Source organism: Grampus griseus (genome assembly GCF_964374135.1).
Source record: "Grampus griseus genome assembly, chromosome: 2".
NCBI lineage: Eukaryota > Metazoa > Chordata > Mammalia > Artiodactyla > Delphinidae > Grampus > Grampus griseus.
In genome coordinates, this window is record NC_139018.1 from 116,047,427 (window position 1) to 116,119,515 (window position 72,089).

The window sequence follows — 72,089 nt, forward strand, 5'->3', positions numbered from 1 at the left end:
TTCATGTGCTTCTTGGCCATCTGTATGTCTTCTTTGGAGAAATGTCTATTTAGGTCTTCTGCCCATTTTTGGATTGGGTTGTTTGTTTTTGTGATATTGAGCTGCATGAGCTGCTTGTATATTTTGGAGATAACATGTACGACAATGTTCATTGCAGCACTATTTACAATAGCCAGGACATGGAAGCAACCTAAGTGTCCATCAACAGATGAATGGATAAAGAAGATGTGGCACATATATACAATGGAATATTACTCAGCCATAAAAAGGAATGAAATTGAGTTATTTGTAGTGAGGTGGATGGACCTAGAATCTGTCACACAGCGTGAAATAAGTCAGAGTGAGAAAAACAAATACCATATGCTAATGCATATATATGGAATTAAAAGAAAGCGGTATTGATGAACTTAGTGGCAGGGCAGGAATAAAGATGCAGACGTAGAGAAGCTGGGATGAAGTGAGAGAGTAGCATTGCCATATATACACTACCAAATGTAAAATGGATGGCTGGTGGGAAGCTGCAGCATAGCACAAGGAGATCAACTCAATGCTTAGTGACCACCTAGAGGGATGGGATAGGGAGGGTAGGAGGGAGGTGCAAGAGGGAGGGGATATGGGGATATATGTATACATATAGCTGATTCACTTTGTTGTACAGCAGAAACTAACAACATTGTGAAGCATTTATGCTCCAATAAAGATGTGAGAAATAAAATAAAACAAGATGTTGACCCAAATGCACAATTATTGCCTTTCCCACTAACGGGCATAGACCTTCAAAGCTGGGGGCATCTGCCTTTGCATTTTATGGATAGAGAAGCCAAGGTTTCAGATGACGAAGAGCTAAGTGGTGTGGCCAGCATGGACCTCAGGCCTCCGGACCTTGAGTCCAGAACATCTGTCTGCAGGGAGGCAGCACCACATAACAGCGATGACCTTGGACTCTGATGTCAGGAAGGCATGGCTTCAAGGCCCACCTCCTCTCCCAGACAGTGTGAGTCTCAATGTCCTGTATAAAATGGGGACGCTGGGAAGAGTACTGAGCTCATAGGCTGTTTTGAGGAATAAAAGAGGTGCTCTCTGTAAAGTGCCTGGTGCACAGTAGGTGGCCGATATGTGTTAACTTTTAAAAAATAGCTACTGTGCTAAAGTTAGAGAATTGAACCAAATCCTCTCTGCAAGGAAACCCCGGCTTTGTGGGGGTGACATATAGACTCACCATTCAGAGGAATCTGTGCAATGCAAGATGTAGGTGCTGTGGGAGTGATGGGGGCAAGGGAATCAGACGGCTTCCCAGAGGTGGCAGGTACACCAATCCCTGAAGGCAGAGCAGTTGTTTACATCAGGTGGGCAAGGGCAAGGGAGAACATTCCAGGCAGAGGGCACAGCACAGGCAAAGGCAGAGAAGAGTGAGGCCCTCCTGGGAGTGAGGCTGCTTGCAGAGGGTTCTCCCTGCCAATTAAGTTTCCCCAGTTGGTCTCCCACTGCCCCGGGCTCCTCACCACCCTCCTTCCAGTGTGAGCTCTGGGAAAGCAAACTGGCTCAGTATTTGCTGAAGCCAAACACCATTTTGCTTCAGCAAATTTTCTGATGGAAAAAATAATTCTGTAATGAGGCCCTAAGTTAAATAGCCTTGGCATTTGGAATTATCTGGCCCCACTCTTTGCCAGGAGGGATAGAAATGGGTTATGATGAAAAAGGGGATTAGCCCAGATATGTGTTACAGGAGCCTCCTTCACTGTCTCCCCCTCCAGGAAGCCTCCCCAGCTTTCACCCTCATAGGCACACACATAGACACCCTCCCCCACATACTGTCACCAGCTATTCCACATTCACCTCTGAGCACTCATCTCCAAGCTCAGTCACACACACACCTTAAGGCACATGAGACTCACAGACTGTTGCCACAAGCCATTGCTTCTACACACACACACCCCCCACACACGTGTGCGTGGGGCTATTCAGGGTGTTTCTCCAAGCCATTGCTGCGTCTCATAACCACCTAGATGCTGGAGAACAGAAAGATTGGATGGCCTTGGACCCAAGAGTGACCCCAGCCTGCTAGTTGCCACTGTCTGCAACCTAACAGGGTGGGAATGCATGCAGATACCCCTCCCCACCCTGGGCCATTTGCTGAGCCCAGAAGGACTGGTAGGCACCCACTCTGATCCTGGTTCACTCCAGGGGAGGCCCTATGGGAGTCAGTGGAGTCCAGTGTACCTGGTTCAGAAGGGCCCAATGACTAAATAATGTCGCCATCAGGCTCTTGGAGATGTAATTGGGTCTGACGGTCCTTGACTAATCTGTGTTTGTCTTCCTTAAAACTCTGTCACACTGCCCTCTGCCTGCCCAGCCGCCAACAGCCCTAGGTACTCCCGCAGCCGAGACAGACTCGGGAGGGGCAGGGGCAAGGGCAGGAGTAGAGACCCAGTTCCAGAGCCAGGGCAAGACCTCGCATTCATATACAGGGATCCGGACAGGCTCCAGTTTCCAGAATTAAACTGGAAAATCTGGACTCTGCCTCTGTCTGTCTTCCTGTCTCTCTTGTCTCTCCCAGTCTCAAGAGACCTCCGCCAAGGTGTATGTCTCCCCTGCTCTGGGGCCAGAAAGGAAGGGTGTCATCCATTCGGCAGGTGCTGACTCGCACTCATAACCTGTCACCTCCCAGAGCAGGCTGTGCCCAGGCTGCTAAGGTGTGCAGGCTATTTTTATGGGTGAAGGTGTGATGTCACAGGTACAGGGACTTCTTGGCTCCCAGCGGGATGGCGGCCACGCTTGCTTAGCTCTATTGGCCTCCATCCATGCTGGTCTCCAGGGTTGCTAACAGCTTCTTCTTCCCACTGCTGGCCTGTCCTGCAGGGGAGAGGAGTCCAAGCATTTCCCGACACCCTAGTGTGCCTAGATCTGCTACTGAGTTGGGGTACACCACAAGAGGGAAACCTGGACCAGTTGGGAAGATGAGTCTTTCCCACAGATGCTCAACCCTGAGTGCCACAGGGATTCTGAGATGAGGAATGTCTGTAATAGTTCAGTGGTCAGGGGAGCCTTAGGATGGGGAGGATTTGGACAAGAGGAGGGGCATCCCAGGTGGGGGATGGCATGAAACTAGGTGCCAGGATAACAGCTAACACTTCCTGACAGCTTACTGTGTGCCAGGCTTTGCTCCAAGTGGTTTTGCATGGCTGAATCTATTTAACCCTCACAATAAATAAGGCACAGAGAAGTTAAGTAACTTGCCCAAAGTCACACAGCTAGTGAGGAGCAAGGGTGGGATTTGAATCCAGACAGTCTAGTTCCAGAGCCCATGCTTGTATAACCGCTCTCCTCTGCTGTGTGTGAAGTTACCTGAGTGGAAGGAGGGTTTGGGCAGGAGGAATTGGAGAGGTAGGGGCGTGGGGGAGGAGATGTTAAGGGACTTAAATGCCAAAAGGAGGTTTGAGAGCCACTCTGATAGATGACAGGGAAGTAAGAGAAGTGACAACCTCTGGATGTTACCTGTACCCCTTTCCCACCTGTGCCACCCCCTACTTCTGACTCCTGCCAGCTCAGAGGAGCAGGGAACATCGTAGGTGATCTAAGATACTCATTGCTATGTCTGCCCAGCCCCTCTCCCTGCTTCTCAGGGAGCTGCCAATCACAGAACTCCTCACAGAACTCCCACCTTCCACCCCACTTCCCACCCAAAGGGCTGGGTACATGACCAAAGCCTGGCCAATCAGCATCCTTCCCTGGGATTTGAAAATTTCAAACCCAAGAAAGAGAGGTCCTTCTTTTCTGCAGATAGCTGTCTGCAGAGGAAACCCTGGAGCAGCCCACGGGCAAGGTTCCAGCTGTAGAGAAGGGTAGCATGAGAAAAGGAGGCCAGGACCCTCGACCAGCAGAGAGGAGAGGCCAAGTGGGGGTTCTGTGGTGTAAAATCCTCATGTACAGTCTCTCCCCAGGCCTCCAGCTCCCCAGCTTTCCCCAACGTTCGGTTTTGTGATCCAGTAATATCCCCTTTGTGCCTAACTGGCTCAAATTGGGTTTCCATGATTTGTTACCAGGAGGGCCCTAAAAGGTATTGCCTCCCAGACTCTGTAGGAGAGGGGACCTTTGAGGTCTCCATGCAGAACTCGGGCGCCCCTGATGGGCATCCCCTCACCTCTCCCAAGATGGGGGCTCACTGGGCATGCTCTGCTCCAAGTCTGGCCTGGGTAATGCTGGGATCAAGGAAGAACTGTCTCAGGCTGGCATGGGGGACAGACCTGTGGACAGTGAGTGCCTAACCTAGCAGAATGGAGACTGGATTGTCTCCAGCCATGGGAGCTGGGGCAAGGCCCCGTGCCCTGACCCAGGCTCTCTCCATACAAGCTTTTTTTTTTTTTTTTTTTTGCAGTACGCGGGCCTCTCACTGTTGTGGCCTCTCCCATTGTGGAGCACAGGCTCCAGACGCGCAGGCTCAGAGGTCATGGCTCACGGGCCCAGCTGCTCTGCGGCATGTGGGATCTTCCCAGACAGGGGCATGAACCCATGTGCCCTGCATCGGCAGGCGGACTCTCAACCACTGCGCCACCAGGGAAGCCCCATACAAGCTTTTAAGGAAGGAGGGCAAAACTAGACCTGAGGCCCAGAGTCCACCTGGCCTGGCCTGCTTGCCAGCAGCCCATACCTGTCCCAGCCCCGCGAAAGAGCCTGGTCCATCTCTGAATGGATGTGCCAGTCTGGGTGGGGCACAGTAAACACCGCTTCCGGGTCTTCCCCTGGTGTTGGGCTTGCCTCCAGGCTATTTAGGAGGTCCTTGAAAAATAGCGACAGCACAACAAAACCTCAACACCGAATCATGGTAACCGTTATTCCTTTCTCTGGTTCCACTCCTTCTGCCCGGGGTTCCAGCACATCGCCCCCTGGTCCCTGTAGCCCAGGTGGCTGTCCTGCGTTGGTAGCTGCCTGCTCCAAGCCAGGGGGCCAGTTACCCGGTTGTGCCCTCACCTTCTGCTGTGTGCCTTGTACTCTCTGTTCTGGCCCATGTTGCTGGGCTGGTTTTCGTGGGTATATTTCTCCTGCTCTCCAAGGTAATGGTCTTTCTGAGGTAGATGCTGGAGACATATGACCAGAGACTCCGGCCTGTGAGGCTCTCTTTCCCAGGTCAGCTGCTCTACTGAGCCCTCTCTTGCCCTCTAAGCTGAAAACTGGTCTCTCCCCTTAAAAACAGTTAGAAAAAAGTGTTTCCTAAATCCTGGAGCATCTGAGTCTGGTGATCACGGGGATTTGGATCCGCCATTTCCTGTGCTGGGGAGCCAGCAGGGTGACGTAAAGGAGGGGAGAGGGAGTCAGGCCCAGGGATGGAGGTTCCTTCGTAGGCTCAGCAGCAGACCACTAAGAGAAGAAGCTGTGTCATTCCCAGCCACGTTGCATCTCACGCTGGGGAGCTAGGCTAGAGCTGGGATGCCAGGAGAACGAATCGTGGCAACACGCTCCACTTGGCTTTTGGACTTAAAAGTGTAACCCAAAGGCCAACTGACAAATTATGGCTAGCTCTTTCTGGCTGCCCAGGCTGGGCTCCAGCCGTCGTGTGTGTGTGTGTGTGCGCGCGTGTGTGTGTATACGTGCCTGGGTCCCCTGTGTGCTTCTGAGCACACGTGTGCATGCAGTGTGTATACGTGCTAGGGCTTGGCTACATTGCCCACATCTGCTCACTGCAAGTGCTAGTCTTCGGCAAAGCTGAGAAGTTTGAGGATTCTGAGGCTGGCACTCCACCCCCTCATTGGCCCTGGCCCTGACTCTCATTCCCTTCTTAGCCTGCCGCCCCTCTGTCCTCTCCTTCTGCACTGTTTCCCCACCAGATGCCTCTCTTGACTGACAGGTGCCCCATTTTGATGTCTGTCACGGGGTTTACAAATGAAGCCTTTTCCTTAAGGCTTTATAAATCAGATTGGATACTTCTCACAATCTCTGGAAGCTACTTTTTAGTAAGAAAAATCTTGGAACATCTGCACCTTTTATCGATCAGATAAGTTTCCAACTCCAGGATGTGCCGTTCCAGGTTTTTCCCAGCCTGGCCCCAATCTCACTTTTCTGATTCACCAGACCTTTCTAGCCCCTTCTCCTACCCCACACAAGGGAATAAAGCATGGGATGAGGTGGCCTAGGGCGATGGGAGGACTCAGAGTTGAGTTTCTTGGGTTCTAGTCCTGTCTCTGCCAATGACTACTTTTGTGACCTTGGACAAGTCCTTGCCTTTCTCTAGACCTCAGTCTTCTCTGTAAATTGGGTGCATTAAATAACAAAAGAAATTCATTGTCACACAGGAGGCCAGAAGTCTGAAATCAGCAACACTGAGCTGAAAGCAAGGATTCGGCAGAGCTGCACTCCCTCCAGGGGCTCTAGATACTCTCCGCATCTCGAGATCCTTAACTTCATCACAACTACAAAAACCCCTTTTCCAAATAAGGTAATATTTCCAGGTCCCAAAGATTAGGACCTGACATCTTGGGGGCTTTTACTCAGCCTGCTTCAACCACAGCATTGACTCCATTTGGAAATGTCACCTATCACTAAAGGCAAGTGTGAGGTTTTTAGATTTATCAGAGGGAGCCTGGAGTTAAAGAGGGTTGAGAAAAGTGGACAACGTGACCTGCAAGGGTCCTCCCAGTCCGATCGCTGTGCTTTTCTAACTACCATGTGCTGAAGGAAACACAAATGAGTTTAATTTCAACCAAATCAAGCACAATCAAGGAGTGAAATCCATCGCCACTCAACCAAACCGATCTCAGGCACCCAGGGTTGAGGTGCCCTGTGGATAAAATATTGTTTAGATCCATGAGGGTCTTTCATTCAGCTGGGGGACACCCAGTTCAGGGCCTTAGATGCCACTGGCTCCTGGTAGCACAGTGGATCCCAGGCTCAGGACAGATGGAGCCCAGGCCAGGCTGGCAGACTGGCTGCAGAGGCCATGGTCTCAGCCCTCCTGAACACCGCCGGATTCCAAGCCCCTGTCCCAGTGTTCCCAGGTGGTCCAGGTTCATCTCACTGCCCACCCTCACCATGGGAAGATCGTCACCTCTCAGACCTTCCAGACCAGCCTATAGAAGCTCTGGGCCTGTCGGCTCCCATTAGAGCCTATGACAATGGATCCCCTATGCCCACACATCCCTGCCTGCAGCCTCATAGCATCAGGAGCAACAATGGGGGTGGGGGTAGGTGTTTGTGTCACACTCAAATGGGCCCAAATCCTGGCTCTGCCACTTGCCAGCTGAGTTTGCTTGGGCAAGTGGTTTCACCTCTCTGATTTTGGTTTCGTCATCTATGAAGTGGACAGCACGCTCTCAGGGTCACTGTGGGGAGCAGTGAGGCAGGGCCCAGGAAACGGTGGCCATGCTGCTGCTGGGGAGGGAATTCTTACAGCATGTACTTGTTAGCAGCAAAAGCTGATATAGAAAAGCCAGGAGGAGAACTTCTGCTGCCAGTGTCTTTGTCCCCATGGTGAGCCACAGCCACCCCCCCCCCCGCCTCTGCAGGAGATCCTCCAACACTAGCAGATCTACCAGAGGACAGACAGCAGAAGCAAGAAGAACTACAATCCTGCAGCCTGTGGAACAAAAACCACATTCACAGAAAGATAGACAATATGAAAAGGCAGAGGGCTATGCACCAGATGAGGGAACAAGATAAAACCCCAGAAAAACAACTAAATGAAGTGGAGATAGGCAACCTTCCAGAAAAAGAACTCAGAATAATGGTAGTGAAGATGATACAGGACCTCGGAAAAACAATGGAGCCAAAGATCGAGAAGATGCAAGAAATGTTTAACAAAGACCTAGAAGAATTAAAGAACAAACAAACAGAGATGAACAATACAATAACTGAAACGAAAACTACTCTAGAAGGAATCAATAGCAGAATAACTGAGGCAGAAGAACGGATAAGTGACCTGGAAGACAGAATGGTGGAATTCACTGCTGCGGAACAGAATAAACAAAAAAGAATGAAAAGAACTGAAGACAGCCTAAGAGAACTCTGGGACAACATTAAACGCAACAACATTCGCATTATAGGGGTTCCAGAAGGAGAAGAGAGAGAGAAAGGACCTGAGAAAATATTTGAAGAGATTATAGACTAAAACTTCCCTAACATGGGAAAGGAAATAGCCACCCAAGTCCAGGAAGTGCAGCAAGTCCCATACAGGATAAACCCAAGGAGAAACACGCCGAGACACATAGTAATCAAATTGGCAAAAATTAAAGACAAAGAAAAATTATCGAAAGCATCAAGGGAAAAACGACAAATAACATACAAGGGAACTCCCATAAGGTTAACAGCTGATTTCTCAACAGAAACTCTACAAACCAGAAGGGAGTAGCATGATATTCTTAAAGTGAAGAAAGAGAAGAACCTACAACTAAGATTACTCTACCTGCCAAGGATCTCATTCAGATTTGATGGAGAATTCAAAAGCTTTACAGACAAGCAAAAGCTAAGAGAATTCAGCACCACCAAACCATCTCTACAACAAATGCTAAAGGAACTTCTCTAAGTGGGAAACACAAGAGAAGAAAAGGACCTACAAAAACAAACCAAAAACAATTAAGAAAATGGTCATAGGAACATACATATCGATAATTACCTTAAACGTGAATGGATTAAATGCTCCAACCAAAAGACACAGCCTTGCTGAATGGATACAAAAACAAAACCCAGATATATGCTGTCTACAAGAGACCCACTTCAGACCTAGGGACACATACAGACTGCAAGTGAGGGGATGGAAAAAGATATTCCATGCAAATGGAAATCAAAAGAAAGCTGGAGTAGCAATACTCATATCAGATAAAATAGACTTTAAAAAAGAATGTTACAAGAGATAAGGAAGGACACTACATAATGATCAAGGGATCAATCTGAGAAGATATAACAATTATAAATATATATGCACTCAACATAGGAGTACCTCAATACATAAGGCAACTGCTAACAGCTCTAAAAGAGGAAATCGACAGTAACACAATAATAGTGGGGGACTTTAACACCTCACTTACACCAATGGACAGATCATCCAAAATGAAAATAAATAAGGAAACAGAAGCTTTAAATGATACAATAGATGAGATAGATTTAATTGATATTTATAGGACATTCTATCCCAAAACAGCACATTACACTTTCTTCTCAAGTGCACATGGAACATTCTCCAGGATAGATCACATCTTCGGTCACAAATCAAGCCTCAGTAAATTTAAGAAAATTGAAATCATATCAAGCATCTTTTCTGACCACTATGCTATGAGATTAGAAATGAATTACAGGGGAAAAAACGCAAAAAACACAAACACATGGAGGCTAAACACTACATTACTAAATAGCCAAGAAATCACTGAAGAAATCAAAGAGGAAATCAAAAAATACCTAGAGACAAATGACAATGAAAACACGACAATCCAAAACCTATGGGATGCAGCAAAACCAGTTTTAAGAGGGAAGTTTATAGCTATACAAGCCTACCTCAAGAAACAAGAAAAATCTCAAATAAATAATCTAACCTTACACCTAAAGGAATTAGAGAAAAAAGAACAAACAAAACCCAAAGTTAGCAGAAGGAAAGAAATCATAAAGATCAGAGCAGAAATAAATGACATAGAAACAAAGAAAACAATTGCAAAGATCAATAAAACTAAAAGCTGGTTCTTTCAGAAGAGAAACAAAATTGATAAACCATTAGCCAGACTCATCAAGAAAAAGAGAGAGAGGACTCAAATCAATAAAATTGGAAATGAAAAAGGAGAAGTTACAACAGACATCGCAGAAATACAAATCATCCTAAGACACTACTACAAGCAACTCTATGCCAATAAAATGGACAACCTGGAAGAAATGGTCAAATTCTTAGAAAGGTATAACATTCCAAGATTGAACCAGGAAGAAATAGAAAATATGAACAGACCAATCACAAGTAATGAAATTGAAACTGTGATTAAAAATCTTCCAACAAACAAAAGTCCAGGACCAGATGGCTTCACAGGTGAATTCTATCAAACATTTACAGAAGAGCTAACACCCATCCTTCTCAAACTCTTCCAAACAATTGCAGAGGAAGGAACACTCCCAAACTCATTCTATGAGGCCACCATCACCCTGATACCAAAACCAGACAAAGATACTACAAAAAAAGAAAATTACAGACCAATATCACTGATGAATAGAGAGGCAACAATCCTCAACAAAATACTAGCAAACAGAATCCAACAACACATTAAAAGGATCATATACCATGATCGAGTGGGATTTATCCCAGGGATGCAAGGATTCTTCAATATATGCCAATCAATCAATGTGATACACCATATTAACAAATTGAAGAATAAAAACCATATGATGATCTCAATAGATGCAGAAAAAACTTTTGACAAAATTCAACACCCATTTATGATGAAAACTCACCAGAAAGTGGGCATAGAGGGAACCTACCTCAACCTAGTAAAGGCCATATATGACAAATCCACAGGAAACATCATTCTCAGTGGTGAAAAACTGAAAGCATTTCCTCTAAGATCAGGAACAAGACAGGGATGTCCACTCTCACCACTATTATTCAACATAGTTTTGGAAGTCCTAGCCATGGCAATCAGAGAAGAAAAAGAAAAAGGAATACAAATTGGAAAAGAAGGAAAACTGTCACTGTTTGCAGATGACATGATACTATACATAGAGAATCCTAAAGATGCCACCAGAAAACTACTAGAGCTAATCAATGAATTTGGTAAAGTTGCAGGATACAAAATTAATGCACAGAAATCTCTTGCATTCCTATACACTAATGATGAAATATCTGAAAGAGAAATTAAGGAAACACTCCCATTTACCACTGCAACAAAAAGAATAAAATACCTAGGAATAAACCTACCTAAGGAGACAAAAGACCTGTATGCAGAAAACTATAAGACACTGATGGAAGAAATTGAAGATGATACCAACAGATGGAGAGATATACCATATTCTTGGATTGGAAGAATCAATATTGTGAAAATGACTATGCTACCCAAAGCAATCTACAGATTCAATGCAATCCCTATCAAATTACCAATGGCATTTTTTACGGAACTAGAACAAAAATCTTAAAATTTGTATGGAGACACAAAAGACCCCAAACAGCCAAAGCAGTCTTGAGGGAAAAAAACGGAGCTGGAGGAATCAGACTCCCTGACTTCAGACTATACTACAAAGCTACAGTAATCAAGACAATATGGTACTGGCACAAAAACAGGAACAAGATAGAAAGCCCAGAGGTGAACCCACGCACCTATGATCAACTAATCTATGACAAAGGAGGCAAGGATATACAATGGAGAAAAGACAGTCTCTTCAATAGGTGGTGCTGGGAAAACTGGACAGCTGCATGTAAGAGAATGAAATTAGAACACTCCCTAACACCGTACACAAAAATAAACTCAAAATGGATTAGAGACCTAAATGTAAGACTGGACACTATAAAACTCTTAGAGGAAAACATAGGAAGAACACTCTTTGACATAAATAAATCACAGCAAGATCTTTTTTGATCCACCTCCTAGAGTAATGGAAATAAAAACAAAAATAAAAAAATGGGACCTAATGAAACTTAAAGGCTTTTGCAAAGCAAAGGAAACTACAAGCAAGATGAAAAGACAACCCTCAGAATGGGAGAAAATATTTGCAAATGAATCAACGGACAAAGGATTAATCTCCAAAATATATAAACAGCTCATGAAGCTCAATAGTAAAAAAACAAACAACCCAATCCAAAAATGAGCAGAAGACCTAAACAGACATTTCTCCAAAGAAGACATACAGATGGCCAAGAAGCACATGATAAGATGCTCAACATCACTAATTATTAGAGAAATGCAAATCAAAACTACAATGAGGTATCACCTCACACCAGTTAGAATGGGCATCATCAGAAAATCTACAAACAACAAATTCGGGAGAGGGTGTGGAAAAAAGGGAACCCTCTTGCACTGTTGGTGGGAATGTAAATTGATACAGCCACTATGGAGAACAGTATGGAGGTTCCTTAAAAAACTAAAAATAGAATTACCATATTACCCAGCAATCCCACTACTGGGCATATACCCAGAGAAAACCATAATTCAAAAAGACACATGCACCCCAATGTTCATTGCAGCACTATTTACAGTAGCCAGGTCATGGAAGCAACATAAATGCCCATCAACAGACGAATGGATAAAGAAGATGTGGTACATATATACAGTGGAGTATTAGCCATGAAAAGGAACAAAATTGGGTCATTTGTTGAGACATGGATGGATCTAGAGACTGTCATACAGAATGAAGTAAGTCAGAAAGAGAAAAACAAATATCGTATATTAACGCATATATGTGGAACCTAGAATGGTACAGATGAACCCGTTTTCAGGGCAGAAATTGAGACACAGATGAAGAGAACAAACGTATGGACACCAAGGGGGGAAAGCTGTGGTGGGGGTGTGGGGGTGGTGGTGTGATGAATTGGGCAATTGGGATTGACATATATACACTGATGTGTATAAAATTGATGACTAATAAGAAACTGCTGTATATTAAAAAAAAAAAAAGCCGGGAGACAGAGGCATCCAGAGAGGCTGTGTTGGTTCTGTGCAGCTGAAATTACAGAGAAGCAGAAGCCATAAGGGAACAGAGACGACTAGTTGGAGGCAGTACAGAAGGAAGCAAGCAGGGTTCAGTCCAAATGGCTCATGGGCTCTACAAGACCCTACATGCCTGCCCTTGCTCCCTTCTCTGACCCTTTCTCCCCTCTCCTCCAAATCTGCGGTGTTCAGCGTCAGTGACTCTTTTTTTCATTCCAGGGTCCCAAGCTCCTTCCCATCCCCGGGCCTTTGCATATGCTGTGCTCCCTCTCTACCTGGCCAATCCTACTTACCACCTGGATCTTCGCTTAAATGCTACTTTTTCAAGGAAGCTCTCTCACAAGGACAGTTTCCCCAGTTATGTGCTCATTGACACAGGTTACTGGCTCATTAACGCTGGACCACATGCCTACCTCTGTTCCATCAGTAGCGGCCAGGTGAGGGGGTGGAGCAAAACATGGTGGCCTCTGCCTCAGGGGCTGTAGCAGGGAGACCTTCCTTAGAAGCTCTGAGCGGGCAGCCACCATGAGGCACGTTCAAATGCACACAGAGGAGACAAGGAGAGAAAACAGGGTCCAGTTCATAGTGGCCAGTATATCCACATCCCCCCCTGCCAGGAGAGGTGCCTGAGGTCAGGAGGGGAGTGATTTGCCTACAGCCACTCAGCAGGTCATGGCAGGGCTGCTCTCCTGGCCTCAGCTGAGGGCTTCTTCCAGTGCCCCGGACTGTGGAGAAAGGAGCTGGGCTAAGGAGAACAGGGGCCAAAATGGGAGCCCAGGGCTGTGGGCCTGAGGTCAGGGAAGGGGAAGTTGGGCTTGAGTGAGGGCTGGGGGCCGGTCCCTCGGGCAAGCTTGCACCCTGGCTGAGCCAGCCACCCGGGAGCCCTGTGTGTGCCCAGACTTTTAACATCTGGCATTGAAGGATGGCTGCAGTTCTTAGCTGAGGTCACCTTAAACACTCTCTTTTCCCACATCCTTTTTCTTTTGTTTTGTTTTGTTTCCTTGTTAAATGGAAAGGAAACATCTTCGAGCCGGATCTGTGTCTGAGTCACTGCAGGTCCTGGAGGTGGAAGCCAGGCTGCTGGGGGGGTCTAGAAGAGGGGAGGGTATGAGGGCGGCCCTGGGGAAAGGTGCAGGGCACAGTGTTTGCTTGGGGAAGCTGCTGGTGTGATATGAGGGGTCTTCAGGGTGCCCTCCCCACTTTGCCTCTGAGCTTCTCACAGATGCCCCCATTCTGCACCACCCCCCACCTGCTTTACCACACACGCCTCTGAGATGGGTCACACCCTCAGTCCTTTTCTGTCTTTGAAGGAAGGACATTTTCTTGACGGTGGGAAGATACGGCTCCCGCTGCTGCGGTCGGGGACTCCACAGGTTAGCAGGAGGCGCTGTGGGAGACTCGGAACCTTCCCTACTTGGGGTGACAAGGAGGTGTGTGTGACATGGGCTCTGAGCCAAGACGCCAATGTCCAGCTCACACCCTGCAGCCCACCCTGGAGGCTGTGGGATGACCCCTCCTGTATCTTGGATCTTGGGTTGAGCTGGCATAGGAGAAATTGGCCGAAATAGGGAGTTTTAATATGTATTCTATTTTCTGGCCATTCTGATTGTCCACTCCGCCCCCCGGACTGCTTCAAGGCCCTGCACTAGCCCCACCTCCTCCCTTCCACTGCTGAGAAGGCCCTTCCAGCACTCACCTCACTCTGTCAGGACAAGTGGCCTGGGTAGGAGGCAGGCCTGGCCAGGTTATGCCCTTTATACATAGAGGGGGTCGATATAGAACAGGGAAACTGAGGCCAGGGATGGGAAGGGAACTTGCCAACACCCCTGAAGTGTGGCAGTGGAAGGCTGGAGCTGGGGACTGACCCCCCTCGACCCAAGCCCAAATTCTTTCTCGGGGTCAGGGATGGGTGGCAATCGCCATTGGCTGTGCAGATCTCCCAAAGCCAGCACAGAAGTAGCTCTTTGAGGAATGGATGGTCCAGAGGGGCCTCGGGCCCAACAGAATAGCCGTAAGGCCGTGCAGGCCAAAGTGCTGCCCCCACCCCACCCCACCAATGCCTTGCCCCCTCGGAGCTGCCGCAGGACTGCTCTGCACACCTCAGCCAGCAGCCCCAGGCCCAAGCCTGCCTCACTGCTCCCACCACCAGCCACAGAGGCAGCGGGCCAGGTTATGGCGCATCAGGGGCTGTCTCTCTCCTCTTAAGGACAACGCATGCAGTCTTGCTCCTGACCACGTGCCGAGCAAACTGAAAGATGTCATGTTGTCCCATCCCAGTGCAGTCCTTGTCTCAGCTCCCCTCCCCTTGTCGGGGAGGGCCTGCTCTGAGGGTGAAGTCCGGGAGGCCTGCAGGGGTCTGGGCAGCTGCCTGGAGAAGGCAGGTTGGAGCAGCTGTGAGAGAGGGAAGGAGGGTTGGCAGGAGGAGGTAGTCAGAGGGGGCATCCCAGGCAGGGAGAAGTGCCTGAGGATAGATGAGGAGGTGGGGACACCCCAGCGTGTATGGAGCCCCGGCTGGGCCTTCACTCTAGGGGAGTGAGCAGGAGAGACCCCCCGGCCCAAGGCAGCGCAGTGGGAAGGCAGCTTACCTGTGCAGGGCCTTGAGTGATGGGCCAAGAACTCAGGCTTTATAACTTCAGGGAGGGAGATGATCACGCTGGGGCCTTCCGGAGCTGGTGGGGACGAGGGCTGTATGGTCCCAGTTCCCCACACACTCGCTCCCTGCTTCTCTCTCTGAGGCTGACAGCCTAGCTCCCTTCCTGGGCCTGGCTCCAGCTCCTTTATACGGGGTACATGAATTCAAGTGGGGACTGCCTGGAAAGCAGGTTCAGAGGTAGACCGGGGCAGGGCGAGGTGAAGAGGCAGGTGCCAGGGCAGGGGTCTGGACTCAAAGTTAATCTCTGTACTTGCTGATCTTCTGTAAGTAAATCAGGTCCCCTCCTGCAGGCCCCAGGCCTCTACACTGACACCCAGCAGGATGCACACTCCCCCTAGGCTGCACCAGCCTGGCTCTGGAGTGGAGGAACGGGTGCCCACAGCTGGTCCACGCTGCAGCTGCTCCGGAGCATAGGCTCCCCTCCAGCGGCAGGTCCATGTGGTGCCCATCATGATTTCTCCGTGGTTCTCTGCCTCCAGCTCTCTCTCCATTTTTCTCTCTCTCTCTTTTTATTTTATTTATTTATTTTTGGCTGCTTTGGGTCTTCGTTGCTGAGCACAGGGTTTCTCTAGTTGTGGCGAGCGGGGCTACTCTTTGTTGTGGTGCATGGGCTTCTCATTGCGGTGGCTTCTCTTTTGCAGAGCATGGGCTCTAGGCACGTGGGCTTCAGTAGTTGTGGCGCAGAGGCTCAGTAGTTGTGTCTTGCGGGCTTAGTTGCTCCATGGCCTGTGGGATCTTCCAGGACCAGGGCTCGAACCTGTGTCCCCTGCACTGGCAGGCGGATTCTTAACCACTGCGCCACCAGGAAAGTCTCTCTCTCTCTCTCTCTCTCTCTCTCTCTCTCTCTCTCTCGATACCTGCTTTCTGCTTTCTTCTTATCTCCCTTCTGGACCCTTGAAATTGCTATTAACTTGCTGTCAATCTCTCCCCCTTTTTTCATTTCTTTTTTTACTCTCTCCCTCAACTCCAACTGTTCACACCTAGTTAGCTCCACAGCCTCTGCACTTTTCTCAGAAACAGCTCTCCTAGCCTGACCCCTTTGGACCATTCTCAAGGTTGCCACCCTAGTTCAGATGCCCATGGCCCTAGTCTTAAACTACTACAGAAGTCTCCAAGTGGCTCCTCTTTCACCCTTGATACCACTGCCACAATATTTTCTCTGAATTCCATTTCCATCTTTTCTTCTTACCAGCGCAGTTCCCTGGCGCTGCAAGTGTAAACCATTCCATTTGTTACCCAGCCCTTCTGTCCTCTGTCTGAGTCCCCCCAGCAAGACTAAGAGCAAAGATGAGCAGCCTGTCAGAGGTAGGGAGCTGTGTACCCATGAAAGGTCTTGGGGCCTGGACTGAGCTAAGGGAGAGGTGTTTTACCCCAGTCTGTGGGAGGACGCATAGCTGGGACCAGAGGCAGAACTGAAGCTGGGAAGAGCCTGGAAATAATCCAGAAGATGTGCTAAGGCAGAGTGGCTTAGTGGAGGTGCAAAGGTACTGTGGTCACAACCAGGAGAATCTAGCAGAACAAAAAAATTTCTGCATCTACATCCGTCCTCCAGGGTGGGCAATGAGAACTCAGAAGGCCTCCAATCCGCCAGGCACTTTGCTGGGTTTGTCTGTGAGGGTGTGGGAGTAGAAGTCCAGAAGATGCAATTGGTGGTGGGAGCGGTTAGACCCTGGAGGAGAAGAGGGAAGACTAAGAGACTGGGGCTGGAGTGGGGAGGGCTGAAGAGAGAACTCCCTGGTGGGGGCAGTCAAGTAGGGGTTCTGGAGACAGGTCCTGATGTTTCTGAAGTGTGTGATATAGACTCCCCTTTATCTGCTCTATAAACTCTTTAGTAAGCTATCCATCTCTCACTAATGCTCAGGTATGAGTGCATTCCTTGGGGGAGTCTGGAGAGGGTTGGGTTTTTGCCTGGGCCAAACTTATAGGGACAGAGATAGGCACTGAGAGTGCAAAGCCAGGAGGAGAAGGGGGCCTGAGATGGCAAGCCCTGGGAATCCCCAGGAACCTTGCAAATTGGACTCCTTTTGTTATTGAGAGACATGAGAACAAAGTAGTGTATAGTTTGCCCATCCTGGCAGAAACGACTGGCTTGGCCCTGGAGGAGGGTACAGGTGTGTATATATATGTGTGCAGGGAGTAAGTGTGCATGTGAGCTGAGAAAACTGCACCGTGACCCCGGGCCTATAGAGGTGTAACATGACCTCAAGAACATGTAGGCTCTGCCCACCCCACCCCCTAACCTCCCAGGTACCTGGAGAAAAGGCTGCTGGACCATCAGTGCCAGCACAGCTTTGGCTGCTGACAGGCACTCTGTCAGACCTCCCACAGCACTGCAAGGGCATGGATGTTCAGCTGAAGATCATGGGATGCCTTGGCAGGCCCACAGGCTCTTTCCTCTCCTCAAGGCAATAGCACCACGATCAACCCGTATACTGGATTTCATGTGCACCTCTGAGGTTCTTGGTTTTATCATAGGTAGAAGGCCCTGGAAGACGAAAAAGACAGTCCATCAGAGTAGAAAGAGGGTACCATTTAAATCATTAGTAGAAAGGTGCTACTGCATTTTACATTCCTACCTGGGAAACAGGACATATATGTTATTGATGCCTTAACTCAGATCTCACTTGAGAGATATGCTGCTGGTCTGGGAGAGGTAGTTGGACTCTACATCCCTGATCCAAGAACCTACGTGGTCCCTGAGGCAGCACAATGTGATGTGCCAATGAGGAGAGTCAGAATATTGAATCTAATCTTCCTGCTGTTATCTACAGGTTTCCATAACTTTAATGGGGCTTTGTAATGTAAGATTTTCATAGTCCATAAGGCCTGGCCTGGCTTTGCAGAGTTGTACTAGACATGCTGAACCCTTTGGCCAAAGAGACACAAGAATATTCTCATTAGACAATGATCATTTATGGCCATGGTGATGTCACCGGCCTAGGCTTGGGTTGGCGTCCCTCAGCTTCAGAACATGCCCTAGGCCCTGTTGGAGTGTACCTCAGGCTGCGGACAGCTCTAGACTAAGTCAGCCCTGGCAATACTCCTATGCTTCTCACACCTGTGTCAGACCCAAGAAAAGGCAGAAGGCTGGATCAGATGACCCTAGGAGACCCCTTCCTTATATTCCTTGATTCTATTACCAAAGAGATTTCTGCTGACGTTGACCATCAGGCATGAAAACTTAAACTGAAGTCGTACTGAGAAACAGTGAGTACATTTGCTGAGTACTCATTGTGTTTTGGACTTTGTGCTGGACACTGGGATACAACAGGTAACAAAACGGTCATGGTCATTGCATGGAATGGAACCATATGAAGTTTCCCATTTTGTAATTCAGGATGGTCAAATACTGGACATTTCATGTGTCTCCGTTTAATACTCAGGACACTCAAAGGTAGGTGGGGGAGAGAGATAGGTAAAGAGGCAACTGTTACGCAGAATGACAAGCTTTGATGGGAATAAGCACAGGGAGCTATGAAAACCCCAAGGAGAGAAGTGAGACTGAGCTGGGGCACCAAGAAGCCTTCCCAGAGGAAGCAGCATTAGTAAGAGCTGAAGGGTGGGTAGGGACAGCCAGGCAAAGATGGGGGTGGGAGAGGAGACAAGGGAAAGTTGTAGGGAATAAAATAGCCTACACAGAAGGGCTCAGAGATGCAAGAGAACATGGCATATTTGAGGCCCTGATGTGGCCAATGCACTGAATTCAAGAAGGGGTCTGGTTTGAGATGAAACTTGAGAGGTAAGCAAGGCAGGATAATAAAGGGCCTCTTAAGCCATGTTAAGGATGTTGGATTGGACTTTATGTTGCAGGTAATAGGGAGCCATCAAAAGTTCTAAAAAAGAGAGTGATGTGCTAAGATTAGTGCTTTAGAAAGATACTTCTAGTTTTCAGAGTGGAGTCAATAGATAAAAGAGGAAGAAGAGTTTGGAGGTGGGGAAACAGAGGTGGGCTTTCAGGGTGAGAGAAGGTGGTTGGTTGGATGTGGGCAATGATGGTTGATATGGAGAGAAAGAGGAAGAATTATTGAGTGGGGGGAAGCCTGAATGTATTTTAACATTCAATGACTGGAGGGATAAGCCAACACAGAGTAGAGGCCATGCCTCCTCTTCCAACAGAGCTCCTTGGTAGAGCCAGCAACGTTTCTCCATGCACTTTAGTCTGTTGTCAGAGAAGACGACATCTAAAAAAACTGGGTTGCATTGAGCTGGAGCTGGCAAGGAAGCCAATGCCATTAATAGGGTGGGCCTGGCGTTAACGTAATTTAGCCCTCTAGGAAGCAGGATGTCACTTGTTTTCCTTGGCCTTGGCCTGTGACCTCATGCCTTGCTTGTTTTCATCTGAGCCTCCTTCTTGCCTATCAGTCTCTGCAGCTGAGGTTCCTTCTCTTTCCCATGAATAAGCCAACCACACATTATGCTTCTGCTGACTCAGTCTGGGTCCCTGATCACCTGATCTATTTCATCCTATGAGGAAGTCCTGGGCTTCCCCATGGTCCCACTCATGTCACACCCCTAACCCTAACTCAGCCACGTCCTCAATGGTTTTAAGCACCCATTGGCTCTGAAAGTCTTCTGTTCAAGGAGAGCTGATGCCTGGTGGAGCAAAGAGGGGCTAAGTCATAATTAGTGGTTTCTTTACTCTGGGAGTGAGTTGAACTGTCCACCTCAGACAAACCCATCCCATACCCGAGCTCCTAGATAAACTCTAAGGGGCCCAAACATGGTTCTGTGCTCCCAAGGGAATGGGCCTTAACTCCTGGATCTTCTCAAGCACATACCCCAGGAGCCACAAGTTCCTTCTTCCATCCTTGGTCCAAGTCAGAGTAAATATTTCCCTAAAAATGCTCTATCCCTCAACAGTGAGTGGGAGCGGCATGTGAGTGAAGGGGGAAATTCTTTAGGTCTGGGGGTTGGGGGGAGACAAGGACCACGCCTCTTACAACCAGCCCTCTTCCCCACAGTTCCAGCACCCTGCCTCCGAGGATTAATTAAAGATGAGTGCAGGCCTGGGGAGCACATGGCTTGTCAGTTTTGTTTCCAGATGAAGCCCTGAAAAGAAGGTGAGGGGGAAACTGTGAGTAGAGGGAGAGGTTCTGGGAGGAGGTAGGTGCCAGTGAGCATGCAGTGTTCCCTGGTCATCTCCTCATGAGTGGTGATTGCCAGTGAGAATGCCTTTGGCTTACTGGTGATTGCCAGTAAGAGAAAGCTCTGGCCCAACTGGCTCAAACAATAAGGAGTTCTAGTATCTCCCAGAACAAGAGATCCAAAGGTGGGGTGGTGGGCTCCAGGGTCTCCAGGACCAGTTCTGGCTCTGCTTTTCTACTATTGGCTTCACTCTATTACTCTGAGAGGGATCAGCTCTTCCTATGTGTTCCCTTTAATTTTTAAAAAAATCCATGAGGGCTCATTATCCATACCTCCCAACAGTCTTTCTCTCACATCTCACTGGCCAGAATTGTTCAAACATATATTCCTAAAACAACCACTGGCAAGGGAAATGGGACCCCTATTACTGCCTTAGGGAAACCCACCACCTTCTAGAGAAGGAGTTTGCCTCTGAACACAACCTAAGTTCTGTTGGTTGGAGAAATGATTGGTAGGTGGGGTGGATGTTGGGTAAGTAACCATCAATGCCTGCTACACGTAGTAAGGCTGAAACCAGTTTTGATTCTTTCTCTGCATCACTTGGAAAGAAAAGGCACTTTTTTTTTAATGAAAAGAAAGAAATGGATGAGAGTCATGGCAGGTCAGAGGCTGAGCTGGACATTTGGACTGAGTTCTTCCCATCTGTACTTTCTGCTGCTCACAGCACTTTTCTGCCCACTGTCTCATTCAGTAATCAGAATGACCCTGTGAAAAAGGCAGGGAAGCGATTATGATCTCTATTTGACAGGTGAGGAAGAGGAGACTCCATGAGCTAAAGTGACTTTCCAAGATTCCTTCCAGGCACCCCTTTCATTCACACCACCTAGATATACTAGCATGAAGTTTTAGATCATTTAGGAAAAAGATTCATTCTCACTGATTGTACAGTCCCAGGGGTCAGCCTATGGAGTCAAGCACCGAGATTCTCAGGACACTTCTCAGGATATCCACGCCATTTTTTCCTCCTCCACCTCATGGTAGGAGACGCAAAGGTGTCCTTCTTAAACCCTGATCACAGGCCTTTTCTATTTGTATGGAAACAAGGGGCTTCCCAAACCAATTTGCGCTCCAAGGAGTGGCACTGTCCTTGGTACTGGCCTCTGCTTCCCCAGACCTGTTGTGCTTGATGACTTCTCTTTTCAGCTTCAAGACTGAATTTTTACACCAAGATCTAGAGGACTTATGGGAATTACAGTCCACCCTAGCATCATCCTTGCTACTCCACTGAGGAATTCCTCTATGGCAGGCAAGGTAGGGATAAATAGAAAATGATTTGTGAGTTACAGACACGTGCTTTCACATGGCTCTGTTTATAGCACTAAACAATCTATATTCTTTAGTTCAAGGGTCAGCAAACTGTGACTCACAGCCAAATCTGGGGCCTGCCACCTGTTTTTATAAATAAAGTTTTATTGGAACATATCTATGTTCATTTGTTTACTTATGATCTATGGCTGCTTTTGCTCTACAACAGCAGAGCTGCGTAGTTGCAACAGATTTTATGACCCACAAAACCCAAATATTTACTAACTGGACCTTTACAGGAAATAAGTTGCCAACCCCTGCCCTAGTTTATTCCCTTGGGGCAGAAGATTTTTGTTCTGAGCACAATCTTGTATAATTGATAATTCCATTTATCCCTTTTTCTCCCTCTAACTCAGGATGGGGTCTTTCCCTAGCTCCCTCCATTCCTGGATTAACAGGCTTCCCTACCTGTATGACCTAGTCCTAGGTCTATCTCATCTCTTTAAATTCAAACTACTGTCCTTGAATACTAACTCAGTGGTGTTCTCTGGCCTCTTCCCACAGGTGTTTCCCAAACTTATCCATTTTAGGCACACAGCCTTCTGCTTATTTTCCCCGAGCCAAGCCTCTAGTCTAGACAATGCCAGCAGTTAACCCAGTATTCACTCCTAGGAAACTTATACCTCTTTTTAACCTTTCTCAGTGTGCTAGGACTTTTCAAGTTGCAAGTAACAGAAGCCTGATCCAAATTGCCAAAATTTTAAAAATTTCTCTGAAAAGTCCAGAAATACAACTTACTGCTTCCAGCAGTCAGGTGATGACACCAGAACTTAGCTGCATGTCATCTCTTGGCTCTGCATTCCTCAATATTGGCTTCATTCAGTGTGGTCTTTACCACGTGGTGGGGCAGAGGGCTGCAAATAGCTTCAGCTTCCCATGTCCTCTCAACATCCTGAGCAGAAGAGACATCCCCTTCATGCTAACAAAAGAGCCTAGAACTGACTTCCAGTGGCTTGGGTGGGGTCACATGATCATCTCTGAGCCAATCACTGGCCAGGGGAGTGGAATATTGTGACTGGCCAGGTGTGGGCTATGTGGTGGGGTGGATGCCAGGTAGGTAACCCCAATGGATAGATAGATAGATAGATAGAAGTTTAGATAGATAGATAGATATAGATATAGATAGATAGATAGAAGGATAGATAGATAGATAGATAGGATAGATAGAAGGATAGGTAGATAGATAGATAGATAGGTAGATAGAAGGATAGATAGAAGGATAGATAGATAGATAGAAGGATAGATAGAAGGATAGATAGATAGATAGATAGATAGATAGATAGACTTAGGTAGATAAGCAAGGACTATAGGTAAACATCTCACTCCACCTGCTGGGTTCATATTATTTCTCCCACATGGATTTTCATTTTCTCTTTCTCTGCTGTCTTTTCAAGAGGCTATAAAAATGTTTGAGTCTCTCCCAGCTTATGTGATAAAGTCTGTGTTTCTTAGGCTTTAGGCTACAACACGGCCTCCCTCTCGCCTGCCCCTCTGTCCTCTCTTTTACCTTATAAGCTCTAGCAATGTCGAGCTTTCACCAGAAATTCCCCAAATGTCCCAGGTCTTCACTGTGTCTTTGCACGTTCCGTTCCCTCTACCTTTCCCACTTTGTCTTCATGGCACGCTTCTGATTCACTGCCCAGATCAAGAATCCTCTTCTCTGGGGAGTCCTCTTCCCACCTCCAGGACAGAAGAAAGCATCACCTCATCTGTGCTAGTACTGTTCCTGTACCAATGTCCCACTGTCCTTCTGATCCTGCACCTACCCCACAAGGTTTATCTCTCTTTGTTTATCTTTGTCTTCTCCTTTAGACTATGGGCTCCTTGAGGGCAGGGACAGTTTCAGAAAATGTTTGTTGAATGAAAACATCTTCCCAGTGAGTGGGCCTTTGTATGGCTTCTCCAACTCCAGCCTTATGGCAATTCCAGTCCGTCTAAAAAACAGGATTAATGAGAGACCACAGGCTTAAAGCGGAATGAAGCCAACTAGATACATTACTGATTAATTCAGTAGACACTTTATGTGCCATGCCCTATGCTAAGCAATGGAACCATGGAGTTGATTCAGGTATGTTCCCAACCTCAAGAAACTCAATGTATGATAGAGAAATGAAAATGTCTAGACTGCTGTCTTTTCATCACTCTGACTCCAATACCTAGCCTCGTACCTGACACATAGTCAATGTTTAATAAACAGTTGCTGAACAAATAAATGAATAAATGAGTAGGAGATGAAAGGAATGCTATGGAAGGTATAGATAAGGCTCTGTCAGAGTATGGGATAAGAAACCAGAGCCAGGGAGGTATCGTTTTAATCATCTCTTGTTTACTGAGGGCGACAGGCACCGTGCCAGTTGCTGGGAAATCAGGGAGAAAGGGCATTCATCCCCTATTCTCTAAGATCCCACAGCCAAGGGGATGAGGCCAGATGAGAAAATCAATGCTTACAGGATGTTGTGAGAATTACGGAGCAGAGATATGTTGAGAGCTCTGATAAGAGAATATGGTGGGGGAGTGCAAGGAGGGGAAGCCAATGAACTCATTGATCGAGCAACCAGTGTCCTTCATAATGAGATCTCTATGTTCTCAGCCCTTTCCTGTATTTCCTGTGGGAGGCTCAAGAATATACTAATCCATTTGCTCAAGGAGATTATAATCAGTATGGGGAGGAACAAAAACCACTCATAGGGCACTAAATAAAGAGTCAAAATATTGGAAAGTGCCTGGTTACGTGCACGCTTCAAGACAAAGAAGGTCACAGAAGAGAGAACTCAGGTTCACAGTGGGCCCAGGTGGTTGGGAAGGGCTTCCTGGAGGAGGGACATTCTGGAAGCGAAGCTCTGGGGACTATATATCTCTGAGGGTCTCCAATTCCAGGCTGGGGACCTTTTATACTGTTATAGTTTATTCTGTAGGCAGCAAAGAGTCACTAAAGCATATTGAGCTGGGTAGTGGCATGATTAGATAGAGATTTTAGAAAAATTACTCTGGGACATTATATCGAGAATGGGGAAGGGAGCTGGTCATGCAAGGTAAGATAGCGGGGCCAGCTCTGCCATGGCACCAGTGATAGGTCATGAAGGCCTCAACCACATCCTTCAGGTGAGATACCCTGGCTCCCAGCAGTTGGATTAGGGTTAGGGTTAGGGTTAGCAGTTGGATGGCCAATGCAAACAGCTCCCTTCCCTCGGCGGAAAGTGAAGGTTCCTTGGGAGTTCCAATTCACTTGTTCATTCAACAAATAGTTATTGTTCTAGGCACAGATCTAGGCCCTTGGGATAGAACTGGGAACAAAACAACAAAATCCCCTGCCTTTGTGACGCTTCCATCCTATAGTCATCTCTATTGCTGTAGATTGCTCCCAGGGAGAGAAGAAAGCTAGCCCAGAGTTGCCTTTCAGGGCGGGCCATCGGGGAGGTTCTCTCGCAAACAGTCAGGTTCCTCCCCACAACTCTCTCCCACAGCTAATAAGTTATGTCCTTCTTCCATTTTATCCCATTTAATCCTGATCCCCAGCAGAGCCTAATGAGGTGGAGGGTGGTGCCCATTATGCAATGATAATGTGCGGGCAAGGACTCCCTGGGATACCACTGGCAATGGCTTCCCTTAGAGGACACTGAGGCAGGAGGCAGCTGTGGGAAGAAGCTGCCGTTCATCTGGCAGGTAGTTTGTGGGGAGGCCCCATCCCGGGCACGGGGAGGCTTCCTCAATGCCTGATTTGGTCCATGGATACCTGGGGAGTGTCGCACATCTCACCAAAAGCAACACTGATAGCCACAGAATGTTAATCAGACTCAGACGTCAGGATCTAAGACAACTGTGATGCTGAAAACACACAAAATAACCAGGCAGCCTTTGTAATTAACTTGTGCTCCCTTCCAGCAGTCATCTGGAGCCAACGATTTCTTAATTCAGTGCTCATTTAGTGACTTTAATTTCCAATTAATTTTGCCGGTTTTCCTCCGAGGTGCTCACGTTGTGATACAAATTCCTGAATGGGTAAGAACCCACCAGAGGGACCCAGGGGTCGGGGGAAGGGCTGAGACCAAGCTATCACTAGAAGGGCTGGACCCTGCCTGAGGGCCAGGAGTCAGAGCCTCCTGAGCTCAGGGGTCCTTGGGAGAGCCCTCTGCTAGGAGGGGGCTGGTGGGAGCTGATAAAGTAGTGTGGGGGTTGGGAGTACCCTTGAATTTCTCTAACTTTTGATGAGAGTTTTGATTTCCTGCTGGGGATAGAGTAGGAGAGGAAGCTCAGACCTGCTGGAGGTACTTGAAGGGAAGGGTCAGGACCAAAGACAGCATCCACCCTTCTGCTGAGCAAAGGAGGATTTGAGAGGTCCTAGTGCTCTAAGCTAGTACCACCGGTGCCCTGCCCAGATCCTTTTTTGCTGGGCCTACACACCCATTGCCCAGCTGCTGCAAACGTCAGCTACTAATGGCTCACAGCCTCCTTCTTCTCTAGAACTGCCTTTGACAAATAGAATTCACCTCTCCTGGGATGTTCCGCTCTCCCTGCACTCAGAGCACCCTGTAGGCAAGAGCGGAATGGTATAGGCAAAAAGCTGCACCCCTTCCCTTTATCCCCTGCCCCTTGCTGCAGGGTGAGACTGTTTCTGTGAAGCAGGTGCTGTTCCACAGTGGTGCACACAGACCCCAGCTGAGACCACGTCCTTCTTTAAATCTTCCCCATGTTCTTCTGTCTTCCTTCTCTCCCTCCCTCCCTTTCTCTCGCGAGGACCCCTCGATAAATCCCATGCACCTGAATCTCTGTCTTGGGCTGTTTCTAGGGAACATAAATGACAATGGTACTTTCTTGCATTCAACTCTTGTCTAGGTCTCACAATGTGCCAGGCACAGTGCTAACTCCTTTACAAAAAGAAATTCATTTCATCCTCATAGCAACCCTATGAGGTAGGTATCGTTAGCATCCCTACTCTGAGATAAGAAAACTGAGACACAGAGAGGTTGAGAGACTTGCCCAAGTCAACCTAGGTATTAAGTTCGAAACAGGAACATAAAGTCAGTCAATCTGGTTCCAGACTCTGTGCCCTTAACCATTATGCTGCCCAAGATGTAATCAGTAACCCCAGCAACTGTTCTAAAAGCATGGGTGATGTAATTCAAGAGCCTGCACCATCCAGAGGCATGAGGAGTGACTTTCCCAAGGTCCTTTGTCAGGAGGATAGAGGAAAAGGAAGATCTGAAACCCTGGAGTACTGGCCCCGTGACGTCAGGACTCTCTTTTAGTCAAATCCTCCCCCACCCCTCTGGGGATGGTACTGAAGATGGATAACATGACTCAGTGAAGCAAGTGCTAGTGTGAAAGTCAGACAACCCAGATTCCACTGCTAACTGTGTCCCTGACTCCTCTGTGACTTGGGGCCAGTAATTTTCCACCACTGGATCCATTTCTTATCTCTATGTGAATGGGAGTTAGTTACAAAATCTTGAAGGCCTCAGATCTAACTTTTTAGCTTTAGGAAGTAGCTACGGGGAGCATCCCTGGGGATCCCCCGTCAGAGGGTGAGACCAGATGTCCATGGAAAGCAGAGAAGATACATTCCATGACTTGCAGGCATCAATGGCCCTGTCTCCAAGGGATTGAGGGGAGGGGTCCACAGGGTCACAAAAGAACCTGGGTCATAGTGGCCACTCAAGCCAATTTAGGGAACTCAAGCATTTATCAGGTGCCAACATTATGCCAGGGATTTTGCACTTGTAATTCTCGTCTCCCCAACCTAGGGGCACAATGGAGGCGCCTTCACAGCAATTGCCCTACTTGCCATCCAAAGACCAGCCCCATGTAGAGACCCCCCCCCAACACACACACAGTGATATTTGGAGTCTCCATGGGGTATCTGCATTGTACTTGAGAATGAGTATTTTCTCCTATCAGCTGGGGATGTGTCATGTCGCTGCTCTCCTGTCATAGACGCTCATGGAGGGGACCCCACTGCTGCCTCCATGGCCAATGCCTTTGACAAGAAAGCCACGTGGGACTGGGCTCCCAAAGCTGCTGGTCCTCAAGAGGCCATGAGGCACGGTATTCTCTGATGCTCCCGAAAGGAAGAGGAGAGACCCCCTCTGTACCTTGAGGCAGGGCAGGGCAGAGTGAAGGCTGTGAGAGAGGGGGAACAGGAGTGGTATAAATATTTGTCCTTTCCTTCTCCTTCACTTCCAACCCTCCCACCGCTTCCTCCTTCTCCTGACCTTAATGAGACCATATCCAAGAGCAGCCTCCTCCCTACTGGCCAGGGAAGCAGGGAGGGGCCAGGGCAAGATTCCATCTGTCATCATGCCCTCCGTGAGTCCCTAAACCCATCCAACCTCCCACAAAACAACAACCCTCACAAATGTCCATGGCAACAGCTGCACCAGATCAAAGCCTCTGCCCACAAGCTCGGGACCCAAAGCCTCCTGGAGGGTGCCGGAGCTGTCATGGCTGTCATTGTCACAGACCTCAATTCCCTAGTCAGCAAGAGCTGCAAAGTCCAACCAGCCAGGACTGTTTTTTTTTTTTTTTTTTTACTTTTTTCATGCTGTGAGTCGAAAACAACAGCTCTGTGGAGAAGGACACCAACTTTACTCTTGGAGCCAGGGCCACAGGTGGCGTGCTGTGCAACTGCAGGGCCCGCCTCATGGCTGTGATGGAAGCCCCCTTGCTGTGCTCTCAGCTTCTTGTGTCACCCTCTCCATTCTACACAAGCACAGCTCTGCCGATGGCCCTCTCCTGCTTAAAAACCTCCAGAGGCTTTCAGAAACCAACTGGATGAAATCTGATGTGTCCCGTGGCATCCAAGGGCCGCGGCACTCTGGCTCTGTAAACCATCTTCGCTCAGATTCCAACAAACCTGGAAACCCATTCTTTCCCAAACATGTCCCTTGCTGCCAAGCCTCAGGGCCTTTGCACATGACATTTCCTCTTTTTGGAGTGCTCTACCCTCCTCCATCCCGCCTGCGGAAATTCGCATTTTCCCTGGGAAGCCTGTGAATAGAAGGAGGGCCCTGGCCGTGGGACCTGATACCAAGTCAGCCAATATTATCCCCTCTCCCTGGGCTCATGCTCTCCCTCCCATTCCCTCGGCCCCTGTCTTCCTAGACCCCGGTGAACACGGTAGAATTATAGTTGTAGGGTTGGAAGGGACCTGAGAGCTCCAAGTCCCAGTGATTCTCATATTTTGGGTGCATCAAATCCCCTGGAAGGCCGTTAAAACACAGATTCCTGGGCCCCCACCCTCAGAGTTTTTGATTCAGGAGATCTGGCGTGGAGTCCAAGAATTTGTGTTTCTAACAAGCTACCAGGTGATGGCAATGCTGCTGGTCCAAGGACCACACTGTGGGAACTGCTGACCTAGATTTTGACTCAGAAATTAACCTTGTATGTGTTTCTCCTGAAGGATCCAAGGCCGGCACACTCCCGCTTCCGAGAGAGAGGCTGGGTTCTCAGTCACCCTCCCTTCCGAGTCCTGGGGAAGGTCTCAGATATCATTATTACAGTGAAGTCAATGACAAAAACATAATATTCTCTGCGAGGAAAATAATCACAGTGACCCACAGAGTAGCATACTGTAACAATATCAATAGTGGCAATAATAATAGTAAGACATGATTATAATATAATGTCATCGGCCCTAATGGGCTAAATCCAGACTGATCTGAGCAATATAAAAGAATTACTGACATACGCAAATGTTCACAAAGTCTAGCTTAGATGTATTATTTGGGGCCATTTGGATGATGGCGATGGTGATGATGACTATAATAACAAGCCACATTTGTACACAGCTTTAGCATTTCTAAAGCACTTTCACTAGTTTTATTTTAGCGGCAACCCTGGGAAGTAGACTGGCAGGCAAGCTTCTCTGGTTTTATAGATGAGGCTCACATTCACGCGTCCTTTAAGCCTCCATTTGGCAAACATGGGTTGAACACCTGTTTTGTGCAGGTCAAAGTACTGAGCAGGGGCTGGGGTAGGGTTGCAGATAAAATACAGGATGCCCAATTAAATGTGAATTTCAGGTAAGCCACGAGTCACTTTGCAGTGTAGCTATGCCCCCAATGTCGTATGGGACGTATTTCTACGAAAAAAATTATTCATCGTTCATCTGAAATTCAAATTTCACTGGGCGTCCTGTATTTTTATTTGCTAAGTCTGGCAACCCTACTGGGGAAGGAAGGAGGGGATAAAAAGAATAAGAAATGTTTCCTACCCTTAGAAGAAGCTCACAGTCAGGTAGGAGATGAAAGACCCCAGTCAGATGATCCCAATCTATATAATCAGCTGGGTGGGAACAGCATTTTCCTAGATTGAATGTGCACAGGAATCACCTGGGGATGTTGTTAAACTGCTTGTTCTGACTCAGGAGGTCTGGGGTGGGGCCTGAGATTCTGTATTTCCAACAAGCTCCCAGGGAATGGGGTCGGCACCCCCGTGGTCCCTGACCGCACTCTGAGTAGCAAGGGTGTAGAGGGAAGCTTAGAGGCTGTAGGAGCCTAGGGGAGGCACTTGGTCCATCTTTGGGGGTGAAGGAAAAGCTTCTTGGATGAGGTGGTACCTGGTGGGACTTGTCTGGTAAGAGTCAGGGGAGGAAGGTGGACAAGATGTAGGGGAAGGGGCACCATTTTTGAAGTCCCTGTGGCAGAAGATAGAACTACCTGTTTGGGAAGGTCTGGGGTTGTATGTGGATGGAGAATAGGGTTTGGGCAAGCAGTGCCGGGCTCTGAGAATCCAGAGAGGAATCAGACAAGGTCCTTGCCAACCCAGACCCCCATCCCATCTTATGGGAGAGGCAGAGACATAAGATGGGACAGACAAGTACAACCCACTGGGACTGGTGTTGAGTTGGAGGTAAGCACTGGAGCGGTGGGAGCCCAGGGAGGGGTCAACTGAGTCCACCTGGGGCTTGTTGGGTGAATGAATTCAAAGTGACCTTAGCTGCAGGGCAAAAAGCCAGGCCCATAAGGAGGCGCAGCGGACACAGTAGCCCAGAGCCTGAACCTCAGGCCTTTATTCATTTCACATCATTTTCCGTACCCTGGTCAGAACATCAGTGGCAGAGAAACTGGCTATGTCAGTGGACTTGGATTCATGGATGGGGTTCTGGAATCTGTAATTATGTGGTTCTGGGGAGCTTTAAAGTTAACAGGCTGGGGCAGCAGCACTCACGAGGCCTGTTCCAGTGTTCTCCAGATTTATCATAGCACCTAAGGCAGATGGCTAGTGTTCCTCTAAGTCCATTCTCTCCCCTTTCCTTTGGTAGATAGCCCGTGTTTTAGCTTGGTTAATAGATAACCTTTGTTTTAGCTTTGTTCGCGGCCTCTCAGAGCAAAGTCTACACTTCCCAGCCTCCCTAGATGTGGCCCGACCAATGGGGTGCGGTGGATGTAACCTGCGAATCAGAATTAGTCTGGGTGCAGAACAGAAAATGGAAAGTACTCTAGGTTTTCCAAATAAAATGAGATTTAATAAAGGGGTAAGGGCTTTCAAAGTCATTGGCAGGCCTGGAAGCATGGAGGTTGTGGGATGCTGCTAGGAGTTCTGATCACGCTATGGCGGGTACAAACCAGAGGTTAGGATGCCCCAGAAACCGCTCCAATGTCACAGCCGCCCACAGACACAAGGTGACCAGACAGTGCCCTGAAGATCCAGCCACTGTTGACACTCCCATGGGCCAGGGGCTACAGGCCTGCCGTGTCCACTGCCGAAGGAAGAGCGGCCTCAGCTCTCCTTCTGCCTTCCAATTTGCACGTGGGTGAAGCTCACAGGCTGGAACTAGTCACAGCCAGAATCCTAGTCTCAAAGGGCTCTGAGAAATTCGGTTAACAAGGTTTCCAGGCTCTGTGATGAAGTGAAAGCATAGTGGTGGGCGTTGGGGGAGGTGCTGAACGCTGGCAATACTCACCCTCACCCCTGCTGGCAACTGGGATAAGAACATGATATAAAGGCGACTTCCTAGGATGGCAGAGAATCACAAGAGAGGTCACAGAAATGCCAGAGGAGCTGGGGCCTTGGCATGGATGAGACATAAACTTCTATCTTGTTTAAGTCACTGTTTCAGCAGCCGAGCCTGTGTCCTGACAGAGCACCATGAAGTATAAAATGAGGCCTCAAGAGGTATCACTTCCAGAATGTGTGGTGTTGACGTTACTGGAGTATCAGTTCAAACCTGGCCATTACGAGTGTGGCGATAGCCATGGGCAGACAAAGCAGTATTCAGGGCTGTGGCAGCCAGCGCCAAACGTGGGCCATTGAGGCCATGCGGAGGGAAGTTCTGGGGCGCTCGGAGGGGATAGGGACAGGGGGGAAGACTTCTTGGAGGAGGTAGAGCTCGAGATGGAGAGCTAGAAAAAGGCTTTCCAATGGAGGCCACTTCTCCCTCCCTTTCCCAGGGCCGCACCAAGCGGCGAGCCATCCTGAGAGCGTGAGGGGCAGGAGGAGAGAGGCGTGGTGCCTACGGTTAACTGGGGAGGCTGACTTTTAACCCGCAGCTGGATGGAGACCAGATGGTGGCCTGGGAGGTGTGCAGGGCAAGGGGCTAGGTGTGGCTCCAAAGGGATGGACCTGTGTCTCTGAGATATTAGCTTCAAGACTCTGAAGACAGGATGGCAATGGATGGGCACTCCAGCGATGGGGTCCAGGTCATGAACTGGTGCCTGGGACTGGCTCCCCCCTCCCCACCCTGCGGCTCCTCCTCAGGAAGGCACACAGCATTCACCCTTCACACGGGGGTGCCTCTAGTAGGCCTGCAGCCTGGGAACAAGGAGAGTCACGTGAACCTGCGTGCCAAGCCCTGGGGTGGTACCACACCCAATCAGCCATCCTCTCTTCACCCAGCTTTGGGAAGAGTATGTGTTTAGATGCCAGATAAGCCCCAGCTGGCCAGGGTCAGGGCCCATTTAGAGACCAGGCCAGGACTGTCCAGCGTAGAGGCATAGTCCAGGGCCAGGGTCAGAAATTAGACTGGGACAGGGACCAATCTGTGACTAGGGTTGGACTCAGCCTGGGACCAGGGTCATAGCTTAGCCTGCGACAAGGAAGGACCACAGCTCAGTCTAGGACCTGTCTGGGACTGGAGTCTGGACTTAGATTTTGATGGGGAAAGAGTGTTGAACTAACTGACCCCCCTGGGTATGAGCTCAATTTCATTAATTTCCCAGATAATAAACCATAATTAAAGGCTATCAGAGTATAAGTGTAATTTCTTCATTTACATCATTCTTAACCTTTAAAACCATTTTACTTTTGGACCCTCTCTTTACTCTTCCCCCAAACTTGTGGTTTAGCGCCTTCGTCCCCTCTGGTAGAAGAGGGCATACAGGCCAGGGGGTAAGGTGAGCTGCCTCGCCCCTCACAACAGGGTCAGAAAGAGATGGAGTCAGGCAAGAGGCCAGTTGAGCAGGTGCCCAGCCCAGGGCAGTCTGGTGCCCTCACAGCTTCCTGCAGTGCTTTGGAGACAAGCCCCAGGTCACCCTGAAACCCACCGGCAGGCGGCAGGCGGGCAGCTGGCTGGAGGAATTGGCAGCAGGGCCGTCCTGGATCAGAGACTTGGGCCACAGCCAAGGCTGTTTAGTTGGGGTGGAGGGTAAGGGTGGTGATTTATTCATCCTGCCCTGCAGCGAGCCCCAGGGCAGGTGCCAGCAATTTGCCAGTCCTGAGTGACAGAGCCAGGAACCACCGAGCGGCCAGGAAGGGCAGGGACCCACCCCCCCACCCAGGTCCTCATGGCCACGCTCAGCCACTGAAGGAAATAGGAAATGACAGTAAGTGACAAAATCGAAAACGTAATTAAGACAGATGGAAAAAACCGGCGGGGAAGATAAAAGCCGTTCCTCAGGCTCTGAGATTTAAAGCGAGGTCACAGATGACCCCATCTTGGCCGCACAGCCGGCAAAGAGGAGACGATGGGGGGTCCTTGAGGATAGGGGTCAAGCTCTGTGGAGGACAGTGAGCGAACTGGGCTTCGGCTGCGCTGAGAGTTTTGGTTTGGATACAAGGATGAACTTCCTGGAGAAGAGGGTGGCTAAACATTGGCATAAGTGTGACATCACCTTCTTTCCCCAAGGACATATACTTCCCTCCTGGACAGACTTGGACACAGGGGCCTGGACAACCTGACCTCTCCAAGGTCTGTGGGAATAAGAATGGCTTTATTGTCGAATGAGGAGTCTGCACAGATGGCATTTGGGAAGAGGACAACTGCAAGGCGGCTCAGCAGGTAGCAGTTCCCGGAGGCCTTCCTGCAGGCCAGAGTTGGGAGAGTGGGACTCAGACGGGCCCCGTGGAGGTGGATGTCACAGTGCTTGGACGTAACATCCCCGAGTGACCCCTTTTTCCCTTTTGGCATTGCCCCTCGGTTAGACCAGGAATAGAGCGGGTGTGGATTCCACTCCCCAAACCCAGAGGAAGCAACAGGCCGCCTGGCCCTGGGCTTTCCAGAGGCTCTGATGGACAGAAGCCCAGGGGCCCTGGGTGGGGAGAGCCTGTTTAGGCCTTCATGGAGGGTGGGGTGTCTGGGATCCAGGGGGAGATTCATGTTAGAGTCAAGGGCTCAGCACCAACATCTGGAACAGGCTTGCTTTGCCAAGCACTGCTGAGAAAGCCAGCTTAGCCTTTGTTTTGTGGGACTGAACTGGCCAGCTTTATTGGCCCCCATTCTCCCTGTATCCTTGTCAGTGCTCTGTGACGGGCAACAGGCTGGCAGAGAAGGTGGCTTCTTTATGCTTGGTGACCTCCCAGGCTGGTGGGAGAGAAGAGACTTGTCCTCCAATTCAAGGCAGTCATTCAGTTCCCATTTATTGAACATCTACTCTGTGTGAGGCCTGGGTTGGACGGGGGCCCACTGTGGAGCTTAAGAGGTTTATAGTTTTGTTAGGAATTGAAACCTATGAAGCAATCAGCTATAAGTGACTTAAGTCGTAACCCAAAGTGACAGGTGGTTCACATGGTGAGTGCACAGAGACTGGGAGGAGGAAGAATTCCATGCAGGCCAGAGTCATCAATACAGGCTTCTTAGATGAGGCAGAGCATGAACCTGACCTTTGCAGGACAAGGAAGAATGACTTGAAAGGTTAGAGGATGGGAATGCATCCTGGGTGGCTCAGTGTATAGGTAAACGTGTAGAGATGGGAAAGAATATTCAGAAAGAGTTTTTCTGAACTTCAGCACAGAACAATGTCTGGGGTGGGGAGTGTAGAACTCTTGGGAGATCCCATCCAGTCCAAGGGGCTCAAATGTTTCTCTGTGAGAAGAGCCTGTGCCCAGGGATGCATTATTTTCCCCATGTGGATAGATCCATCGCCAGGTCTGTTCCAGATCCTAACGGCCAACTACTCAGGCCTCTTACTCTTGGGTCTATGGAACAGGTTCCCTAAGTCCTGACACCCTCCTGTAGCCACAGAAAATGAAACCAGAGAGATTGAAATAAATGTCCCCCCTCTGCTATGCCGATGGTGAGGGATCAAAATCACTCCACCCCCCGACCATGGCCACAGAGTGGTGAGATGCACGTGGTGGGAGAGGGGGCCAGTGCCCCAGGCCCACTCCTTCCACTATGAAATGGACCATGAGCTCCTCTGGCCCCAAGGCCAACCCAGCAGTCCTCCACTGCCAAAGATGTAGTGGAGACAGGTTGATCTTGCCATCCCTGGACCATCTTTCATTACAGGACACGTCCTTGTTATAGATACTGAGCATGAAACAGGGCCGGCATCATCCGAGAGACTGGAGAGATGCAGGAGGCGCACTCCATCATTTCAAGCACACCATCCATCCATCCATCAGAGGCCCAGCATTTATGCCTGCGGCTAGAACACTGAAATATCAGATTAGGATTTATCGGGGGATGTTAAGTCATAATTTATGCCACTCTCTCTCCCTTTTAGGGACGGTCTTCCTGAAACATCTCTATCTCCCTGACTAGCCATTCCTAATGACCCAAGAACGTGTGTCTGCCTACTTACAACTCTGTCTGAGGGGTGTTTTCTCCATTATCCCCCCAACTCCATGGATCGGCCCCTCACGTTGGGGCAGCCCCTGTCTCTGATCTGGGAGAACAGATCCCCAGAGTACAAACTGTATGATGAAGAGGAGATAAGGCCCCTTTCCTGATTTGCCTGCTGGGTCCCCTGGGGATATTGGCATCTCAGGGGAACCCCATCCCTTCACCCCTGTTGGCTCCAGGGGAACAATGGCAACTCTAGGTCCAAGCTGTGTAGCCTTGGAGAAGTCACTCTCCACACTCTCACCTTCTTCGGATGATTGGATGAACTTTAATGCTTCTCCCCACGCGAAAACTGGGTAAGCACATGGCCTGGAGGCCTCAGCTCATTTAAGGCAAAGTCTGGCAAAAGGTAGGCATTCCAGGGTTCTGGAGAGATGTTAGGTCAAGGATCCAGGCTGGGGCTGTGAAGATAATGCTTAGTCACCCCTCATCTTGGGAGGATCCCAAAGGGAGCTGTTCTTTTTCAGGAGGGTGGTGCTGGGGCTTCAGTGCTGGTTTCCCCCCATCTCGTTCCTCTCTTTTTCTCTCTCTGTCTCTGTCTCTCTTTGCATTCTCCTCTGATTTATGCCTGCCTTGAACCTGCCATCCTGCTTCCCACAAACTACTTATTTCAAACCACATTTTGCCAGACCACAAATAGTACCGGTGTTGATCCAGATGCCCACCAAGGTCAGAATCCAAAGCCTCAATCCCCCAATTCTGAATGGTCTTATTGACATTTAATGACCTCAGAGGAGCCTGTCTTAGCAAGAGACCCCCTTGGACAGACAAAAATGATAGAGAAACGTTCTTGAACGTGGACATTGAACACTGAATGTTCTGAGAAGCTAGGAAACATTTTCACCCTTATCTCCTCCTCCACTTTGCCACCAGGGTGTAGCTAGTTCTGTCCAAAGCCGTGAGCTCCAGGGCCATTTCAGAGGAAGTTGACCTGGGATGGAGTTGTATGAGGTAAGCATTCACACAGAGGAAACACACGTCTTAATAAAACAGGTAACATGGTTGTGACACAGCAGTGTCTTTTGATCAGATATATAGATTAAAAAAATTTTTTTGAATATGAAATATCATCACGTGGTTTGGAAAGGAGAAAGCATTAAAGGCATGTAGTGAAAGATTTCCTTTCATTCCTAAGATCCAACCAGCTCCTATCCGCACCCCCCCAAACTGCTACTAATTTCTTATGAAGTCTTCCGGAGTTTCTTTATGCCTATCACAAGCAAAACCAAATATGCATTCACATTTCTCCCCCATTTTTCACAAAAGTTAGTATCCTATCCATGCTATTCTGCTCCTTTCTTTTTTCACCTAATGAAATACCTTGATCTTTTTATTTCTTAATAAGCCCCTTCATTCATTTTCACAGCTACATAGTATTCCATTGCTGACTTCATATAATTCAAAATCTTCCTACAGCCAAACACATTTTGAAGTGGTTTGAAGGAGAACATACCTTCATCAGAGGATGTTTGAGATAAAAGATCAACGTGACTCACAGCAGCGAGTCCAAGTCTTCAGTTTACATAAGAATTGACTTGGGATGCAGAAGACACGTCCCTCCTGCCCCCATGCCTCGCCAGGATGCTGAGATCTGACCAGTAAGCTGTGCTTTAGCAAGTTGATTCTGCTCCAGGCATCTACAGCCCTCTCTCTGAGAAACTCTGGCGAATGGGAAAGAAAGTGAGAACTACATCCTACGCTGGAAATATTGTGCTTGCCACAATTAATCATTAAATTCAGTTCCAAGGGTGCTGGCAGCTCAGACCAAAGCGGAACCAAAAGGATACAGTGTTCTCCCTGCCAGGACAGAAGGCCAGTTTTTCAGGAGACATAAACACATCCCTGACACTAAATTCTAAGCAGAATTTATCATGGGAGCCATCACTTAGCGTACATTGAGCTGCCCAACGGGCGTCAGCTTCTCCGACAGCCACAGAAAATGTAGGCACATTCTTTAGAGCTCCTCTGCAGAAGTCATGGCCCGGTGCCAAGCTCAGGACAGCTCAGCTCAGGACAGTGTTTCTATAGGAAGCTCAGCCAGCACTGGCCAGAAGGTGAAAAAACACAGGCCATCTGACAGTGAATATCCAGACACCTGAGACAAGGTCAGAACATCTGAATGGAGGAGCTCGATGTGACTGAGGAGAGAGAACCGGGAGACACATTCACTGGGCTTCTGAACCCAAGCGGGGGAGGGTCTCTGTCCTCTGTCCCTAGGCTGTGCCCAGTATAAAGATAGAGGCCTATCACCTTACCCTAAGAAGCTCCTGGAACAATGTGGTGGGAGAGAGAGGTGGATGGACAGCTATGTCCCCATTTTACCCCCTAAAGCTTTGAGCATTTCTTGAATCTTCAGCAACTGGTGTCACTTTCTCATTAAGCATACAACTCAGGGATTGGGACCTGGTGAGCCCTCAATATAAATATTGGCGCTGACGATATTGGTGGAGGAGGAGGGGCAGTAACTAGTGTGTTCCCCATCCTGCTGTCCTTAGGATATCTTGAAAACCTCCAGTGTTTTATGGATTCCAAGGGGGAAAATCAAAGTAAGTGTGTCCAATATGGCCCCTCAAGCCCAACTTTTGTCTACTCAAACTTAGGCAGGCCAAAACATTGCAAAGCCATTCTCTCCTCTCTCCTCTAGGCTCACCCTCATTCCAGATTGGACAATGACCTCATGATTGTCATCAGGATGTCCAGGTAATTGAAGCTATGGTTGAGTTGGAATAGATGAGGATATACCTCTGGGGTGTATTTAGCTTATCAGATGAGGCCTGTGATCTGGACAGATCTCATGGTTCCTATGAGATGGAAGAGAACTAAGGATTTATAGTGGGGATTGCTAGTTCTATACCAAAATCCATCTTCCATAATGATAGAGTCGTAGTTAGCCACGCGGCTCTCAGCTTGGGACTACATTTCCCAAGCTCCGTACAACTAAGTGCAGTCGTGGACCAAATTCTCACCAATAGCAAATGTGCTATGTACCTTTTCCGGGCCTGGGCCACGAAACCTTGGAGCTGTGCTCCATCATCCTCCCTGCCCATGAGCCCAAACTTAGACATGCCTGTGACCCAACTGGAACCGAGCAGATAAGTACAGTGCCCTAGAACCATGGTTCTTAATGTTTTAGAGTACCTCAGAATCATCTAGAGGGATTATTAGATCATAGATTGCTGGGCCATACCACAAGAATTTCTGATTCAATAACTCTGGGGGTAGAAACTAAGAATTTCCACTTCTAAAAAGCTCCAGAGGTGTTGCTGAGCCCCACTGGTAGAGGCTGGGTGTACTACCATGTCTTTACTTGGTGTGCTAGGCAGAATAATCCCCTCAACCCCCACGAAGAGGTGCACATCTTAATCCCTGGAACCTGTGAATCTGTTATATTATATGGCAAAGGGGAATTAAAGTTGCAGATGTAATCAAGTTTGTTAATCAGCTGACCTTAAAATAGGGAGATTATCCTAGATTTTCCAGGTTGGCCCAAAGTAATCACAATGGTCTTTAAAAGTAGAAGCAGGAGGCAAGCGAGTCAATATCAGAGTGCTGCATTAGAAAGACACAACCAGCATTTCTGGCTTTGAAGATGGAGGAAGGGGCCAAGAGGCAAGGAATGCAGACAGCTTCTAGAAGCTGGAGAAGGCAAGGAAGCAGAGTCTCCCCTAGAGCCTCCAGAAGGGAATACAGCCCTGTCGACATGTTGATTTTAGCCATTGAACCTGAGCCAGATTTCTGGTCTCCAGAACTGTAAGAAAATTAATTTGTGTTGTTTCAGGCCACCGAATCTGTGGTCATTTATCATGGCAGCCATAGGAAACTAATGTGCTTGGGAACTGTGCTCTGTGTGAGGCTGATCCGGCCTCCAGAGCCAGCAGTTCCTTGGTGGGAGGGCTCTGCCTCCTCTGCTTCCCCCATAGAAGCACCTGGCTCGGGGCTGGGTCCTCAGGGAAGAGGAGGACACACAATAAAGCCACGTGGATAAGGCTGTGTGTCCTTTCCTGCTTCCCAAAACCAAAGAGAAAGACCGTGTTTGTGTCACTGTTTGGGACACCCTCTAACCACTAACTCCTATAAATAAGCCCTGTCTATCCAGAGATTGCACTTCATTTTGGGCCCAGCCTAAGGCTTCCTTCCACCACACATTTTAGAAGAAAATATTGACCTCTACTAGAGGCAAGGTTGGAGTGTGACTGGTGCAAACTAGCCCTGCTCCCACAGTCCAGCTTATCACGTCTCATCAAGGCCATTGGGGACTTCTGGGGAGTCTTTGAGTCAGGATGCTGCTGCCATTAGAACATGCTCCATGCTGGGGGTGGGGGTGGGGGGTAGGAGGGGTGGGGGAAGGAGGGGAAAGAATGAGGATGGGATCCAGACTCCCTCTGGAGGCCTATCTTTAATAGTAGCTGTGGGGGCAGCTTGTGGACCTGGGAAGGGCATTTGGTCTCTGGGGATGGAAGCACCAAGCTTGAGCAGGGGCTCTGGGTATCTGGAGGACTCTGCTGAGTAAGGAGTTGTGCGATGGCAAGAGCAAATATCTGCAGGTGGGGAGGATTTATACAGAATCCTCACTGACTCTCCAGCCTCTGTCCCCAAAAGGAGCCCATCACCTCGCTGACACTCCTCTCAAGAAGCTGCCCTGCCCACACAGTGGGCCGCAAGCCCTCAAGCGCTCTCTTCCAGGAAGGCCTCGGGGATCTCCCAGCCCTCTTTGGTCTCCATGCTCTGACCCCTTCAGCCTGTACCCTCCTTGCCGCATCTCCTTGCTCCCTGGGTCACACTCTTGTCTATCCACCCGAACATGAGCTTCCTGAAGACAAAGCCCTGTTTCTTCCAGAGAGCAGGCACTCATGTCCAAGCTGGAAGAACTGGAGGTAAAGGATGGTGTTTGCTGGCAGTTGTAAAAAAAGGTAAAACCACTGCAGTTGGTGCTTGCCGGCAGACTGAAAGGTTGGTGGGGACACGAACCCTGAGCCAAGTGCAGGAGCAAAAACTAGGAGCCCTGGGATTTAGAGTCAGCCCTGTAGGGGTCGCCCTGTGTGACCTTAGGCAAGTCCCTTTACCATCACCTCCACAGGCTTCGATTCCTCACCCTTAAAATGGGACTATAAATCCATACATGTTGAACAATGGGGGATGTTTTATGAGAAGCGCCTTGTAAGTGTCAGGAATTCTTTTCAAGCCCTGAAGTTAGGAAGAGGCAGAAGGAATGGAGGCTGCACAACTGAGCCAGAATGAGGGGAATTATGTCAAACCAGGGACATATTGATTAAACCCAATAATCCTATACCAAAGTGGACTCCTGGGGCCAAAAGGGAAGTGGGATATTGTAGCCAAGGGGAGAGGGAGCATTAGGGATGTGCTGTCTATCCATCTGGTCAAATAGCCTTGGAAGCAAGAACAGCATGGAATGGCCTCTCAGAGTTCTGTTTGGGACCAGCAGGCCAGGCCTGGATCAGGCAGGGAAGAACCTAGCCTGTCAATCATTTACACTTTAGTGTGAATTCTGTAGCTGCTTTACCCCTCCCCAAGGGGTTTACCTATCAGCCTGAACCCTCCAGGCAAATGCAAGATTCTGTCCCAGGCATCACAGTGAAAAGAGTTGGCCATGGAGCCTTCAACTATGCAGCCACTGCTCCCTCAGCTTGGCTCAGGCACCCCTGGATTCCCGAAATTCAGGAATGGTCTTTCTTGCCCATCCCACCAGCTTGAGCAGTGAATGGCCATGCCCAGGAAGTAGTAAGTCCCCCATCCTTAGTAGTGTCAAGCTTTGGACCAGTTCCTTGGAAAGGAATCAACCTTCTGAAGTGTGCGTTAATGATATGCAAGGTCCCTCTCAAGCTTGGATTCCAAGATTCAGTGTGAGGGACAGGCACACAGATGCTCTAAGGCCCTACTGTCTTTTCCCCCAGAGGTGGGTGTTTCACAGTCCTCCCTGGATCCCCTGACCCATTTGTATAGGGTTACTTTGTGGGAGAACTCTGGGGTTGCAGGTCCAACCCTTGGAGCTCACTCTCTAGGCACCCTGGAAAAGACCCCAGAGTGGCCACCACCCAGGTTACTGGTTTGCACAGCCTTTCCCGGGGCCTGAGAATGAGTTCCGGGGCATAGGGAACACCAGCCCGGGCTTGCCTCCTTCCCATGCCCAAACTCCCCAAACTGCAAGGGGTACATTTTCCTTCCTTTGGGAACAGAAGGGACTGGCAACTTCTCTACCATTCTGGCAATGGTCGGATGGGAATTCATGCCAGAAAGGGCTGGGGTGGAATGAAGAGGAAAATAGGAAGGAACTAACATTTAGAGAGTTCCTACCCTGTGCTCAAAACTGAGGGAGCACTTTACAAGCATTTGTTCATTCTTTCAATCATTAAGTCATTCACCAATTACTTCAGCAAACACATAGTAAACATCCACCACACCTCAGGCCTGGCCCTGCCTTCAAGGAATCCACAGAAAAACAAATGCTATGAAGGTTATTTCATTACCTCTCACAAAGTCCCTGTGATGAAGGTATTATTCTTCCCATTTTACAGATAAGGAAACCGAAGAGCAGAGAGGTTAAGCAATTGGCCCAAGTTTACATGATTTGTAGGTGGCAAAGCTGGGAAACAGACAGAACTTGGTTTTCAATTCTGTTACTTCTGCCCCTTCCAACAGTGTGTCTGTCCTCATGTGTAAAATGGGGGTGCAGTTCCCTATTTGCAGGGTTGTTATGAAGCTTAGATTAGATACAATACATGTTAAACACTGTCATGATGTGGATATGCAGTAAGTGGTTCGAGATGCAGTGGTTCTTGTGGCTCCAGGTTCAATGTTCTCTCAGTTCCTCATATGTTTGTTGGAGACAGGCTGCCACAAAGCTGGACTTAACAGGAGCTGTGGAAGAAAGGGGGCAATGAAGGGCTCGGGAAAGCCTAGGTCCTGTGGGAAGCAGATATTTATCCGTCTGTCACCAAGGTATAATTGAGCACCAGTTGTGTATCCTCAGGGTCTGAGAAGGAGGTGAAAGACCCAGAAGATCCAACCCCCAAACCCCACCCTCAGGGAACTCTCAGGATGGTTGGGAAGGTAAAACAGACACATGAAACCACAGAGGACAGAGCCCTGGCTATGAGTTCACAGCGTAAGTGCTATAAGTGCGCATGGGTAATCGGGAAGCTTCCTGGAGAAGGAAAAACTTGAGCTTGGCCCCCAAAGGATCTAGATGGTGAAGAAGAGGCAGCTGATGAGGGGATCGTAAGCAGGCCCAGCCATTGGGCACAATGTGCTTTTTTAATTTTTAAATTTTGAAATAACTATAGACTTCAAGAAGTTGCAAAAAATAGTATAAAAAGGTCCTAAGTACCCCTCGCTCAGCTCCCTCAGTGGTATGGGGGAATGTAGGGATACCTATAGTGAGTTCAAAACCAGGAAATTGACGTTAGCACAATACAATTAACTAGATTACAGATCTTACTCAGCCTTTACCTGTTTTTGCATGGATTCATTTTTTTTTGTATGTGTATAGGTATAGTTCTATAAGTTTATCACATGTATAAATCTGTACTACCACCACTACAATCAAGATACAAAAGGTTCCATTATCAAAAAGTAGCTCCCTTGAGGACACGTCTTTAAATGGCCCACATTATGCTCTACTCATAGGCACCAAGGATGTGGTAGCCCCTGTGCTCTGTTCATCAGATTGGACAGGTCTACTTATCCTGTCCTGCTCTGCCCAATGAAGGGAAGTTAAGGCCTGGGTAACCAGGGGCAGATCTCCTGGTGTTGGCTTCAGCCCCCATACACAAACCCTCTATGAAGAGGCTCATCTTGCTTCTTTCTTGCAGGAGAAACTGAAACTCTGCAGACTTCGTCCTCCCCAGGTGAGGCTTGGACAATTGCACCGTGATTCAGCACCACGGACAGAGCCAGGGTGCCTGGGAAGGCAAAGAGGGTTTATAAAGATAAAAGAAAGGATTGGGGCTTCCATGGTGGCGCAGTGGTTGAGAGTCCGCCTGCTGATGCAGGGGACACGGGTTCGTGCCCTGGTCCGGGAGGATCCCACATACCGCGGAGCGGCTGGGCCCGTGAGTCATGCCCGCTGGGCCCGCGCATCCAGAACCTGTGCTCTACAGCGGTAGGGGCCACAACAGTAAGAGGCCCGCGTACCACAAAAAAAAAAAAAAAAAAGAAAGGACTGGATTCTTTTCTGGGTCACCTCTTAATCTGGAGATGCACCAGCCCTGGTGAGTATGGACTCCCTTCCCCCAAGCTCGCAGAGCAGGGAAGTGAGAGGACATTTCAGGAGTGCGGATCCCTGCATGCCTGGCCTGACTCCTCTCCCTTATTCAAGGTTCATCTAAGTCTCTTCTGGTCTGAGAATCTCTCCTTGACTTTCCCACCTTGCTGGCTCCCTTCTCTGAATTAATTTACCCCAAAATCTGGCAGAACCATCCAAGACAGGCTGGGAGCACACCGTGTGCTGCTCTCTGCCTGCTCCCACATATGAAGCTGTGGGAGCCAGCCAGAATGCGAATGCCTTAAGACAGGACCAACTTGTCCTTTACTTGTCTCTTCCATTCTCTCCTTCTTATCTTCCTACTCATTTCAGCTCCACACAGGACTAGGCACTCAGGTTCTTTCTGGATGACATGTTAGCCAGGGAATGATTCTGTCCTCAGCTTTAATTTTCCTTCCAGAATCCCATCCTGGGCACCTTTTCTGTGTGGCATTGTTGGCACAGGTATCAGAGGGGACATATGCAAACTTCAAGTTGCCTTGCAGAACTCCTCAGCCCAGCTTCCCTCTCTTTCTCCCATAGGCTGTAAGACCCTTGCTCCTAGGAAATCCTCATCCATGATCTTTATTATGCTGGATGTCTTCCCCAGCCACCTCTCCCACTTATATCATTGAGAACACTTGTCATGGAGGCTGTGCTGCATCACCCAACTGGCCCTTACAGGACTCACTCTCACAGCTGAAGGGAGGTGGTTGTTTGATAGCTCTCATATGTCCATTCTCTATGGGAATTGTCTCAACTGAAGAAAGTGTCCTTGTCCAAGGTCACCTCCCCTTTCCAGGGCAGTCGATACCCAATGACTAGTCAGTGACAGGGTATAAAGGCCCAGCTCCCTCACCCCAACTCGAGACAACTCTGAAGGATCATTCCAGCATCAGGGCTCCTGCAGAATCAGCTGAGGCTTTCACTGAGACTGCCTTGCAGCCCAACCTCTCCCTCTGCCCAGTCCTGCTCCCTTTCCTCCCCAACAACCATTGGCCCTGAGGCTGCTCCCCAAGAAATTTTGCATATCAGTCATCTCAGAGTCTGCTTCCAGGTGAACCCAACCTAAAGTCTTGGCCCCATGGAATTAGGCTTCCTGCTGACACCCCTGCCCACCATCTGGCTACACAGAACCAGGCCCACCAAGGCAGAGTAGAGCTGCCTTGTATATCAATTTTTCTCCAGTCTCCTAAAGACTGCCCACTCCACTTTCTATGACAGTCCCCAGACTTGCTTCTAGCAGCAGGCCTTCCCTGATGTTCTCTGGGTCAGCTGGTATAGTAAAATAGGCTTTGAACACAAGAAGATCAGGGTTTGGGCTCCAGCTCCCACACTAACTGGCTACGTGAACTTGGGCAAATTCCCTAATCTCTTCAAGTCACTATTCCCATGTCTGAAGCAGAAATGATAATAAGAACATCACAGGCCTGTCAGGAGGATTAAATGATACAACATAAGGAAGCCGGTTTAGCACAGTGCCTGGCATATAAAAATGTGCTCAACAAATATGAATTCCCTTCCCTTCTTCTTTTGGGTCTGGGGCACTTTCCACATAATTGCCAATTAACACTTTTCAGTTAACCCAGTACTGAACATCACAAGCACAGATGTGGCGTAAGTCTCTAGGAAAAGTTTGGAATTTTCCATGTGATAGAGCAGGGAAGTGGGTGATGGTCAAACAACTCAACTCTCCCTGTATGCTAGTCTTGATTTTCATGCTGTTGGAAAATTCTTGGCATCCAGTGAAAATTCTTCATGGCACAAGGAATAGCAGGCATTTTCATTTTGTCCTAAGAGGAAATGGAATCCAGCCAGACCTCCTTTTATACCTGGCTGGAGCAGAGGCTATGTTCCCTTAAGACACAGGACCAACCCTTCTTCCTAAGCAACAGGGGAATGGGTTGGAGAGGGGGTGGTACCTGAAATTATGGCTGCTGGGGCCACACAACAGGGTGCTGGCTTCTGGAAGAGAGCACCTGAGCAGACAAATCAGCCTGTTAAGATTGTTTTGTGAAAGTACAACTTGTCCCTAAAATAACACACCAAGTATCTAACTTTCCAACCACTGTCTCTTCCCCAGATGCAATAAGCATCCACTCCCCTCCACCATCTCCCTGCTCCTTCAGCCCCATCCCTCTCCCCACTCCTCATGCGAGCAGAAGATGCTCTGACCTCACCAGGGCTGAGCCACCTTCTCAGAGCAGCTCCATGAGCCAGCTGAGTGTGAATGACGGGAGCTGGAAAGGGCTTGGGGAGCCTGGGGCAGGAAGCCACACACCCCGTGTACATCCCAGCTCCAGCTGGGCCCTTTTCTGTCAACCTTGGCCCAGTACATGCCGTCCTCAGTGACACTTGCGCTGGGCTCAGAGAATGCTGAATTCAGCCCCAATTAAGGGGCCATCTCGGGGCAGGCTGCCAGAACCAGCATCTGCTATTTTGGGACCTGCTGAAGACACGATCTTCTCTCTCTCTCCTTCTCCATCTCTGCTCTATTTCTCCTCTCTCTCCTTTCTCCATTTCCATTATTTCTCTAGGTTTTTCTACTTGACTCTGCATGTCTTTTCATCTCTTGGCTTCTTTGTCTGTCTGTCTCCCCCTCTCTGTGACTGTATCTCACTCTATATCTCTCTTATCAAACCGATTTGACAAACACTCCCACCGTTACTGTACCAGCCCCTGTGCTCTGGGGAAAAAGCAATGCACAGGCTCCTGCCCTGGAGGAGCCCTGGGTGTGCTCAGCCTTCCTCTGGTTCTCCCCACCCGTCTCTGCATCTTAACCAGCTCTGCTCTCCCTGCCCAGGAACTCCAGGGCTTGCTTCTGAAGGCCAAGAAGCGGATTCACATTCCAGCCACCTCCGGGTGCATGAGCAGTTTCTGTGCTCCAGGCTTCCAATTCCAACAGCAAAAGTGCTGTCATTTCCCAGGTTGGTCTGTGGCAGCAAATGCTCCAGGATGCCCAAGAGGCCCAAAGCCATGCTGCCTCACTATCCTGGGCCCAGGGAGACCTGGCCTAAGGCCTGCAGTGTAGGACTGTTTGATCTCTCTGGGTCAGACCAGTAGGACATGCCCCTTGTCCATCAAGAGATTGAGCATTCATAGACCATAGCCTCTTCCTTCCAGGGGAGAAGGCCCCCTGAAGGGCCCCTGGCCAGCACCACACTGGGTTTAAGAGGATGTCTTATCTCCATCCCTGCTGCCTTTCAAAATGCTAGGCCCAGCTCACTTCCCTCCTTCCTGATCACCCAGCCCACAGCACCATCTCCTGCCCCAGTTCCCACAGCCCTAGAAGCCTGACCTATGCTCTCAGCACTGAGCTCTTCTACCCTGGTACCTGTTGGCTGGAATAATCCTGACCTGTGTTCTTTGTCACAGGGTGTGGGGCAGGGATATTTAACAGGACCCACCTGTGACCTCTCCAAGGTCCTTCCCTTCTGGGGCTTCCCCATGTACTAGGAATAGGGGGTATGTGGTAACTTCTTATGTACACTACTGAATCAATGTTTTTTTTTTAATTACCACCTACTATGTGCCAGGCACTATTAGACTTTTTCAGATGTATTACCTTATTTGACTCACAGATCAGGCTCTGAAGCTTATTAGCCCCATTCTAGAGCTGAAGGAACTGAAGCCCAAAGAGGTTTCCCAAAGTCAAATGATAGGAACCCAGGTCTCCTGATTCTGTAGCCAGGGCTTGTTCCAAAACCCAGCTCCTGCCTATAAATAAAAGAAAGAAAGAAAAGGCTTCAACAGAGCATGGTTCTTCCCCCAAGGAGTGCCTAATTTGAGATCCAGGGGCCTCACCGCCCTTAGCAGCTGGTTGAGAGCTAGGCCAAACTCTTCAGGGAAAGCAGGCTGGGCCACCGGCACACTGAGCCAGACTCAGGCTCTGGTAGAGCGGAGAAGCCCTTTCTCTGGGCCAGCGGGCACAAGTAGTGACAAGCTCTCAAAGGGAGCCCAGGGGTGAGAGGACACCGTGGGGTGGAGGGGGAGAAGGGAGGCTTCTTGAGCTGCTGTCAGCCAAAGGTCAGAGGAGGAGGCACCAAAGGCTCCCAGCGGCCGGGGTTACTCAGACCTCCACTCTTGGTGGGAAACAGGAGGTTGGTCGGTCAGGGCTGTCTTTGAAGTTTCCCAAGGAAGGGACATGCGACCTGGAGCTTCCCTGGTGATCAGTCGGTCCCCCTCAGGCCTGTGACATGAGTGGGGTGTCTGAAGCAGGCTTTGGAGCTGGGGAGAGAGCGCAGGTCTGGGAAGGTGCTTTGATACCTCCTTTCTTCTGCGGCTTTTTCAAGATCCCTCTGCTCTTTGTCAGCTGTGCAGTCATGTCAGGATGTGCCAGTTGAAGAAGAAGCAGGCGGGGGAGTACGGGCTGTGCCAAGCTGCTCCAGAGGGAGGCCAGGGCCCTCCGGCAGGTGCTGCACAGAAACCTGTCTGCAGCCCAGGCCCAGCCCAGGAGTCTAGTACTCTGACCTCTGCGGGACCCTGGCTCCTGAGCTGCCCTAGCCTATGTCCCGTGACTTCTAACCAGTCTCTCAGAGCCAGCCCTACTAACCCTTAGACTTCAGGGGACCCCCCATGTCCACAGCTCTGGCCCCTGAATCCTGGGCCCAAGATGTCTCTGCCTTGGGGGCCACATCTTACAGGTCACCAAGTCCTATAGATTCTAAACCACTCCCTCTTCTTTGGTCCCACTACCTCTGCTCGGATCAGACCTTCCTCATCTCCCCCTCAGGCAGTTGTCACACATGTTCTGGCCTCCGGTCTGTCCCATCCACTCCAGAGCCAGCTTTCCAGCTCAGCTTCATGGCCTCCCTCATCCTGCACTGACACCCACGGTGCGGTGACATGGCCCCTGTCAACCTCTCCAGGCTTATCCCCACTCTCCCCAACACCGCCCCACCTGGCTTCAGCTTCACGCAGCCATGGCCATTCCTCAAATATGCCCACCTGCTCTCACCACTAGGCCTCTGCTCACGCTATCCCCGCTGCATAGGATAGATTCTCCCAGCCCTGCCTAAAAGCACTGGTCCATCCTCTTCCTCTACTCAGTCTAGACTCCATTTAAGCTTTACCTTCTTCAGAAAGCCTTTCCTGGCTGCGAGCCTGGGCCCAGCGCTGCCCCTCATCTCTCTTTGTGCCCCGTGGTCTTTGTGTCCTGGTCCTTGTCATGCTGGGTTGTCACTGCTGGCAGGAGTGTCTCCTTCAGAGAACTGGGCCTCCTGGAGGGCACGGGATGTGTGTGATTCACCTCTGTGCTTCACAGCCCAGCGTGGTGGGATGATAAAGAAACAGGCAGCTGCTCACCAGTTCCCACCATCTGCTTGAGGTAATCACACACACACACACACACACACACACACACACACACACACCCCTACCTGAGCCCTCACTGGACCAAGAAGTTGAGCTAAGTCATCAAGGAGGGTTCCCCTGAGAAGGCAGAATTTGAACTAGGTCCTGGAGGCTTGCTCTGCACCTGTCCAGGGATGTGGGTGTGGACACTTGTGCCAAGCAAGGCGAGTGAAAAATGACTATGGTGGGTCACATTCGTCTCCCCAATGCTTCACCCTCCCTGCGTCCATGCCCTTTACTGTGTGATTCTACATGGCTCTTCCCTGCCCTATCCTGCCCCTTTGGGCCCAGCCATGTGACTTACCTTGGCTAATGGGATGCCAGCAGGCTTGAAATGGGCTTTCACATCAGAACCTGCCTTCTCCTGCTCTGCCATCAGCAATGAGAACATGTCCACGCTAGCCTGCTGGAGGATGAGAGACCTGTGCAACAGAGCCAAGTCATCTTAGTCACCCCAGCCAAGGCTAGCCTAGGGCAGCCAATGGCCAGCCAACCTCCAGAGATGTGAGTGAGCCCAACTGAGACCTGAAGAGCCACCCAGCAGAGCCCAGCCACCCAGCTGACCCACAGAAGAGTAAATTAAATGCTTATTATTTCAAGCCACTGAATTCAGGGAGTTTGTTACACAGCATTATTGAGACAATACACCGACTAAGGCTAAAGAGATCAGCCTCTGGGGAGATGGGCTTATCCACAATGGTGCCCACAGTGGGCTGGTAATTAGGGAGTCTGAACAGAGTTCCCCTTTCCTTCAGCATTTCTCACCACGCCCTCCTTTCCAGCCATCCTGGGCTTCGTGAGGCCTCACACATGTTCTGTATCTCTGTACAACCTGTTCCCTCCTCCTGGAATGCCTGTCTCTGTCTTGTCCTCTTTGAATCCTGCTTTTACTTCAAGGTCAGGTCATGCCCTAGAAACCTTTATGGACACACAGCCTCATAGCCACCCTAAACCTTTTGGGAACGACGTAAGGTATAAGTAAGTAATATTCCCTCCTTTCTCCCTCTGCCCCTCCCCATGTCCCACTGTGGTCTGCCTTAGCTTTACTGTGGCACATTCTCCTTCACAGTTATTAATCCACGGGGCTGTGCTACCTCCTGTTCAATTCAATAACTGAGCAGCTAGCTGTGCTAGCTCCCTCCCACAGAGGGAGCAGACCTCATGTACTCCTAGATCTCACAGAGCCTCAGCACAGCTTCTGATAGCCAGAAGCATCTGGGAAGTGGGCAATGAATAGCGATGAATACACTTTCCAGCTATTGATTTTAGAACAATGTGACATGATACATTGTAAAAAAAATTGAAATCCAAAGACCTATTTTCAAATGGGCCTAAATAGACATTTCTCTAAAGAAATAGGAGCTAAACAGACATTTCTCCAAAGAAGACATACAGATGCCAACAGGCACATGAAAAGATGCTCATCACTGCTAATTATTAGAGAAATGCAAATCAAAACTACAATGAGGTACCACCTCACCTGAGTCAGAATGGCCATCATTAAAAAGTCTGCAAATAATAAATGCTGAAGAGGGTGTGGAGGAAAAGGAACCCTCCCTACACTGTTGGTGGGAATGTAAACTGGTGCAGCCACTATGGAAAACAGTATTAGAGGTTCCTCAAAAAACTAAAAACAGAGTTGCCAAATGATCCAGCCATCCCACTCCTGGGCATATACCCAGACAAAACTATAATTGGAAAAAATACATGCACCCCTGTGTTCATAGCAGCACTATTTACGATAGCCAAGACATGGAAACAACCTAAATGTCCATCGATGGATGAATGGATAAAGAAGATGTGGTATACGTACGCAACAGGATACTACTTAGCCATAAAAAAGAATGAAACAATGCCATTTGTAGCAACATGGATGGACCTACAGATTATCATACTCAGTGAAGTAAGTCAGAAAGAGAAGGACAAATACCATATGATATTACTTATATGTGGAATCTAAAATATGATGCAAATGAACATACCTACAAAACAAAAACAGACCCAGATATAGAGAACAGACTTGTGGTTGCCAAGGGGGAGGGAGGTGGAGGAGGGAAGGATTGGGAGTTTGGGATTAGCAGAGGCATACTATTATATACAAGATGGGTATACAACAAGGTCCTACTGTACAGCACAGGGAACTATATTCAATATCCTGTGATAAACCATTATGGAAAAGAGTATGAGAAAGAGTATATATATGTATATATAACTGAGTCACTTTGCTGTATAGCAGAAATTAAACACAACATTGTAAGTCAGCTATACTCCAATAAAACTAAAAAAGGAAAAACAAACACACAAAACCCAAAGACCTATTTTCAGTGCTTACCTTGCTCTGCGACGCTTGGCCGAGCCCTGACCCCTCTGAGCCTCAGATTTCCCAGATGTATAATGAGGGGTTGTGCTGACCCTTCTCCACACTCCCTGCCAGTGCTGAGCATCTGTGACATTTGCCCATGTGTCTAGTCCTCTGGCTGCCAGCTCTGGCCTGGCTCTTCCCACCATTCCTCACTCGCCCCGAGTTCAGCCTCAGAGCCTCCCACCTGCCGGCAGCCCCGGCCAAGGCTTTGGATGGTGGCTACCGCGTTGGCGTGGCTTCTTGTGACTGCCAGGATCCTCCACTTCCTGAGCCTGCCAGTGGGCTTGGTATGGGGAGTCATCTCTCCTGCAAGCTCTGCTGGGCAAGGCTGGGTCCCTGCCTGTCTGACAGGGGAGCTTCTTCAGGAAACACACACACACACACACACACACACACACACACACGTGTGAGCTTCTCTCCTGGCAGCTGCTGCTGGGCCAGTAGGAAGGAATGTTGACAGGCTGTATTTTCCCCACTAGAGTCAGGTGAAAAGAGGAGAAAGGAAGAAAATGGACCAGGGCAAAATTATCCAGAGAGGGGAAGACCTTTCCACGCCAGCTTACTGAAAACAAGGATAATATTTTAGAGAGCAAAGCTTCCTGAGATACAGTAGACGAAGGGAGGTAAAGGCCTCTGAGCTAGATTGTAGCCTCTAGCCAGTATCATTGCTTTCTCCAGCCTCACCTCCAGGCTCATTTTTGGAGCTGGGGAAGCTCCAGAGATGCTCAGATCAGGTGCTCCCTGGGATACCAGGAAGGAGCACGGGACAGGAGTTCACAGGGTCTCTGTGTCTGGGCTGCGGCAGCAGGATGGAGGAACCCCAGGCCCACACTCACATCCACCCTGCCCCCACGGCTTTCAGATACCATCCATCGTGCCCATCACAGGTGATGGGGGCTGATCCAAGGCAGAGTCTCCAGCTTTGCTTCTGTGCTCCGCCTCCTTCCTTGTCTGCCCCCTCTCCAGCACAGCAGGCTTGAAGGAAGCACGGAAAGGCTGCAGGTAGGTGCTCACTCACTGCTGTTCCCACACCACCTGCCACCTCACCTCCATGAAAGTCAGAGACAGAGATTAAGAGGCTGGAAGTTGAAACCTGAGGTTCTAGCTGGGGTCATTGCCTTGGTACCTCTGCACGCTTGGGACGTCCAACTCTTCTTTTGCATACCTGGTTATCTCTTATATAGGTATGAGGTAATCAAGCCCACTCTGTCAATGGCTGCAGGGATGAAAAAGACCTTCTGAATCCATGAGGCCCTCCATACGTGGGAGATGTTTTCATTACTGAGACCAGAGAGTGGTCCCCAGGGAGCTTCGGGCCTCATTGTGCGGGATCATGACCCTTTGTGTAGCCTACACTTGGAGGAGCATAGCCAGGACCTGGCCCCTGCCCCTCATCCGATGCCCCACTTCATATCCCCCGACCAGCCAGCAGCCTCAGAACCCCTCTGGGCCCATCCCAGGGTAGGGCTGTCAGGGAGGTAGAGAAGGAGGTGTTCCGGGCCTTCCCTTTTCAGGCTCTCATCTAGAGTGTTGATGAGGTGACAGAGCCTCCCGAAGAACAGTGAGAGGCCAGGGCAGACACAGTGTGAGCGGGGGCAGAGGGCGGGGCTCAGACTCTCCAGGAAGGGAGAGGGTGCTGTGGGCTGGAAGAGCCAGGAGGGCTTCCTGGAGGAAGGGAAGGGCTTGAGTTGACTTTGAAGGACATGGCTGCTGCTGCTGCAGTGAGCCTGGGCATGGCTGATTGAGGTGTTAAGGCCCAAAGGCAGGCATGCAAAACTCCAGGGGATGCCGCCCATGCCAGTGCTAAGGAACAGACCCCCCAGGCATCAGAGTTCAGCAGCAGGGGAGCCACCAGTGGCTGAGGGGGGATTCAGGCAGAGGCAGGATGGCACTGATGCCCAGGAGTTCCCCTTCTGCTTTTTCTCTGAAGGAGTGAGCACCAGGCTGATGAATGGGTGACCCAGAACACAGGCCTGCAAGTGGTTGCCCTCAGGCCTGGCCAGAATGGAAGCCAATTATCAGCTCTCAGAAGCACAAGAGTCCAACTTCCTGTCAGAGTGAGAAGGGCCCAGAGAATCCTGCTCTGCCCACAGATCTCCTAGGTCTGTCAGGGCAAACCATCCCCCAGAACTAAGCCCTCCACATCCATAGGCCATCTGAGCTGTGTGGGTCCAGTTGGGGCAGAATGGGGATTGTCACACCCAATCTAGAGATGAGAAAACTGAGTCCCGGGGAGAACAGGTTTGACGTAAGGGTCATGGCCCAGGACTAGAACCTAGGCCCCCTGCTCCTCAGTTGAGTCGGTGTAGACAAGATAACCGGATAACCTGGGTCAGCGCAGACAACTGGATTACCAGGAGCAAAAGAATCCACTTTGGAATAAAATTTACACAGTGGGGGCTTCCCTGGTGGCACAGTGGTTGAGAGTCCGCCTGCCGATGCAGGGGACACGGGTTCATGCCCCGGTCCAGGAAGATCCCACATGCCGTGGAGTGGCTGGGCCTGTGAGCCATGGCCGCTGGGCCTGCACGTCCGGAGCCTGTGCTCCACAACGGGAGAGGCCACAACAGTGAGAGGCCCACGTACCACAAAAAAAAACAAAAAACAAAACAAAACAAAACAAAAAACACTTACACAGTGGAGATGCAAGATAAGCAATGTGTATGGGCACAAGCCTGCCACATGCTAGGCGCTGAGCTGGATACTACACAGGGCCTCGTTTAAGACTCAGATCTATCCAATGCGTTCATTATCCTCAGCTCCTTACCATGGGTGGGCGAAGGAACAGAGGTTTGGAGAGTCTGGGCATCTTTTCCAAACCACCCAGGAGGAAGGGCAGAGCTGGGTTCTGAACACAGTTCTCTCTGCAAAGCTCTGCATCTTTCAACCACCGCCTGGCAACACCAAACAACTGTCAGAAGCTTTGGGCCAGGGAGGGAACAGCCATGCAGACAGGACAGGAGTCAGGGTCCTACCACCAGTAGCTGATTCAGTTTGGTTTTCTCATGCTTCTCCCAGTGCCAGGGCCTGGCACCTCTGGGAACTGGTTCAGAGCATAACACCACCAGCAACAGTAATAACTTTACTGCTACTTCTATCTGCTTCTACTCCAACTGCTGCAGTTTCTGTGCTAAGCACTTTACATATACATACACACACATGCACTTTACATATACCATCTGATTGAATCTTTAAACAAACCTTTGAGGTAGGTTCTTTTTATTCCCATTTTGTGGTTAAGAAAACTAAGTCTCCAAGGAGTAAAGTAACTTGGCAGTCTATCTCTAAAAGCTTGTACAGTCTACACCACCCAAGGATTTCAGGTAGAAAGAAAGACATCTTTCCAACAGTGGGAGTTGCCTGAGAGTGACATGGTGGTCTCTGGAGGAGGTGAGTCCCATCAATGAAGCTTTTTTGGTGTGTGTGGGGGTGGGGGGAGGTTGTGCCCACAAAAATACTATTTATAGTTGCCTTTTTAAAATTAATATTCACTACTGGGCATATACCCTGAGAAAACCATAATTCAAAAAGAGTCATGTACCACAATGTTCACTGCAGCTCTATTTACAATCGCCAGGACATGGAAGCAATGTATGTGTCCATCGACAGATGAATGGATAAAGAAGATGTGGCACATATATACAATGGAATATTACTCAGCCATAAAAGAAACGAAATTGAGTCATTTGTAGTGAGGTGGACGGACCCAGAGTCTGTCATACAGATTGAAGTAAGTCAGAAAGAGAAAGACAAATACCGTATGCTAACACATATATATGGAATCTAAGAAAAAAAAAAAAAAAAGGTTCTGAAGAACCTAGGGTTAGGACAGGAATAAAGATGCAGACGTAGAGAATGGACTTGAGGACACAGAGAGGGGGAAGGGTAAGCTGAGACGAAGTGAGAGAGTGGCATGCACATCTATACACTACCAAATGTAAAATAGATAGCTAGTGGGAAGGAGCTGCATAGCACAGGGAGATCAGCTCGGTGCTTTGCGTCCACCTAGAGGGGTGGGATAGGGAGGGTGGGAGGGAGATGCAAGAGGGAGGGGATATGGGGATATATGTATATCTATAGCTGATTCACTTTGTTATACAGCAGAAACTAACACACCATTGTAAAGCAATTATACTCCAATAAAGATGTTAAAAAAATAATATTCAATTTACTAAGGGCACACATTTGAAAACAAAGCTTTTCTTCAGGATTAAGTTCCACTTACTGATCTTATTGTTCTATTTATAGGTGTAATATAATAAGAACAGGACCTTCACTTTTTCTTCGATTAAAGTTTGATTAACTCAAGTTGAAAAAACTAAACTCTCTTAAACAATCAGTGCCATTTACAATGTAATTAAATTTGCTTAAACAATTTCAACTACATATGAACGTTTAATATATTTGATTTTCCTAAGTAACTTAAATGTCTAATTGAACAAGCAAAACCTTTGTATCCGGTACTGGTAAAACTGTTGTGAGTCTGATAAATTAAATTTATAAATACAGTGACTTTCACATTCTCTTAAATATTGCAATACTGTTTGCAAAATTAGTCAAATTCTCCCATACCTTTCAACTTAAAATTACATGTCTACAGGCTTCTGGTTACAGCTAAGATGGAGTAAGCACACTTCACTTTCCCCCTCCCGTTGATTATAAATAAAAACCCTGGAACAGATACATAAAACACTGTCTAAGGACTTTGAAAAATATATAATAGCAGGTGGAAATGGGAGGGAAATAAACACTCAAAGAATGACCAATATGGAAGTGAGTTTCCTAGGTATTTTTTCCTCCACTATTTCCCAGCTTAGACTCTAGAAAGCATGAACCCCAGACTGCACAGTGGGAACAAACAGAAAGAGCTCTAGAGAAACCCTCTTTTTCTTGCCAGAGCACTGGGAACAGGGACCCTGTAGGATAGCAAGTTGGGGAAGGGGGATGCAGAATCTCAACATTTTCTCTTTTACTGTACAGGGTGTGCTGCAAGGAAGGGCTTCTAGGAGCCAGAGAGTGTGAGGGCAATCATGGAGAGCTGGAGAATAAACCCCCTTAGATCTGTGTATAAAGTCCTGGACTCACCCTTGAGCTGTGAATTCATAGAACTGACCCAAAACAGAAGGCAGGTCGGGACTTGTGGTCTGAAACAAATAGGATTGATTACATAATATTACATAATATTCAAAATGCCCCAAATTACTCCACATACAAGGAACTAGGAAAATCTCAACTACACTCAAAGGAAAAGACAATTAGCAGATGCTGGCCTCAGGATGATCCAGATGGGCTTCCCTGGTGGTGCAGTGGTTAAGAATCTGCCTGCCAATGCAGGGGACACGGGTTCGAGCCCTGGTCCAAGAAGACCCCACATGCCACGGAGCAACTAAGCCCGTGCACCACAACTACTGAGCCTGTACTCTAGAGCCCGCAAGCCACAACTACTGAGCTCACGTGCCACAACTACTGAAGCCCGTGTGCCTAGAGCCCGTGCTCCGCAACAAGAGAAGCCACCGCAATGAGAAGCCCGCGTACCACAACAAAGAGTAGCCCTCGCTCGCTGCAACTAGAGAAAGCCTGTGGGCAGCAATGAAGACCCAACACAGCTAAAAATAAATAAATTAAAAATAAAAATAAATAAAAAGATGATTCAGATGATGGTATTATCACATGAAGACTATTATATCACATAACATAAATCATATAAAGCAGCTGTTATAACTATAGTCCATGAAGTAAGAAAGAATGATTTTGAAATAATTGGGAAGATAGAAATTCTTAGGGAAGAAATGAAACCTATAAAAAAGAACCAAATGGAAACGTTATAACTGAAAATTCAATAACTGAAATAAAAAATTCAGTCTATAAGCTCAATAGCAAAATGGAGATGAAGAGGAAAGAGTCAGCGAACTTGAAAATAGATTAATAGAAATTATCTAATCTGAAAAACAGAAAAAATCTGGGGAAAAAATGAATCAGTTTTGGGGACTTACGGGATAACAGCAAAAGCTCTAACATTCATGTCTTTGGAGTCCCAGAAAGATTGAAGAAAAGGCTTGGTGCAGAAAATATTGAAGAAATCATGGCTGAACATTTTCCAAATTTGGTGAAAAGACATAAATTTATAGATTTAAGCAGCTCAGCAAACCCTAAAAGAAGGACAAATTCAAAGAAAACCTGATTCAAATACATCTTAATCAAACTGCTAAAAAACAAGATAAAGAAAATATTTTTGAAAACAGCCAGAGGAAAGCAATACATTACATATATGGGAACAATAATTAAAATGACTTCAGATTTCTTATCAGAAGACGTGGAGGCCAGAAGACAGTGGAACACCATCTTGAAACTGCTGAAACAAAAGAACTGTCAACCCAGAATTCTATATCCAGTGAAAATATCTTTTTAAAGGCAAAATAAAGACATTTTTAGTTGAAGGAAAACTAAGAGAATTCATTGCTAGCACACCAGCTCTAAAAGAAACATTAAAGGAAGTTCTTTAAGAGAAAGAGAAATGATATCAGAAGGAACCTTGGAATTTTAGGACTAAAAGAAAAGAAACAAAAATGAGAATAGCTGGGTGACTATAATAGCCTATTTCCACCCCCCTTAAATCCTTTAAAGTGTGTATGACTGTTGAAAGCAAAAATTATAACAGTGCCTGATGTGGTTTTCAGTGTATAATTATGCACTAGTTATAACAACTGCAGCATAAAGGGAGGAGGGAGAAAGGACCTATATGGCTGCAAGGCTTATATATTTCACTTGCGGTGGTAGAATATTAACTCTAAGTACACCATGAGAAGTTAGGTATATATATTACAATACCTAGAACAACCACTTAAAAAAAACTATACAAAAAGATATTTCAAAAAGCCAACAGAGAAATAACAATGGAATATTAAAACATATTGAAATAATCCAAGAGAAGGCAGAAATGGAGAAACAGAGGAATGAAAAACAGAGGGGACAAATCAAAACCGAACAACAAAATGGTAGAACTAAATCCAACAATATCAATAAATCTATTAAATGTAAATGGTTTAAACATACAATTAAAAGACAGAGATTATCAGGTTAGATTTAAAAAACTAAGACTCAACTATATACTGTCTATAAGAAATTCACTTTAAATATTGAGAGGTTAAAAGTAAAAGGATGAAAAAATATACCATAAAACATTAATTTTTTTAAAAGCTGGAAAGGCTATATAAATATCAGGCAAAGTAGACTCCTAAAGAAATAAACTTACCAGGGATAAAGAGGAATATTCCATAATGATAAAAAGATCAATTCACCTAGAAGATGTAATAATCCTAAATGTGTGTGCACCAAACAACAGAATTTCAAAACACAGGAAGCAGAAAACTGAGAGAACTAAAAGGAGAAATAGACAAGTCCAGTTATACTTGGGGACTTTAACGCTCATTTTTCAGGAACTGATAGAAAAGTAGAGAGAAAATCAGCAAGGATATAGGAGACTCCACCACCAAAGGCAGAATGCACATCTTTTTCAAGTTGCTCTTCGTTCATTTAATATAGACCATATTCTAGGCCATAAAACAAATCTTAACACATTTTAAAAAATTGAAATCATATAACACATGTTTTCTGACCATAACGGAATTAAGCTGGATATGAATAAAAGAAAGATATCTGGAAAATCCCCCAAATCCTAGAAATTAAACAACACACTTCTAAATAATCCATGCGTCAAAATCTAGGAGGTTGAGGAGCTAGCATGCTAGCCCAGGAAGTTTGGTCCAGGAGATTACACTCTTAACCACAGGCCACGTGGCCTCTCAAAGTTCTTCAGGGCCTTCAATGCCAGGCTAAGGAATTTGGAATTTGCACTGTATTTAATGGATAAGATAAGCATTTAAGGATTTTCACACATAAGGCACATATTTGCAGATAGATGGAGTTAGGTGTGGGTTGGAGATGGGGGCAGGGGGAGCAGGAAAAGTCTGCATTCTGTCCCACCAGAGAGGCAAAGTAAAGTTAAAGAATTTGGATTTTCCTAGATGTCTGAAATGAGATATTTTAGAAGTAGGGCCCATCCTTCCTTCCCTTTTCACAGAGGTTATTTTCACAGTCTTCCTGGGGTCTACACGTGCTAGGTGAACCAGTAGCTCCAGAGGCAGAAGCATGCCTCTGCCATCAGATAGGGGACTTTCTGTGGACAAACCCCCATAAGAATGGAGGTTTCCCAAGGGTTAACTTGCCTGTGGCTCTGGACAAGTTACTTAACCTCTCTATGCCTCAATTTCTCCTCTGTACAATGAGGACAATACAACTGTACAATAATATGAGTTCCCACAGACTGGGCCATGACCTTGGGCTGAGCTGCTTGGAGAAAAGGTTGAAGGGGGGATTTGGACCCCTGGCTCCTGGTAGCTGCTGTGGGACCCTGGCTGGAAGGGGGTCTCTCTAGTTTGCAGGAAGACTTGGAGGAAGCCCTCAGCATGACAAGGAGTGGTACTCCCGCCTCCACAGGCCTGGAGTGGGGAGGGGAGGGCACATAAATCATCCTCTGCAGAGACTTTGATCAACAGCCATGACAGGGATGGCTTCTATTCTCTTTGAAGCAGCAGAGAGATCAATCCTCCTTCTTATCTCAGCCTCGCTGCGCAGTGGCACCACGTGCTTCTGCAGCCGCTGCTACTCTCAGACAAGACCAGAGTAGAAGGCGATGCCTGACCCAGGCCTGCCGCCTCCCCTCAACTCCGTCTCCACCCCCAAGATGAGAGGGATGAGCAGAACGTGGCACTTTCTGGCCTTCGCCTGTCCCAACCTCAGAGCAGAGGAGAAGGAAAAAGAACACCTACAGCCCAGAAAGTAAGAGCTTCCTCGATGCCTCATTAAACTTTCACAAGAGTCCCTCCTCACCTGTGCATCCCCTTCTTTTCTTCAAAGGCTGGCTTTAAAACATCCCATTCTACTGAGATCTAAAGGTACGAGGACAGGAGGCAGGAGACTGGATTTTACTTACAGGTCTGCGTTTGATTTGCTGCGTGACCTTGTGCAAGTTACTGCCCCACTCTGGAGCTTAATTTCTCTATCTATGAAGTAGAGTTGCTGCAAATGTTTTTCAGGGCTCAGTTTACAACTCTGTGATCAAGACTAGCCTGTGCCCAGGTCAGGGTGCAGTGCGGGTGCAGATTGTAGAATTGTCTTTCTCAGACCCTGTCGCAGAATTGCCCCCATGACCCTGACTGCCTCCAAGTCCTTGGTCAAATGCTTTTCTGTATAATCCCATCACTGGAAAGAGCTGCTCTGCCGGCAAAGCAGCATCCTGAGTCTGTGGGCTCTGCCCATAAAGGGGAGGAACAATTCCCATAACAGCACTGTCCCCAGCTGCTCAAGGATTACAGAAGGCAGAGAAGCTTGCAGGTGTTGCCCCTGAAAGGCTGGGGGAAGAAGAGAGTGGGGCACAGGACTGGGGAGGAGTAGGCGGTGGGAGGAGGAATGTGCTGGGACCTTCCACCTCCGGGTGTTGCGCGCTTATAATCAAACTGGATTGGTGAGTTAGGTTAGGGCTGGGAAGCCTCTTCCTCCCTGAGTGCTGGCTTAGCCCACGCAGGTACAGCCCCTCCCCAGCTGGGCAAGTGAAAGACTTGTAGACACAGAGGAATTAAGATCCTCCACTCATGTTCTGCCCCCAGAACAGGGCCCAAAGACAGAGAACAGAGGCTGCAGGAGTCTTTATCCTCCAAGCAGAACACTGCTTAGACATCCCTTTGAGAATCCCAGTAATTAGCTTCCTGTATCTGGTCTCCAGAACAACCATGGACCTACCCATTAGGTCAGGGTCAGCGCTCTCAGAGTCTCCCGGGGTCTGGAGGATAGAATTGTTCCAGAAAAGGGAAAGAATAGGTGGGAAAGGAATATCTCCGGCCTGCCTGCTTTGTGAGGTGCTGGTGTGTGCTGGGACGTCCTCTCTGCCTCTGTAGGACTAGATCTGCCGCATCCTCCTTTACCTCCCCAGGTCCCAGCTCAGCCTGTCCCCTTCCGTCACTCCAGGCACCTGGGGTCCTCCTGCTGTGCCCTGTTCCTCATGAACTCTGCCCTCCAGGAAGTCCCCAGCGTAAGCCCTTTGCCCACCGCCACCCCTCGTTGGCCTCCTCAGCCTGGGCTCTCTCTGGGATGGGAACTGTCTGTGATCTGCTGCCAGGACTGACGAGGTCCCTGGCATCCTGCCCAGGTGTGTTCACCTGTGGGTGTGGGTGTGTTTGTGTGCACACACATATACACACGCACATGAACTTTGCAGTACACACTTTAGACGGCAAATTTCACAGGGAAGTGAGGTGCCCTGGATTGACTTTGTGCTGTGTTTTGGGGAATGTACGTGTGTGCGGCATATATTACATGTGGGTTTGCGTGCTCGCTGATGGGGCTGTTTGTGTTTCCGTGGGTGTGACTGTGTGGGAGAGTGAATGCTGAAGCCTGGGATGCTGCAGTTTAGGGGTGCTTGTGTACTCCTGAATTTGAGGAGTGTTGTGCGTCATCTGGAGCTGTTGTGTAGGAGAATGAGTGACAAGGGTGTGAGCCCACCAAGGGGTGAGGGTGTAGCTATAGAGCACTGACGTAGGGATCTGTCTGCCCCGAGGGCAACGTGGACTGGGCACCCATGGGCCTTTGAGCATCTTGGTCACTTCTCTTTTGCCTGGAGGGGTCTCCTGCTGGCTCGGGCCTTGCTGCCTCTTCTGCACCAGAGGGCAAGCTAGGCCTTTGACCAAACAGCCTATCTGAGGTCAAGGGTCAGCAGCAGGCTCAGTGATCCCAGCTGTCCCTGTGGTCCTTGATGCCTGGCCCAGGGGGCCACACCAGGTAAGCAGGGCTGTCTGAGGCTGGGGGTGGGAGTCCCAGAAGAGAGTTTCTTGGGAGGTCCAAGGTTAGCCTGGATGTGCTCTGGAGCAAATAATAACAACACAAACAACTGCTCAAACTGCCGGACACTGTGCTAAGCACTGTACAGACATTATTTAAACCTCACAACAATACTGTGAAATAGATCGTGTTTCCCCACTGTACAGGGGAGGAAACAGCCTAGGAAATTAAATAACTTGTCCTGGGTCACACAGCAAGTAGGTTGTAAGGTTGGGATCTGAGCACAGGTCTGCTTGACTCTAAAACTAATGCTTCTCTCCTCCTATTCTCATCTATAGATTATCCTAGCAAGAGGGAAGGACGGGCTCATTTCTCCCCAAACCCATGGATAAGCCTTCATTCACAAAAGGAGCTTTATACTCCTGGATTTAAGATCCATGACTCCTGATGGGGAGAATGGAAGGGGGTGGGCAGAGGAAATAACAGGTCCTGGCCTAGAGAAGGCCCCCTGGAGCTGTTGGAGAATAACCCCTCTAAGCCTTAACGGGGTGATGGAGTTAGACTCAGTCCACACTGCTGTTCCTGGAGCCCTGGGTGTACAAGGTTCCCATGGCTTGTTTTTGTGGCTTCTGCCTGCTTTGCAGGCACCCTAGGGACAAGGATGCTGGGAAGCGACTCAGGTGAAGTGGTCAGAGGCACCACTGGACGCACACAGCGGCTCTTGCCTGCACTGGGAGGCGCTGCCCATTCCTTTCTTTCCTGGATTTAAGCTGCAGGGAAAATGCATAATTTTTTCATTCAAAATTCATTTTGGAAGAGATAGCCTTCAGAGATATAATCAGCCACATTATTTCTCTCCATTAGCAGTCCCTGGAGTTTGTCGGAATTCCTTGTCCTTTTTCCTCTCCATCTCACTCTCTCCATCCTCTTTCATGCTAGGTTGTCACACTGCCCCACTGTCTCGTCCAGCCATCACCACACACTCTGTTTTGGATTGAATGACTATTTCAAAGTCTGGACAAGGAGGTAAAGCGAGCTCCCTCCTCCCCACTGGGCTCTGGGCTCACAGTCGCCTGAGCCAGCAAGGTGTTCAAAGATGCCCACTTCTGCCCACAGGCCGAGGGAGGCAGCTTGATGTGACGCAGAGCTGGCCTGGCTGGTAGCCAGGCTAGGCAGAGTTAGGAGGTTCCTGGCTCCCCACTTACTAACTGGGTGATCCCAAGCAAGTAACTTCTGTTGCCCTCACAGGGTGGTCAAGGTTGGCACTGACGTATGAAACACCTCCCCTGAGGTATATAGCAAGTGCCCTATAAAAGGCAGCTGTGGTCGGGATGTCCAGGGACAAGAGGGGGCTTTTGGGGGCTGAATGAGCAGTGAACGGGGCAGCATGAAAAACGCAGCCTGGTCTCATTGAGAATCAGAGTCCTGTGCTCGGTGGTGCCCCACGGCTTGGGGGCAGGAGTCAGGGAGAACCACGACGAGGACCCCTAAGGAGCAAGACCCCTTCAGAGCAGGAGGGAGCTCGTGGGGACTCAGCTGCCCAGGGCTGAGTGCCTCTCTTTTGCTGACTTCAGTGGCTTTTACCCAGAGTCGCTCCTATGGGGTATTCCTGGCGTGCATGATAACTGGATTCAAGGTGACAGAGCTGTCATCTTCAACTGACTGAGGGGAAGGGTAGAGCAAGTGAGGGCTTCCCAAGATGATGGTGATGGCCCCAAATGCAGCAAATAACCCCGTGGCACTCCAAGTAGCCCCGGGGACTTCAGGCTGGGCTGGCTATTGCTCTGGGGAATTCCAACACCAGAGGCTCAGAAGACAGCCGTCTCCACTCCCAGCCCCCCAGCCCTCTGCTCGCCTCCCGCTAGTGACACATGACGTGCAGCTGTCTCCAGCACTGTCAGAAATACCGCACTTCGTGGAGGCGAGGGCAGAAAACCTGCTGCCGAAAATCTAAACTTATCCTGGTTCCCCACAGGGAGGGGCAAAGAGAAAAGTACTGCTTTAGCATAAAAGATTGTCGGCACTTTGCAGTGAAATAAAATCAGGATGCATGTAATTTATACCAAGAAGTAGCATGCCCCAGACTAGGCAGTCATGGGTAGGTGTCCTTTGAAGGGGGCTACCTGTTCATTGTTACAGGGACCTGGCGCATCACATTTCACAGAGTTGTGTCGTGTTGAGTTGACATGAAGGGAACTGAACTCAGTTTCTAATACTGGCCTCACCCTGTTTTTATAGCAACCGTGGTCCTCAGGTTCCTGGAGAAAGGCAGAGAGACAGAAACTGTCTGGCTCACAGAATCTTTGAACTTTTGAACTGGTGTTCTTGCAAGCCTCGTGGAAGCAATGGCATCTTGACTCAAGTCTAGTTCATAGGGATTTTTACAGACATGTCCTGGGTATGGGCAATACTAATGGTGATGCCAAGGTTCATGACCACTCCTGTGCCCTGGGCTCCCGGCCCATGCCGGGCTCTTTATACACGCTGCTTCACTTACCCTCCTGTTCCATGAGGTATTATCATCCCCCTGCCCCAGGACATATGATGCTGAGACTCAGAAAGAGTAAGAGACGGTGTTAAACAAATGACACCTCTTACTACCTCTAGGGGAGGAGTCCCACTGCGTAGACGAGAGCAAACAGCACAGCAATGCCTGCCACCAGCATCCCAGAATGTCAACCCGCTCCGTGGTCTGCAAGTGTCAGGGCCACCAAGAAAGACACAACTCACACAGGCACTGGAGGGAACAGTGCTTTACTCACATGGAGAAGCGACAGCAGAATCAGCTTCAGTAGTAGGCATTGGTGCCCTGGGGCCTCACAAAGAGCCCCCTCCCTCCCTGCCAGGCGGAGATACAGTGCTGGGATTGGCCAGGTGCTGTGCAACGCACACACTCAAGCAGGACAAAGGAGCTTATGCTGAATCTAGAGCAGGGAAAGACATCCCCACATGAGGTGATAAATCCAGCACAGCCTGAGAGGGCTCCCTATTTCTTTCTTTTTTTTTTTTTTTTTTTGCAGTACGCGGGCCTCTCACTGTTGTGGCCTCTCCCGTTGCGGAGCACAGGCTCCGGACGCGCAGGCTCAGCAGCCATGGCTCATGGGCCCAGCCGCTCCGCAGCATGTGGGATCCTCCCGGACTGGGGCACGATCCCGCGTCCCCTGCATCGGCAGGCGGACTCTCAACCAATGCGCCACCAGGGAAGCCCTTTACTTCTTGACAAGGAAGTGTTCCAGGCTCAAGGCCCACTCGTACATGGCCAAGCAGGGGTGGAAAGATGGCATGCACAAGATGGCCTTTCCCAACAGGTGGGACCAAGTTCACATGATGGGCGGGTGGCAGGGTCAGAATTTGAACCTGGGTTTTTCTGGCAGCAAAGCCCACGAGCCTTCTCACGCATGAACACTCTATGTCTGAGATGAGACAGTCTTCCCCGGGCACCTCTCAGCTCTCACCATTTCCATACAGGAGACTGAAACATGTTTCAGTATCATTGGGGTTCCCTTGCCTACTTCTTCTGGTTAAGTAACTCAGAAAAACTGTACCACAGATCAGCATTACAACTTGCAAATAAATATGTAGTGTAGAGCAGGGCATAGATCAATAAGCTGGTGGGGGAACCAGGAGATTCCCACAGTAGCTCCCTCTTCCAAGTCTGCCCTCCTTCTTTCCCACCACAGTGCCGGCAGGCAGCCCATGGACAGCCGGAGTCCTCAGAGAAAAGATGGGCTAGGAGGTTTGCTCCCTCCCAGGACTTTAATGCAAATTCTCAATCTCTTCAACCTTTGCCCACACTCTAATACCAAGAAGAATATGTTAAAATCTGGGATTCTTGTGCCCTGAAGAATCCCCATGTACAGAAATTTAAAACAGAAAACTGGGTCCCATCAGGGAGAGGGAAATGAATGAAAGAAAAGTAATGCAGGAGAAACTAAAGAATTTGGGCAATTATACAAATACAAGGACATGGTAAGGACCATTCGGCCCTGAAGAAAATGAGATTGACACAGGTAAACCCCTTAGAAGAATCAGAAAAAGGAGAAAAAGGGATCAAAACCCTTCTTGCTTCAGCACAGGGTCCTGCAATTCTGTTTGAATATTAAGCCTCCATGTGGTTGCTATGAGGCTTTTGTAATATGACTAAACTCTACTGGCTAATTTGGGGAAGGGTTATTATCTACAATTTGCAGATAAGGAGCCAGAGGTGAAAGGAAGTTCAGTAGATGACCTATGCCCATCATGTTCATTTTAGAAGCCACTTTGGATTTAGCACTCAGATTTTCCAACTCCCTGCCTGATCCTCAGCTTCTTAGGGCAACATTACAGTGAATTCTCCGCTGTCGACATTTGTTAATGTGGAAGAACAGAGGCATAGATAATCCCAAATGGTGAGTATTGTCCTCGCCTTGCCTGCTGCTCCGGACATTTGCTTTGGAAGACTCAGAAGGAAGACATCCTGCTGTCAGAGGCTGCCCCGTCCTTATTCCACTCCTCCCCTACTCAAAGCCGCCCCACCTCCTGTCCATGCAGACCTAGGGGCAGCAGATCAAGGGGAAGAGGCTGTCACGCTTTCCTAGGTTGGGATGGAGTAGTGGAGAGAGGCAGAGAATAAAGCGTTTCGATTTAAAAGGCCTCCTGCAGTGCCACAAGCTAGCAGAACAGTAACAGTAAATGAGACAGTGAATTGTGTCCACTGAAGACTTCCATATGGACGCTGATTCACTATGTTAATAAGGATGTGCACGCCAGAGGTTGACTGTATTCTGATTTCATGGCTGGGGGATCCATGGTTCAGAATGGGGGAACATCCAGATTTGAGGTCAGAGTCCAAATTCCAGCTCCAAGCTCCTGATTCCAGTTTGGTTGGTCTAATTACTATCCTCTCCTAATGACTAAGGATGCTTTAGAGCCAGATGGCTTTAATGGCCGAGACCTGAGTAGAAATGCAAGCGACGCTTAAGGTGGAGAACTGGTGATGCTGGAGCCGAGAGGAGCCAGTCCTGATTCATTCAACAAATACTGAGCACCTACCAAGTGCCAGGAGGTGGGGTTGACACTGGGAGAGGAAAGCACAAGAATCAGACGTTGACCCTGGCCTAAAGGAACTCAGGGTAGGGGGGGAGATGGGGCATGTATAGAAATCTCTCTAATATATACAGAGAGGAAAGTAAGATGAGATTTAAGAGTTTCATTTACTCTTCAATTAACTTATTCATTCAGTCACTTGGGCACTGTATTTTGCGTTCTAGGTATAAAGATAAATGAAACTGATCTCTACCCCTTGAAGCTACCATCCAAATACCTAATCCGAGTCACCCAGGGAGTTTTTCAAAATACAGTTCCCCAGGTCCCCAGCCCAGACATTCTGATTCTGAGTCTCTGAAAGTGGCACCCAAGAGATCTGAAGTTCTCATTCTAGGTGTTCTCCAGGTTTCGGTACTAGTCCGGCGGGATAACAAGTGAAGGGAGCCCAGAGGAGGAGATCCCGAGATAGAGAGAAAGGTTTCCTGGTTCACCTCTTCCAGGAAGCCCTCCCTGACCAGCCCAGCACCCCGATGTCCTCTGATCCCAACCCCCACTGCACATCCTGTAAGGGCTATAGTTTTCCTGGGTGACTGGGAGGTTTAGTCCCCTTGGTTCTTGGGTGTGTCTTAACCTCTAAAGCTGAGTGCTCCCATGTTCCAAGGTCTTTGTGATGAGGATTCCAGGGGCTTTGTGACACACAGTGGCTGGCTCTGTTCAAGTATGGGAGGTCAGAATAGGCCCAGTTCCTCCTGGGGATGCAACTCATAGGAAGATCACCTTCCCCTGCTTAATTAAAGCATCACTTAGGGCTCCAAGTGAGCTCTGGTCAGAGGCTGCTTTGAAGACAGCTAGCAGGGACCATGACCACCCTCTCTCCTGAAAACAGCCTCTCTGCCAGGCAGTCGGCCTCCTTCATCCTGGTGGGTGCTCTTCATCAGCTCTGAGGCCCTCCCTCCCCAACCTCTGGCTTACATTAGGACCATTTTCCCCTGTTGGGTAGGAAGGACTAGAGCCCTGAGCTGGCCTCGAAAATGGAGCAGGGTAGGTTAAACCTTGGTCTCACCATCATTACAGACAACAGGACTGAAAAACACAGGTTCGTTTTTACCCTTCTATCTAAGCCAGTGTTGCTTTTCCCCCGTATGTGACATTCTAACTTTAATGAGTCTAGGTCTGCAAGTTGTCTTAAAGATGCTGATAAATTTTCCATGGTGCTTTTGCCAACAATTTTGGTATGCTGCCACCAGGTGGCAGTAATGCTTTTGTTAGTAGGCAGTTCCATGTCCGATTAATGATACACTATTCAATTGAATTCAGCCTCAGTCATAAAATTTTCTATACAGTATATTTTTCAAAATCATAGTAACTAATTATAATGACCTTAACCAATCTCAAGTCTCATTAATCATAGCGATTTAGAGAGTGATACATAAAAAAGCAGAAATGAAAAACAGGCCTCTCTCTCCCGGAGTTTTAAATGTTATTGCTCTATTGAAGATTATCACGAGGCCTTGATTTGAATTTTCTTTATACCTCTCTTCATTTATCTGAAGTTAGAGAAGGATAATAATAAAATAACAAACTGTCATATAGCATTTATTAGGTACAATGACTGTTCTAAATGCATTATTTATATTCAGTCTCATCATAACTCTATGAGGTGGATGAAGCTATTATCTTTACTTGGAGAAAATTGAGAAATGAGAAAATTGAGAAAAATTTCACAATGAGAAAATTGAGGCCTAGGGACTAAACAACTTGCCTACGGACCCACAGCTAGTAAGTGGCAGAGCTGGTATTTAAACCCAAACTGCGGAGTCCATCTTCTAAATCAGTGATTCTCCAAGAGTGGTGCCTGAGTCTGCAGCATCAACATCAAATGTAAGAAATGCAGATTCTTGAGCTCCAGATCTTCTGAATCAGAAACTCTGGGGATGGGGCCCATCGATCTGTGGTTTAACAAGCCCTCTGGGTGACTCTGACATGCAGCTAACTTTGAGAACCACTGTTGTTTTAAGCTATTTTTAAGATAACTATGCTATACTGATGATACACCCTCCACGCCTGGGTTACTAATAATCACCCAGATAACTTTCAAGTTGCACACATCCCCCCCAAGCTTTCTACTATCAATATGCCTGCCCTCCTTGGGCCACACCCTCTCCCCTTGGTAAGAATCACTAACATGGTTACTGTTGGGAGTATGTCTTGTCCCTCAGATGAACTCAGGCTTTATTGAGGGCTCTGTTGCTATGAGTATTCAGAGGAACACAGCATCAAAAACCCTCATAGAAAGTTTTCCTTATCCTCCAGTGGCTTTCTTATTTTACTAACAATACTGGAGAAAATTCTTAAACCCAGTGATGCAGAGGGGGAAGGAGAGTAGAAAGATGTATGCCTGTAGCCAAGGCTGCTAGCAGATGTTAGAGAGGCTGAACCATTTAAGGCTCCCACTTCTGGACCCCTTTTCCAGAGGAAGCATGGCCAAGCTTTCCCCAGGTTTGCCCGTGGAGACCTTTAACCTGCTTAGGTACACCACAAAGGTGGGAGGAGATTTCCACACCTGCCCTACCTGGCAGTACCCTTCCCAGGGGACTAGGAAAGGCACTACTGCAGAGCTGAAGAGTACCCAGCACCTCGAGGACTACCAGGGTCTCCTCCTGGATGACTAGGTCATTGTACCCAGATTGTGGGCAGGGTGTTAATAGGTTGGCGGAGCAAGGAACAGAGGAATATAGGAGGATGAAGATGGATTTGAGTGGCCATTGAGATGACCACCTCCTTTACTTTGAAGGACCCCAGATACAGATTCTATTCACTTTATTATTTTTTTTGGCCGCGCTGCACTGCATGACGGATCTTAGGCATAGACAGGAGGTGTGGATGCAGGTGAAGAGAGGAAGGGGACTTCCTGTGGAAATTCCTACACACACACACCACTGTAGCCCTCTGCAGGTGGTCAGGCTTTTTGTGCTTGTCCTTTGCTTGCTAGCAAATGTCTTAAATGTTCTGGTGGGTGGCCCGTAGATTGCTCGGGTATGGGGAGATTCAGGGAAGTGGCTGCGCAGAGAGAAGTGGAGTTTGCTGGAAGGAGAAGTCAGTGGCTTTTTATAAACAAATTCAGCCATGGCAAAGTAGGCAGGTGGCCAATTGTTGCAGGTAGAGGTTTAGTAATGCAAATTGTCCGAGCACTCAGCAGATGCCTTCTTGCGATGTTTCCGATTATCTCTGCCTTATTATGTGGATGCCATATCTTTTATTATAGTGTTCTGTGCATAGTACTTTGATTACTTTGCCACTTTCATTGTGTGCAACCCTTTTTTCATAACTTTGTTCATCATTTATTTTTTAATCTTTCCATGGCATTTAATTTTAAGGTATACCTTTTGTTAACAGCGTATGTAGGGCGTATAGTTTTTATTCAAACTGAAATTTCTTGTCTTTTACACTCCCTGGTGGCATGGCGTTGGGGTTAAGCACCCTGACTCTTGCAACAAACAGCTCAGGGTTCAAATCTCAGCTCTGATATTTACTGTACGACTTCAAATATACGAATTAACCCTCTAGGGCTCTGGTTCCCTAATATATAAAACAGTGTAACAACCTCTCCTACCTCATAGGTGGCTGTGAAGATTAGAAGGTTGGTAAATATAAAGTGCTTAGACTATCATCAGTGCTTTTTAAATGTTTACAACTAATAAGGGAATTTAAGCATTTATTTCCATAATCGATTTCTTTGGATTTCTATCATTTTTATGCTTTATGTGTTTATTGATTCCTTGTTGTTTCCTGTATGGTTTGTTTTTATTTTTTAAAGTAAATTTGAGGGACTTCCCTCGTGGTCCAGCGGTTAAGACTCCGCGCTTCCACTGCAGGGGGCATGGTTCGATCCCTGGTCGGGGAATTAAGATCCTGCATGCCTAAGATCCAACACGCAGTGCAGCGCAGCCAAAAAAATAAAATAAAAAATAATAAAGTGAATTAAAAGGATAATGTCCTATTCCTATAAATCTCTTTTTACTTTTAAAAGTAAAAAATAAAACAATTTCTTCTGACACTATCCTCCAATCTAATAAAAAAATTGAATTTTTTTATTGTGGAATTTTTTTATTGTGGAAATATTCTTTCCACAAAGAATACTCCAGGCCTAGATGGCTTCACTGGTGAGTTATACCAAATTCTGAAGAAAGAAATAATACTAACTCTATACAAACTATTCTAAAAAATTGAAAAGCCGGAATACATCCCTACTTATTCTATGAGGCCAACCTTACCCTGATGCCAAAATCAAAGACATTACAAGAAAACAAAATTATAGACCAATATCTCTCATGAACAATGATGCAAAAATCCTAAATAAAACTGTAGTAAATAATAGCCAATGATGTCTAAAAAGGATAATACAAGGGCTTCCCTGGTGGCACAGTGGATAAGAATCTGCCTTCCAATGCAGGGGACACAGGTTCGAATCCTGGTTCGGAAGATCCCACATGCCACAGAGCAACTAAGCCCATGCGCCACAACTACTGAGCTTGCGCTCGAGAGCCCGTGCTCCG

General features: G+C 48.3%; 1 protein-coding gene and 1 long non-coding RNA gene across 3 annotated transcripts in view; one reads left to right on the top strand and one right to left on the bottom strand.

Annotated features, from left to right (window-relative positions):
- Window positions 1-42,541: 42,541 nt before the first annotated feature.
- On the bottom strand, window positions 42,542-47,584 carry LOC309819039. Its single transcript, XR_014296403.1, has 3 exons — window positions 47,527-47,584; window positions 45,884-45,940; window positions 42,542-42,577 (listed from the first exon to the last, which is right to left on the bottom strand). It is a non-coding gene; the product is annotated as an uncharacterized lncRNA (long non-coding RNA).
- A 20,809-nt stretch (window positions 47,585-68,393) lies between these two features.
- TBC1D21 (TBC1 domain family member 21) overlaps window positions 68,394-72,089 on the top strand; it is a gene marked incomplete at both ends in the record, with an annotated part of 12,999 nt that continues 9,303 nt past the window's right edge. For both annotated transcript variants that reach the window (XM_082647059.1, XM_082647060.1), the window contains one exon: window positions 68,394-68,453. In XM_082647059.1, the coding sequence (XP_082503185.1) occupies window positions 68,394-68,453 (60 nt within the window). The remainder of the gene's footprint in view (window positions 68,454-72,089) is intronic.